A 72,089-nucleotide genomic window follows, 5' to 3' on the forward strand; every position below is an offset into this window, starting at 1 on the left:
AATTTTATTTTATGCCATTTAGAAATTGGATACATGTTTACTTTGACTGAAGGCTACTTGCAAGAAGGTAAACCTTGCTGCCATACCCATCTCATTTGAAATTTTTTATTAAATTATACTAGAAATTTGAATTACAGGAAATAGTTTTGAATTACTTTTTTCTCTAGTATAGAGTGTATTAAAATATGAGAGCCACACTTTGTGCTCCGTAGACAGGAAACCACTTTAAGACCTGATGAACTTTCCTTGTACGTCGCTTTTTATTTTTAAACATGGTCACCTCTTTGCTGACCAACATTTTCTTGCAACTTATGGCCAGGAGGGAGCAGCCTGAGCAGAGGAGCCGGGTGAAAGTTGGTGGCAATCCCTGCCAAAATTCCAAGTTGAAATCAAATCCTTCCGTGAAGTTTCTTAGGCATGAGAAGAAGAAGAAAAAAAAAAAAGATTTACAACTTCAGCAGAACTGTAATCTGTAATTCTACCAAGAAAAAGTATGTCAATCCACTTTGCTGTCACCAAAGGATCTGAAGCTGGCTTTGTCTGACTTCTTTCTTCTTTATATATGGAGGTGGGGAAAAAAAAAAAAACAAGTTTAAAAAAAATTGATGAAGCCCTGACCCTTTAGATTCCATTTATAGTCTGAGCCGGAATGCCATCCCCCTTGCCTAGTGAACTGTCCAATCCAACCGCATGTGTCAAGGTTCTACTAGACACTAAGTGAAATATATATGCATGCCCTTATACCGTTTAACACTCTGGGTCCACCTTCAAGGCTCTGGGCTGTGGATCAAGCAAGTCACCACTCCTCCTCCAAGTATCACTTTGACAGGTTCTCTTGGAGGAGCTCTCTCTTTTTTTTTTTTAACCCATTCTTTTGAATAAAAATGGCACCAAAGAAGGATGTGAAGAAACCTGCGGCTGCCCCAGCCCCTGCCCCGGCACCTGCACCTGCTCCAGCCAAACCCAAAGAAGAAAAAATTGACCTCTCTGCCATTAAGGTAATTAAACGGGGTGAATTGTTTGGTCACTGAAACATCTTTCAACAGTAAAAAAAACAAAAAACAAAAAACAAAAACAAAAAACCTCCAGAGACTTGCAGAGCAGTATATTTTTTTCATGAAGAGGAAATGTATTACTCAGTGAACTAGTAGATTTGGGGAAGAAAAGAATCTTGCTTTTAAAAAAATTAAACTGCAGCATAAAATTTTATTTAAATTAGTAAGACTGTGGTTATCATAGGTGTAACCTGTGCTTGCTCTATTTTTTCTCTTCTCTTTAGTTTACATTTTTCCCTAAGTTATCAAAATACAATTTAAGAAGTAATAATATAAGTGTAAAGGTACTGCACTTACAAATATTTAAGCCAGTGTTTTCTTTTTTTTTTTTTTTAACAAAATCTTAGTGGAAACCGGATCTCTCACCTTAAAACTATATCAAAAGAAAAGTTTAACCCATGCTGTTTCTAGAAGCTTAAAGGCAGCTGACGACCCAGTTGTCTGGGATGTATTTTTTTGACAACTGCTTAATTTCACCCAAGAAAGAGATGATTTTTGCAATTCAAGTTAATTCCCCTTTCAGCTTTGCTTAGTAAAATTTGATTCAACATTAAATGAGATCTCAGTGCAGAAAATTATGCACTCAAGTGTTTCAGTGGCTATAACTGTCATCTTGTTTATTTATACTCAGTATTTAATTCACAATTTTGTGAGTTGCCTTGAACTAAAACTAACCGAAAAATATTACAAAGTGTGATGGTTATATGGCTTTTAGTGTATGTCTTTGTGAGTTTTTTTTTTTAATACTGATCTTGAACTAAGGAGAATGTGATTGATTTTCATGTCAACACTTTGCCGTGATCAAAGTTCTCAGCTGTCGAAAGATTATCTACTTTTAGAAAAAATGGTGGCATGGGTGAGCCTACTACCTCTCAGTGTTGTGATCATCAAGTGTGCACCTTCTCCTCGTTCACCAACTCTCATTGGTCAAAATGGCAGTTTGAAAATCTTCATCTAAGGAAGCCTGCCTTATATGGAAAACTAATGAGGGAAAAAGCGTGTGTAAGGCCATCTTTGCACTGAAGCCACAAGTCCTGCCCATAATAAATCTGAATTTCACTAACTCAATACTGTTTACTTGCAACTATAATGCTAACCTATAAATACACACTTCATTGAATACTTTAGTACAATTATAGATTTTTCAAAATATCTCTGAAATAAATATTGAATTATTTCACCTATAGATATGTGATAAAATTAAAAATAGATGTAGTCATAATTTTAAAGTATTCTAATTGAATTAAAACTTTGTTTCAAAGTAGGAGTAAGGTATTAAAATATTTTATCTTTAGTTTGTAGGTACCTGAAATTATATTTGAAAAAAAGTTGAGGTCATAGAATAGGACCTAGTACTAGTTAGGAAATACTCTTAATGAATATTCATTTAGGAGAAGAAATAGAAGAAATGCATGTTATCTCTTCTAATAAGTGTTTTTTTGTACTTTGAGGTCTACATGCATACAGTTCAGTAAGAGGAAACCAAGTTTTTCATTTTCAGCAATCCTTGTTAATGTATCCTTATAGATGCACACATATTACATCATACAATTATAGCCAGATGAGTCTAATTGTCCCTATTCTTTAACTTTCCACTCTATAGTATAGATATGAATCATTGGCCAAACTACTCTTCTTTGTATTTGTTATGATGTATAAGACCCCTTTGTATATGGGATTATAAACTGCTAGAAAAGAAAAAAATGCACCTTCTTAAGAAGAAAATGAAGTATCCCACTAATGAAAACAGGCATTTCTTGCCCTCCATGAGGAACTATGTAAGAGCACTAAATGAATGAAGATTGAATTTGGCAGGTGAGAGGTCTCCAAGAAAAGACAACACATCACTTTAATAATCCAGAAAATAACCTAATTACTTGTTACAGTCAGCAGAGAAGTGACACTGTTCTGAATCTTGAAAATTGATGTATCCCCCATCTATATGTTAACTTCATGCTAGTAGGAACAAGTGCAAATCTGAAAACAAAAAAATAAAGGCAATGCAGCAGGCTGCTGTTAAAACGTGGTGTGCTCCATTGTCATTTCTTCATTGTGGAACAAGAAATGTAACGGACTCTGACAAGGGACACAAATCAAGAGGGAGCAGTCAAATAAATCCTGAAGAAACAGGAAGAAATTAACCATTATTTTTCACTAGGGGGTTCTTAATAAAAAGAGGGAAAAAACAGAATTGAAGCTATCTTATTTTTATAAAGAAATTTAAATGCCTTCAACAATTCAATATGAAATCAGTGCATGTTTGGAGGTATCCTAACATAGCCAAAAGAGTAAAGCAACTTGAGAATTTTAAAAAACAAATCTTCATCCCAGTAGTAACAAAGCTAATTAGAAGTACATTAAAATATTTTATATTATGATGCTTTTAATCATTTTATGACACTTCTACATATTACCCCCTATAAATTATAAACTTATGCAGAGAAAATGAACTTAAATATATATTTATATTTATATATAAATTATATATATTATATATGTATATGAATTATATATATAATTTTTTTGGTGGTGGTACTGGGGTTCCTGGAAACCCTTCTACCTCCGGGCTACACTCCCAAACCCATTTTTATATGTTTTTATTTATTTATTTTTATTTATTTATTTATTTATTTATTTTTATTTTTATTTTTTTGGTGGTACTGAGGTTCCTGGAAGCCCTTCTACCTCCGGGATACACTCCCACGGGCTACACTCCCAGACCTATATTTTAACTTTTTTATGTGGAAACAGGGTCTCTTAAACCAGCGAAGCTGGCTCCGAACCAGCGCGATCCTCCTGTCTCCACCTCCCAAGCGCGGGAATTAAAAGCGTGCGCCACCACGCCCGGCCCATTTTTATATTTTTATTTGAAAACAGGGTCTCTTAAGCCAGTGAAGCTGACTTCGAACCTTTGCGATTCTCCTGTCTCTGCCTCCCAAGCGCGGGGATTACAACCGTGCACCACCACGCCCGGCACTTAGAAATATTAATATAGCTGTTATATGGGTTCATTAACCATCTAAAAACTCAATAAAGAACAAAATTTACTTGGATTATAAACTTTCTTTCATAAGTCATGTAAGATTACAAATCTTACATGACCTATGAAAGTTGTGCTTTAGACTTTGAGTAAAGCTTATCTTTATGTAGTTATCTGGCAATAGTAAAATTTAATTCTTCATCATTATTCCCAGCTATGACCTCTGTTCCCTCTTAAAATATACCACATTGAATAGTCATATATTTGACTCCTCATAAACTGAACAACTTTGTTCAGTTTCTTAAATGTGCTTTCCAATCTGATTTCCTGGTTTGATGTTTTTTTGTTTTGAATATTGCTTTGGTTGTTCTGACACACAACCTTCAATACTGGATTTTTCTATGAGAACCCTGTTAAAAAGCAAAGTCTTGCCAGGCGTGGTGGCACATGCTTGTAATCCTAGCACTTGGGAGGCTGAGACAGGAGGATCACACAGGTTCAAAGCCAGCCTTAGCTATTTAGTGAGGCTCTCGGCAACTTAGTGAGACCCTGTTTCCAAAAAGTATAAAATAATAGGCCTGGAAGTATAGCCAGGAGGTAGAAAAGCTCCTGGGTTCCACCACAGTACGAAAAAAAAAAAAAAAAAAGCAAAGTCTTCAGACCACATGTGGAAGCACATGTTTACAATTCCAGTACTTAGGAAACTGAAATAAGAAGATTGTAGGTTCACAGCCAGCCCCAGCAACTTAGTGAGACCCTGTTTCAAAAAAAAAAAAAAAATTAAAGATGGGGCTAAGAGTGTAGTTCGGAGGTATAGTGCTTCTGGGTTCCATCCCCAGCACCAAAAAATTAAAAAAGCAAATTTCTGCTGACATCTGAACATTAAAGTTACTGTTCTTAGTAGTTATAAGCATTCTTTACCTTCAGTAACAGTACACAGACTAAAAGTAAAATGCCTGATGGAGTTGAGATCTAAGAATTAAAACCCACCATGGCTGTGGTTGTGCATGAAAACGCAGGAGTGGATATTAGTTGCAACCAAGTCAAATAGTGAAAGGAAATAATAAAATAACCACGTGCCTGGGTTTTGAAAATCTCCACTGTCCATGAATCGTGTGCATGATGTGTGTGACCTCTGACGGGTCGGGATGCTGCGGGAACCTGTGAGTCTTAGCTCTGATTGTCCCACTTGAATCCTAATTACCACTGTATTCACCCCTCAGTCAGGCCTTCCCTGACTAGATCCTGCAGGCGATATTACAAAAAAAGCCATAATGGTACAAAATGCATTGACAGAAACTCTTCCAAGAAACAGATATTGAAGCAAGAATTGGTGACATGCTTGGGAAGGCAAACTCTCAACTTACTGGATAACGTAGATTTTGAGTGTTTTCAGATATATCTATTTATTAATGAGTATTCAATGGAGACAGATCGTTGTGTAAATATTGTGGTTTGTTTGGGCCCAGCTATGAAAATTATTCCATAATTATTTTTCTCACCTCTCATAAAACTAATATAAACCTAATCCCATTAGAAGAATTTCTGGGAATACAGACACAGTGGTGCACACCTGTAATCTAAGTACTTGGGAGGCTGAGACAGGAGCATAGCAAGTTCAAGGCTAGCCTCATCAACTTGACAAGACCCTTAGCAACTTACCAAGTTTTATTTTTTGTGGTACTAGGGATAGAACCCAGGGGCTTTCTACCCCCAGTATACACTCCCAGACCTATTTTCTATTTTATTTGGAAACAGGGTGTCACTAAGTTGCTGGAGAGCCTCACTAAGTAGCTGAGGCTGGCTTCAAACCTGCACAATCCTCCTGTTTCAGCCTCCCAAATGTTGGGATTACAAGCGTGCGCCACTATGCCCAGGTCCCAAGTTTTTATTTTATGTTTCAAAATAAAAAGGAGTTGGGGTATAACTCAGAGGTAGAATGTCCCTGGTTTCAATCCCTAGTTTAAAAAAAAAAAAAAAAAAAAAAACTTTTTTTCTGGGAATGTTGGACAAAGACATGCCCCATGAAAGGTTTTGAAAATTATAAAGTTCTTTGTAATAATAAAGAACAACCTTCATCATGAATTTATTCTATGCCATATTTCATCGTTTAACCCTTGCAACATTACACTAAGGTATATCTACCCTCATTCTCCATTTTAAAAAACAGCCTAAAAGATGCCTGTGGTCAAATAACTAGTTAAGTGATGAAGCCAGGATTTCAGAACAAATCCAGATTTAACTGTGTTAACTGGATCCAAAGCTATCTCTGGTTCCTAAAGAGAAAGTTGCAGTTTCAGAATCTTTGGAGGAGCCTTTTTTGCTCTTAAGACATGAGGTAGAGCTATTCTTGTATTGAGCTGCAGGATCCTGTGTAGCCAGAAGAGGGGGTGACAAGCACACTCTGAGGAAGTTCAAGGGAGACTCTGGGCCACAGCTCCCCCTTTTCCCACACCTGTTGCTGACAACTCCAGCAGTGTTCTCTTTTATAGACTTAGGGTGAAACCTTAGGAACCTATAAGGACTCTTAGTCACTTTGTTCCAGCTTCCTGTAAACACTTGTAGACAGAAATAGTTATTAGAAATATCATTCAGTGTTACCCCTGGGTTCAACCCCTAGTACCACAAAAATAAATAAATAATAAAAATAGAAATAAAAATTCAATCTCTTTATTAAAAAAGAAATACCATTCAATGTGATGAAACAGTGAATGCTAAAATAATTTTGGTTTTGTTTTATTAAACGTGCTTATCAAACTTGATCTTCAAATTTTGCTATTGGGCTAGTATTTTGAGAAGAGGAGGAGAACTCTAATTACAAAGAAATAACAGGATTAAAACTGGAGATCCCAACCAGCCATCTTTGGCATAATATGCAGAAATGCAATGTCACTTGGATAACATAGTTTAAACCTAATTAATGTGACGAAAAGAACACATACGGTCAATTTCTAACTGAAAAAAAAATGAGTGAAAACATTAAGCTATTTCTTACTTTTCTTTGAGACTTAGTATTATTTGTTTTTTATGCTTTTATTGGTATATTATTATACAGCACACTGAGGTATATAGAGTGATAGAAAAAAACATACACACATTTGGTGTTTTTCTAATTTTTCTTTATATAATATTAAGTTTTTTTGCCTTTCATGAGTTCAATTTAATTTAATACAACTTTAATGTCAACAAATTACAATATGCGTGCATTTGCAGTGTAAATATAACCTTAAGAGCAAACCAAAATTTGCTTGAGTCTATTTCTAGGTCTCAGTATCACATTTCATCTTTCATATATCTTTCCTATAAAAGAAGAAAACAGGTGGAAAGGAGTTTGACAATATTAACGGGTACTTCACGCCCCTCCCTGGAATTATATTTTGAATTACATGTAACTGAATAGTGTCTTTGCAAAGTAAAATGCCGTTTGCAAAGGAAGAGATATGTTCACCAAGAAGTAGTGAATAAATCTTCTTGTTTTAAAGATAAAGAAATCTTTGCAAAACAAGGATATCACAAAGTGACAATGCCAAATTTAGCTCTTGACATTTTAGTGCCGCAAATGAACCCCCTGGCAAGTTGTCTTCAGAAGCCATTCCATAATTATGCAGTATTAAGCACCATCTGACTCATGGAAATTGTGGAAAGGATTATATTTAGTCTGCTGACACTACACTTTCTTCTGCTTCTCTTCAGACTGAAAAAATAGGATCTACTTTAGTTCATTTCTGTATCAACTTTGACAGTTTGTTTTTTAACCCCAAGCCAGAATTTTGAAAGTCAAAACCACAATATAAAAAGAGCAATGGCTCCAATTATATTAATTAAAATTTAAATGGTATGGATGACAAATCCTGGCTACTCCAGTCATAAACTAATAATAGTGAATTGAAAGTAAAGAAAAAAGTTTTCCTAAGGACAAAGCCACCTTCAGTCATGTTTGTATTCTTTCTTCTATCAATGGATAATAGTGTGCCTCTCACCTGTTAAATATCCAATGGCTTAATGTGGTCTTATGAAATTATATTTTGCTTAACTTTCTTTATTAAAACTGTTTCAAATAAAATACCTACTGAATTTTCACACACCGTACCCTTTTTCATGAAAAATGTAAATTGAGGTAGATTCTACTTGCAAAAGGGTAGAAAATTGGTAACATTGTAAACCCATAGGCAAAAACATAGGCAAATTAACATTATATATTGAGAAAAATAACCCAGAGAAATGAAGTTATTTAGCGAAAACAAAGACTTTAAGTCTCTAGAATAGTAATGATATATCCCTGTTGTCACAAAAGGAATTTCCATTCCAGACAAGTAGAAAAAAAGTAGATACTTAAAGTTCTCGAAACACACATACACAAAGAAATTTTCTAATATGCACTGCACATTTTAACAATAAAAGTGTGAAGGAAAGAGCAAAATATGCAATTTTAATTTTAAATACATTGCCTAGAAATTAAATTTACAATGGAAAAAAAAGTTCAACTCTCAAGAAATCTTGAATTTCCTTAACAAATACTAACCATGAGAAAGCAAAAGGGAAAAATGAAAAGGAATAGATGGGCACATTTTAAATTTTTATTAAAACTGATTTTTTTTATAGTTCTAAATTGTATTATCTTAACCATTTGCCCTTTGCTCTTAGATGATTGAATTCGGTTGACTGGTGGTCTAAGCCTGCTTTTGCCTCAATTCAGACCAACTTATCCAATTCAACCATTTAATCTCTTTTATGTGCTAGTACCACATTCTCGTTGCCTTTAATTTTCCTCAGTTTAACTATATCCTTTGGTGAGGTTAAAAAACTGAGGAAAAAATACTTGATTACTTTGACTTGAGTCTATCTATCTATCTATCTGTCTATCTTTCTTTCTTTCTTTTTGGTGTGTGTGTGTGTGTGTGTGTGTGTGTGTGTGTGTGTATGTTACGTGAACTGAACCCAGAGGCATTCTACCTCTGAGTGTTACAGGAACTGAACCCAGAGGCATTCTACCTCTGAGCTACACCACTAGGCCAGTTTTATTTCTTATCTGGAAACAGGGTCTCACTAGGTTGATGAGACTCACTACTTACTGGGGCTGTCCTCAGACCTACAATCCTCCTGTCTAAGCCTTCCAAGTACTAGTATTACAAGCATGCACCACCACAGCTGGCAGACTTGAGTTATTCTAAAGCATGCAGTCCTAAGAGTTCCATAACAGTATTTCTGCTGGTCTTTTACTATGAGTTCTAGAGTTTCTGAAACTGGGAGTGAAATTAGATTAAATTTATCTTAAAGGTTTGTATGCATCTAGGTTTTTAGTCTCTGCCAGACATTCAACCAGAAAACATACAGTAAGTCTCTTAACTGAAAACTGGCCCTCATTAGTCCCTGTTGTATCTTCTTGAAATTCTTAGAAGTCCATGTTCCTTCCTACGGCATTTTCAACATTGTATATTTTCCAGATTATCTTTCATTACAGCTCTTCTACTTTTACTGTACTAAATTTTAACATGCATCTATTTATTCCAGAGCCCATTTAGTGGCATTTAAGTAGCTTTAATATTTAAAGTTAATTAAATATTAAAATTATTTAAACTAATAATTTTTTTAAATTATTCCTTCTATATTCCAGAAATTTTATCATATCTTTAACCAGCTAACCAAACCTCATGATTATTAGTAGAAAGATGATTCCCAGATTAGAAAGAAATCTGTATATATTGAAATATTACATTAAAATTCTTCTTAGTATCTTGTACACTACAACTTACCTAAACCCAACACCAAATGATAACACGAGTCATAAAAATGAGGAAAGTGGTCATTTACTAATAGTCTAAGAAAAACATATAGGCTATGATAAGAAAATTAACCCTTATTAAAAAAATATTTGAGGGCTTGGAAACTAGAAGTCTGGATCTCAAATGTATATATAAAATCTAAGGGAAGGTGCTAGAAATACAAAGGTACCATATATCAATAATTCAAGATGAGCATTCCTACTAAGTGCTAGGCAGTTCTAGGTGCTAGAGAGATGCACCTAGAATAGGAATATTCTAGAATATAGCTTTATAAAAAAAAACACAGCTGACATCTCTCTCCTCAGGGAATATAATGTTCCAGTGGAGGAACATAAGTTTGAAGGAAGAGCTTAGTGGACTTATGACCTAATGACTTTAATGAAAATCTGTGGACTTGTGACCTAATGACTTTAATGAAAATCTGTGGAGTATCTAATAGCGGCAAGCCATCCTGGAGAGTTCTGAGGGACAAAACCTAAGAATAAGACAGAGCAACAGGGAGAGGGTAGAGCAGACCACACCAGTCCACATTGGAACAAAATAGTTTTCAGGAGTGGCTTACATTTCCCAGAAGGTTAAACAACTTGTAGGGACAGGAAGGAGTGGGATCAACTGTAGAGGGGAAATAGTTTTTTCAAGAGAAAGAGGCTTTATTTGGACAGGAAAACTTTTAATTTCTAAACAGGAGAGAGAAGAAGAGAGCATGCCAGACCAAAAAAAAAAAAAAAACGACTTAAGTCCAAGTTTTAAAACCAGCCATATGATGACAGAGCAAACTGAGGCCTAAATCAGCTGACATTGGGTATTCATAGCACACTTTTGTTCAAAGGGCTAAGTATTTCACCATTGTGACACCAAGGAAAAGGTGCAAACCAGGCTTCGTCATTCATGAAACTGTCCCACCGTCTACACTGCCTTCTCCATTTATTCTATGCACACAGAATCTAGGCCTTCTAACTTTTAAACTCTAGTTTATTCTCCAGACTAAGCTAGAGGAAAGCCCTCCCTATTGTCAAATAGCATACTCAAATTTATATTTATTTGATTCTCAATAGGTACCAAAAAAAAATCTAAACTCATTCTCTATGTGACAAAGATAAGGAGAAGAGCCAGGGATGTAGCTTAGTGGTAGATTACTTTCCTGGCACAGGTGAGTTTCTGGTTTTGACTCCAAGAACCATAAAGTTTAAAAGTTATTAAAATATGGAGAAATGCCAAGGTAATGTAACTTGACAACTACCTACCACTTCACAGCTTTTATTTTAATAAAAAGAAGTCTTTACATGATATCCAAGTGGTTAGAAATAGCTCGTTCATAACATACAGCTTTTATTTTGAAATTTTAGCTTATCTGACAGATTTTATATAAATTGACATATTTATATGTATACAAGAACATATTTTTCTACCTGGAAAAAATAAAACATGAAAATGATTATTACACCCAGTAGGACAACTCTGATATTTAATTTTATAGTATTTTATAATTATTAGCTCTACTAAAGATAAATGTTAGTTCTAGATAATATAGAGGAATTCAACTATAGTGGCAATTACATAAATATAATTACAAAACAAAAAAGTGCACAATGAAAACGTGACTTTAATAGCTTTGTGCATCAAAAGTCATGAGATTCTGTTACACAATTATTAAAGGTTATAAATTTCTTTCTTGACCTTCTCTTTCATTTTCCCTTAATGATCAAAGCATTTTTAATTTTTCTATTAACTTTCATTTCCCAATAACCTTTCAAAATGTCAGTCTATTTGTGGAGGTATGTTAACCTAGGTACTAACAATTTAAAAATTATATTTTGAATTCTTGTTTGGGATTCAAATCTCAAAATTCTATGAGATTTTTTCATAGCTTGTAAAAACAGGGCCATTAAATGTTGATTTCTCCTGGAATGCTTTCTGGGGAAGCTCCAAAGCATACATCTTTCTAGTAATAGGGACTTCAGGCTTTTTGCAACCATCCTCTTACAAACAGTTGTAGAGGCAATACTTGAGTTAAAATTTATCTACAATGTTCTTTATGCCTGTGAACTGCTTTAAAAAGGTAGAAAATGATAAACATTTTTGTATGAACATCAGTGGACCTCTTAATACTGATCTTATTTAATACCATTTTCCCCAATACCATTCCAGGAAGGAAGTTTCCTCCTATTTTAAGATAATCTACCACAAAAACCCATTGCTGGCCAATTCCTTAAATACCTTTAAAACATAAAGTACAATTTTGCATCCCACAAGTCTACAAGTCTTGCCTTGGATTCTTTTGTCCTCAGTTGGGGGACTGGGCCACAAAGTGTTTGACAAGGCAGAAACAGAATCAGCATGTTCTATTAAGAACTTACACAAAATCTTAAAACAATAGGTAGAAATTGAGAAAAATAATGCAAAAACCAAAAATGGTCCATCAGCTTTCCTGCTTAAAAGAACTTTAGAAATTAAAAAAAAAAAAACATGCTTAGTCAGCTACCATAAAGACAAGAGGAAGGGAGAGAAATACTCAGATCTAATATCAGAAAACTAAGGGAGAATGCTGGAAAATAGAGATCAAAGCCATTCCTTACAAAACAGTGGCCTTTAAGTGGAGATTTCAAGACCTTACTGATTGCTACTTGGGTGCATCCTAAGAAACACACAAAGCTTATGTGGCCTTTTCAGGTCCTCTGAACTTTACCATAAGGGGCAGAGCTTCAGAAGATGTTCTTTCCATAGCAGTTGTTATTTGAAACCTCAAACCAATCTCATCCAAAAAAAAGTTCCACTGATACCAAAACTTGCTGACTCAAAGCTTGCAAAGTCCATAATTCAGCAAGAGAAGGGGTCAGCCTGAGTCATTCAAGAAATTCTGAGCTCCTCAGCCCTAAACCAAGAAGAAGGTTCTTACACTTGAACATCTGGGAGATAAAGACCATAAAAGTACTGACAGGCTTCGGTCTCACTATGGCTGTCTACATCTGGATTCTGGTTTCCTAAAAATAGCCCTCAGGGTACGGAGGATCCCTCTTTCTCTTTGCCCTAAGAAAGCTAAAGAACTCTCCAAGGGGAGTGGCAGCTTTCCTCTGAAACCTGATGCTAGCTATGAGGTCACAGGTTGCCCTGAAATAAAAGGAAGCCTGGGGAAGGAGGTTCACTCAGGCTTCCAGCAGCCCTCCGCCATCCTCCCTTCAGCCTCGCCGCTGTTTGCAACACAGCACCTCCATCATGGTGGGTCCTAGAACAAAGCTTTATGGAAGGATTATAGATAGTGGGGAGAAGCTTATTGAGAAGAAGGGCGGATAAGGAAGCGAACTGAGGAGAAGGAATAACCCAAACAAATCTTTAGAATCAACTTTTGGGTTTTGACGAGGTATGTTGAAGACCAAATAGATTAATTGGAGCTAATTGCAAAATTACATCTTACTCCCTAAAGCATACTTTATGCTTCACCTATGTTTGCTATATCACATAAGGTTTATTATACCTAAATTTAGGGGAGAAACCCTACAGTGATAGCAAAATATGCCTTAAGATACAATTTAATAATACTGATAGCTAAAATTAAGTAAACGGCTTCCAATGTTTTGGGTATTATATGCTAGTATAAAAATGTACTAGTACAGGAGGAGAAAGAAGCAGGTGGTCTTTTAAATGCAGTTAACTTAATTTTATTATACTGTATTTTATTAGGCATATCTTAAATATACCATGGGTTGTTATTCTAGGAAGTATTTAATTTAGCATTTGTTATATCACTGATTCTTGATTAAGATACAAAGATACAAAAGAATGTTCCCTAAGTATCTTTTGCAATAGCTTTTTATGTTCCTAGATTTAAAAGTACCTAAGGCAAGCTTGTCATGCTGCGGCACCTACCTGGCTTCCTAAAAGTCTCAGAGCAGAGAGCCCTCATTCTTCTGTCAATGCATTTGAAAGAGTATTAGTTGTTCCTTACTTTCTCTCTTTCGCCTCTGCAGTCCTTCAGTGCTGACCAGATTGCGGGTAAGTGACTTGAGCTTCTCTGCTGCAGATGGAAGCAGGACACTGCCCGGTTTCTGAAATATCACTTAACTCTAAGGCATGCTACATTGTGGCTCAACATGTTAGTGTCCATGCTATGCCTGAACTCGGAAAAGTCCGCTGCCTTCTGCAGCTCACTTTGAAGATTATTCAGGGAATGAGCTGGATGCACTTTAAAACTCAGGACATTTTTGTTTGGTTAAAATATTCTTTGTGATTAATTTCTTCCTGACAGATCGAGTTCTCTAAGGAACAGCAGGATGGTAAGTTTAAAAGCTCTAGCTGTTAATAAGTGCACACTCAGAAAAATGGCATGGGGGAAAACCAACTCCCTTGGGATGAGCTAAGCTCTTCCTAATTATCCACACCGCTATAGCCACGCTAAATATAAATTGCTCTCAATCACTCTAAATATAAATTCATACAACCTGAAGTCCTTGCTTATAATCAGTAATCAAAGATTTAGGCAAATAAGAGATAAATACCGCAACTTGAAGCCTTTTATTCACTGACTTCTAAATAAAACCAATTTGATATGATAGGTAATATTATACATGCCATATACTCAAAAAGAGATGTCGATTTAGTTTGCTAATCAAATCCCTAAAGAGGGATATGACAAGTCTAAATTGTTCAGTTTGGAAAATAAAGTTAATTTTAACACTGTCCATTACCAAATCTACGTAATTTCAATGGGCACTCTAGTGTGTTGTAGAATAAACGTGAATTCAGGGATAAAGAAGAAGTAATATAATATAGAACCGTGGAAGAAATATTCGGCATTTCCTAGTCCAGCCCTTCTTCAGAGATGCAGGAGAGATATGCAGAGAGGTGGTATGTCTTACTCTATGACCCAAAGAATTAATGATAGGATCAGACTCTGGTATCAGTTCAAACTGATTAGAAATTTCTTTCATAAAAATTATTAGCGAACAGAGCCCAAACTCATAAGATTTAAAAAAAAAAACCTAAATAGTTTTCCTAACACTTCATATCCTTTCCTTTGGGCCTTTGGATCCAGCAGATTCCCACACGCCACAAGATTTTGGTTTTGTTCATTGGGAAATGTAGGAAGAAATGTTTTATGGAGTGAACATGCCACAATATCTGAATGAAGTGAGACAAAACTAATCCTATAGAAGGTATAAAAATAATTTAATTATATCATATAAATCAAAATATTAGTCATAAGTCTGTATATATTACATGTATTATGACATAGAAGATACAATACTTCTGATGACTAATAAAAGCCTATTCAAATCATTTCCTACCTAAAGAATTGTACATTTTTTTAATCTCTTTCAGTGTCTTTTTTGTCATATTTTATATTTGGACATCAACTTAAAAAAAAAAAAAAGATATCTAGCCGGGCGTGGTGGCACACGCTTGTAATCCCCGTGCTTGGGAGGTGGAGACAGGAGGATCGCACAGGTTTGAAGCCAGCCACACTGGCTTAAGAGACCCTGTTTCCAAGTTTAAAAAAGATATAAAAATAGGTCTGGGAGTGTAGCCCGGAGGTAGAAGGGTTTCCAGGAACCCCAGTACCACCAAAAAAAAAAAAAAAAAAAAGATATCTAGATTCACTGGCATCTACATGGTGGCTGGTGGCCTCGTTTAAACAAACTGAATGACGCATAACTTAGTGTCATTTAAATTATATGACAAAGGACTTTTTATTGAAAACAGTTGTAGCATCTACTATAATATGTAGGATTTTTAACATACTTTTAAGTAGTGATTCTGCCACATTATCAGCTATTACATCCCAGTGCTCTCAAGTAGCTACCGCACAGTGTCACCATGACTGCCAAACTATTGTAGAACCAAGCCATGAAAAATGTCAAAACCCCTGCAGGGACTAAACGACTTCCTATAGAGCAGAAAACCAATTACCCTCCACACATGAAATAGGTTTGAGACAGAAGTTGGTAAACTTTGGTGTGGTAGACTTGTTTTCTTGTGTGTGAGGAAAACAAATGTAAACTTTAAAATCAAATAGAAATCCTATACTTTTAGAAATGAATGAAGATTAATGTGTCTCCTTGTTTAATGGTCAAAGAATTCCTCTCATGCCGTTCTATTTGAATTAAAGGAAAAAAATAGGATTGAAGGAAAGAAAAGGAAACTAGAAAATTATAGCACTCTAAAAGTCTAAATCTTGTGCTGGCTAATAGAGTAGCCAACAGCTGCACATAGCTATTTAAGTTTTAACTTATTACAAATTAATAAATTTTAATAACCATTTCCTAAATTGCACTAGTCACATACAAATGTTCAAGAGCCATGACTAATAGGTACCTTTTAGGACAGATAGAGAACAATTACATCATTACCAGAAAGTTCTAGAACAGTGTTATGTTAGAACAGAGGTGAAAATTTTTCTTAAAGGGCCAAATATAATTATGTTAGGCCTTGCTGGTAGTATAGTCTCTATTAAAACAACTTCCATCCTGTCACTAAGTTGTGAAAACAGCCACAGACAATACACAGACAAATGGGCATGGCTTTATCCCAACCAAACTGCCTTTATAAAAACAGGCAGGGAGAGCCAGGCATGGTGGCACACACCTGTAATCCTAGTACTTGGGAGGCTGGAACGGGAGAATCACAGGTTCAAAGCCAACCTTAGCAATTTAGTAAGGCTCTCAGCAACTTAGCAAGACCCCGTTTCCAAGGAATTAAATAGGACTGGGGGTATAGCTCAGAAGCTGAATGCCTGTAGTAATCCCCAGCAACACACACACACACACACACACACACACACACACACAAAACATGTAGGCAGGCCCAAAAAAGTGGTCTGCCAATTCATGTTCTAGACTCTGCAAGAGAATAAGCCTTGGATTAAAAATCTGTGGTTAAAAACAGTATTACTCTGTCCTCTGCCTTTAAATTACCAAATGGGTTAATGTCAGAGTGATTCCATTACAGCCCATAAAATCCTCTTTCTACATCAGCATCTTACCAGGGTAACTGGGAGCTTTTTTAGCCTAAAGCCTTGAGCCAGTAACAAGAATAGTTCAGTTTCACATGTCCCTTAGAAATACGAAAAATAATATTTGACTAATGACACTACAGGGCCTGCAGCATATTTTATAGATTAGAAAAATAATCCATTATAGTCCCAATTGTATAGTATTTTAGCAAAGAATGGTAGCATGATATTGCTAATTGCTGGTATAGTGTCGGGTGCAATTTTAGATTAGGAGATAGAGGGATAGTAGGATGTTCTACTTGGCTGAGAAATGTATGTGGGCAGCATCATTTTATTGTAAACTACTAACGGCTAAAATAGAATGCTTTCAGTTCTACCAGTTCACTAATAAATGGCTTCCTGAGTGTCACTGAGTATCACTGAGTAACTCCAGTAAGTCACTATCAGTGCTCCTGAGTTTCCCAGAAAAGTTTATTTGGCTAAATTTAGAAGTTTCAGATAAAATGGCTTTACTGGTCCCTAAATCCATAGTAGCCTCACTTCCTGTCTTTTTGTTAAATATTTCTAAATTGTTTGTCATTGTATTTCAAAAGGCAAAACCAGTTCTATGAAAAGAGCATGAAAAAAAAATATATAGGGAGAGCAACTAATAGAGTGAGTGTGATAAAAATAGACAGTTCGTTAAAGTATGTGGTACACACACACGTGAACTGGAGAAAAAGGAATAAAATTAATGGAGTCTAGCAATATGAATATCTTGGTTGCAATAATATACTGTGGTTTTGCACAGTATACTAGGCAGAATAAAACAAAATCTCTGAATCATTTCTTATTACAGCAGTTGATCCAAAAAATACTTCTTCTGAATCAATTATAGCCTACTAGAGTTATGCAATGAAATGGTTAAATGATATTGTAGAACTTAGAGGTTTATCTTGCTTTTAAATTTTTTCTAAAAATGAAGTTATTTCTGAAGAAAACTACTTGAGAGAAAAACCTAGAAGATTTTAACCTCAAGAGGAGGTTTTCCTATACAATTTGAAACGCCTGGGTTAACCTTATAGAACACGACCCTGATTGGAAATTTGTTCTTTGAATTTATTAACCTTGCTAATTATATGAAGGACTAGATGAAGATTACTGAGATTGTTCAAGGCCTCAGAATATCTTTACCCAGTCCTGCTTCCCAGGCAGGTGAAGAAAATATAAATAAATATGATGAGGTCCAATTTATAGACCCAATTAATAAGAATATAGAACCTAAACTTGGAAATGCTGCTTTAAAACAATCCTAAAAAGAAATATCTAAAGATCTGCAAATGATTGTCTGAAATAGAAAAAGAGGGAGTTTCAAGATAACTTGAGTGGTCAGTGAAACTTGTAAAATGGAGAAGAGTTGAGCTGAATCCTTGAAGGAGTTCATTAATAATAAATTAAAAATAATAGGATTTATTCATTGTTCTGAACAAGGAAAATAAAAAAAGAGAGAGCAGCCTAATGCTACTTGCTTCTTGTTGCTTCTTGCAGAATTCAAGGAGGCATTTCTCCTGTTTGACAGAACAGGAGAATCCAAGATCACCTTAAGCCAGGTCGGTGATGTCCTTCGTGCCCTGGGCACAAATCCCACCAATGCAGAGGTCAAGAAGGTTCTGGGGAACCCGAGCAATGAAGGTAACTCGTTAATGTTTCCAAGATCTATGGATCTAGAGTTAAAACGTGTGTGTGTGTGTGTGTGTGTGTGTGTGTGTGTGTGTGTGTGTGAGAGAGAGAGAGAGAGAGAGAGAGAGAGAGAGAGAGAGAGAGAGAGAGAGAGAGAGAGCTAGCTTAGAGAAAAGATCTGACAGTACCAAGTGTGCCTCTTGGCCATCAAGAAGCTCTGCTTTTTCCCTCATAAAATAAGTTAACTTTCTTCTGAGAATCTGAATGATAAAATATTATGCTAATGAAAATAAATAATAGCTAATAAGATCATCCTTACATCATATCTAATATTCCTACTTTAAGAGCTAATGAAGCAAAAATAACATCCAAACTGACGATTTTTTTTCAGATTTCAAACCTTTCAAGGCAAAAATATATATTTTGACAAAGATGTTAGAAATGGCTAAAACACAATATGCTTTGTATATGATTCTGAGTAAACCACAGTGGCATACTTCTAGGGGGAAAAAATCTATTCTTTGATAAAAATCTCTGGAAGTAAAAGAGCAATGTTCTGAAGTACTTGAAAAATATCGGTTGACTTTGTCTTATGCTCTGTTGACTGCTCCTGTGTCCATCTTAAAAGAAACTCAGCTATCTTAATTATGAATAGATAGATTGATGTCTTATAAGGGTATTTTCTATTCCTAGTAAATTACACACACACACACACACACACACACACACACACACACACACACCTTAAAAACCCTAAGCCAAAACCTGCATTCATTCCTTCAAGGTAAATCCTGGAGCAAAAATCAGTGGCAAAATTTGCAGAAGTCATTCATTTGATACAGAAATCAAATCATTAGTCAGGGACAATGAAATTGTTTTTAATGCCAGTGGTTTCTAGCAAAGTATAGCAGTCTGTTGGAAAGGAAGACTCTAACTAGAACAGACAGGATACAAAACAGGAGTTTTCTCGAGTAAGTAGTCAGGCTGTTCAACTGTGACATTGGGGGGAAAAGTAGGGGGAAGGCAAATAATCTTGTTCTCCTTGATAACTATAAATGCTTTGGAGATTTTCCTTTGTTTGAAAACAAAAAAGGAAGAAGAACTTTGATTTTTAATTTAAAAAATTGCCTCTAAATCAGTCTGCTGGAATTTTTCTCATATTGTATTTTTTGGAAAAGCATTCAGCTGAATCATGCAGAAAGTAGATGTGTGTGAGATAAAGTGAAAGAGCAACAAGCTATACCTTAGTTTTAAATGTCATTGTCTAACTCACCTACGTTCAACTTTAATGGAGTTAGTAGATAAACACTCATTTGTTCGGTGCTCAATGCAATCTTTCTAATATTACTCGATGTATTGGACTTCTATGACAGAAGAACAGGGGAATTTTGTTTGGGGATTTTATAATGTATTCATTTGCATACGTCAGAATAGCCTATGTTATTCTGTCATGGTGAATGATATGTCCTTTGCCAGATAAATGAGAGAAAATCCTATACTTTCCAGGCCTCTAAATTGTGAAGTAGTTAGGAAGTCACAATATATGTGACATACACACTTCTTTTTAAATTACTTAAAATTTAAAGAAATTTAAGGGCCCTGCAAAAGCTCAGGACATATGTATAATGTGTTATAAAGTTCAGTTGTTTTATAATATTTATATGATAATGGGTTTGTAACATCTCAGTGTAATATATTACATTGCTTCCCTAGTATTTATGAAAATACTAGCACAACACTAATACTAATAAATATGATATTAATATAATAGTAGGTAACATGTATTAAGCACTCAGTCTGTCCCAAGTATTTTAATAAACTTTATGTACATTATCTTATTTCTCACAATAACACTAGAAGGTATTTCGGCTTTGTGAATTGCGATGTGATGCACATAGAGCTTGACCAAGTAGCCCAGTGTCACATAGTTGTAAATGACAGTTTGGGAACAAAGCTCAGCACTGGGAATCCAAAGCTCATAGGACTCCAGAACCTATCACCATATTTTTGTCATTTTAGCAACTTACCGACTGAAATTTGAAGTGTTTGGGGACTTTTTTTCATTCATTTGGTGTGAACTTCCAAGTTTCACTTGTGACTCAGAGCTGGTATTTCATGGCATCTACTAATTCTTCAAACGGCGATTGCTTTCAGAAATGAATGCCAAGAAAATTGAATTCGAACAGTTCTTGCCCATGATGCAAGCTATTTCCAACAACAAGGACCAGGGCACCTATGAAGACTTCGTTGAGGGCCTGCGAGTCTTCGACAAGGAGGGCAACGGCACAGTGATGGGTGCTGAACTGCGCCACGTTCTAGCGACCCTGGGTAAGGAGGATTGGTTTCAGCAGGCTTCAGAGGACACAAGGTATAGGAAAGAACCTGACAGGAGAGACATGTAGTGACCAAAATAGGTAAGGATAAAGCCTACGAAGGAAAATTTTAAAAATTGCCTAAAATCAATGACTGTTTCGCTGACCTCAGTGACAGGGAATTTGTTTTGGGGAAATGGTGACTTGAAATATCAGCAACGATACATGAAATAAAAGCACTGTAGTTCTTATAGGATATAGTCTGAATGGCAAGGGATAGTTTGCATTTAATTCATTCATTCAAAAATAATTCACTGACAACCCAGTAAGTGCCAGGGAAATAGGAAGGCAGTTGTTTATGTCCTCCAAGAGTTCATAGTTTCTAAGAGCACATGACTGATCACTTGAGGCAGATTTGAAAATATCCTCTGGAAGCCAGGGGTGGTGGCACACACCTGAAATCCCAGTACTTGAGAGGCTGGGACAGTCTGATTGTGGATTCAAGGCCAGCCTCAGCAACTTAGTGAGAACCTGTTTCAAAACAAGAAAAAATTAGAAGGGCTGGGAGTATAGTTTGAAGGTAGAATGCCCTGGGTTCAATTCCCGGTGTGTGTGTGTGTGTGTGTATATATATTTCTTTTAAAAAAAAAAAGGTCTTTGTTTCATCAGGTGAAAAAATGAAGGAGGAAGAAGTAGAAGCTCTGCTGGCTGGTCAGGAAGACTCCAATGGCTGCATCAACTATGAAGGTAAAATCAATGTGCACTGGTGGTTTCAGCCATCAGCCATTCTTAACCAATCAGGTTACAAATAACTCCTGACTATAGACTCCTCTGGGGATGGAACCCAGGGGCATTCAACCTCCGAACTGTACCCCAAGCCCTATTTTTTATTCTTTATTTTGAAACAGGGTCTCACTGAGTTGTAAAGGGCCTCACTAAGTAGCTGAGGCTGGCCGCAAACCTGGATCCGCCTGTCTCAGCCTCCCAAGTGCTGGGATTACAAGCTTGCGCTACCACGCCCGGCTTATAGACTCCTTTTGAATTGCTTAAAATAACTTATTTTTCTCTTCCTTCTTTATTGACACATTTACTTATTAGCACTCAATTGCATAACTCTAAGAAGGTGTCCTGTGAATATGTATATATATGAGGTTTACTCTAGGATTTTTTTTTCTGGTTACTTCTTTTTTTAATTTTATTTTTTATTGGTGCACTGTATTCATATATCATAATGGTATAAAGAAAATACTTTTGTAGACATACATGCACACATCGCCCAGTTAGCCCCTACCCGATCCCCACCCCTTTCCCTCCCCATCCCTCCTTCCCATGCTTGGCTTAGTGGTTGACATCTAGTTTTGTAGAAATTTATCCAATATTAACGATGATAATCTCACAAAACAGTTTCATTTGTCTGATACCAAGCTTTTGATGACTAAAAGATAACAGTTCAATATTTCTTTTTGCTTTCTTTCTTACCAGAGAATATTTTTTTCTTTTCTTTTTTTTTTTTTTTAGGTGACGCTATCATACATTTCTGTTTTACAGCTTAAACCTATTTTCACATATATTTTCCTGCTAGATCTTCACATTATCCTTGTGAAGTAAACAGGACTCATGTCAAAATCTAATTTCATAGTATATTTAAGTTGGAGAGATTTTAAGGTCTTTTACTAATACCAAGAAATTATGAAAATGAGAAAATTTGGGGCCAAAGAGCTTTAGCCACTTTTTTTTTTCTTTTTGTGGTACTAGGGATAGAACCCAGGGGCATTCTACCTTCCAGCTACACTTCCAGTCCTGTTTTTTATCTTTTATTTTTGAAACAGGGTCTCACTGAGTTGCAAAGAACCTCACTAACTATCTGAGGCTGTCCACGAACCATGATCCTCCTGTCTCAGCCTCCCAAATACTAGTTTTACAAGTATGTGCCATGACACTCAGTTGAGATTTAGCTACTTAGTAAATGACAGGTCATATCATTACTGGGCAGGACTGGCATGAAATTCACTGTTTCTTGTCTAGTGTGTTTGTATATATTAAGTCATCTCATAGTAGCCAATTATTTATTTTCTGCTACTAATTTGCAGCAACTTCACCCAAAGGGTATAAAAATGGCAAACGTACACAAAATCAAGCTGCATAATATGATTTGCACATTTAAAAATTTCCAACAAAACTGAATAATTTGTCTATCCCCAAAGAAGGCTAATCTGTCCACATAAACCCATGTTGATACCTTTGACAATGAACGTAAAACTGGCTGGGCATGGCGGACATTCCTGTAATCCTGGCATTTAGGAGGCTGAGACATGAGAATTGAGGCTAGTGAAGGCCTGCAGCAACTTAGCGACTCCTTTTAAAAAATGTTTTAAATAAAGAAAGTAAAACTCACAAATATCCATGATTGAGAAAAAAGGAAAATGACAAGCATACAAGAAAAGGGAAAAAGAACAAAGGGGAAGATTTGAGGAGAGGAAGGGAGAGAAGAGAAAAGGAAAGTATACAGCCAAACAGGTGTTCACTGACAATCTTGGTTAAATTTTACTTCCTTCCTGTAAACAGGTTTTTACATTTGGCTATTTCTATAAATACATTACACAGAAGAATCATTAAGTAATATGGTTTAGACAAGTGCATAGTCATCTGGAAAATAAAGTCAAATCTAAACTTCCCTTCAATTATGCCTGGCTGTGTTCTAACTCTAAACTGTCTGTTTTACCCCGACAGCTTTTGTCAAGCATATTATGTCCATCTAAATGGAGTTCTCAAGGTATATTCATGTTTCCTCTTTAATATATAAAGCTTTCTTGATATTGTATTTTTCCTAAAATGAGTGCTTTATATGCTGTAGATATAATTAGTTCTGGTTCCTAATTAAGAGTTACTTATATTAACCAGAAAACACCAACTCCTTGAGATGGGTTTATTTAAAAATGAAACCTATTTGTATGAGAGTACATCCAGAATTTTTTTTTCTGCTGCAATCTATAAACCCTCTTTTAAGAGCTTGAATTAAGGAATGGAGACTCAACCACCGAGAGACTATTTAATTAAATTAGTTGGAACCTTAGAACTAATACACACATACACCTTAAATTCTTTGAATAACTAAATTAGCTTTTAGCAGTTGTTCTCTAAAGAGCAGTGTTGTAGCAGTCCAAATCCAGGCACTTATAGCCAGATTTTTATATAAAGAAAGGGGCTCACTTTGTCAGTGCTGGTCTATTTTGTGTTTTTTCTTCTGCATTTCACGCTGTTTCCTTATGAGTTTTCTTCCTGAAAAAATGCCATCAACACCTAAGTTGTTTTCTATTTTTCTTTACAGATCAAGCATTGTTTGGGAAGATTGGCTGGAATCTTACCTATATAACATCCATGACTTGTTGTCTAGATCTGTTTACCATCTTTCAGGAAAACAAAACTATCTGGACCATGCTAGACTGAGGGACTGCCTGAATTTTTATATAGCTTTTTTCTGAAATGTATTCATACCACACTAATCAAGTGTCTACCACTCTAGACAACAAGAATAAAACATGTACAATCTCAAAACCAAGCACCACTCTTTTTTGTCTGCTGTGGGTCAATAAAAATCTTTAACGTATGATATCAATAAACAATTTTGGTCAGTCTGGAATGGTCAAATTACATTGTGCTTTTATTTTCTTGCTTCATGAAAAGAAATTTTGAAACATTAATGCTTTTTGCCAGGTAGACAGAATATTAGTGAATTATAAACTTTAAAAAATCATTATAGTCAACATAGCAATAAAAAGTTGAATAATACAGATAATCATATATTATAGAAAAAAACAAAATAAAGAACTGAAGAGATTCAGATAAAATCAGATATTTGTACTGTAAACTATACAGGTAAAGTGGAATCAGTGTTCTTCAGATTTCTGGAAATTATTGTGTTTACGGCTTGATATTTGTCACTTTTAGAAACAATCTGGCCTAGTAGACTAACAAGTAATTGCTCTTTTTCCCTGACTGTCTTCAAGGATAAAATTCAAAGTGAACTTTCAATAGTTAATTTTAAAAAAGAAAAAAAAACTCTCTCTGGGAATAGAATTATTTCAAGAACTCAAGATCCCATTTATTAATATATTCCCTCCTATGATCTCCCCTATTTTGGGATGCCCCGAATCTTGATTCAGTCTTAATATATATATATATATATATATATATATATATATATATATATATATATATATAACATAGTAAGATTAATTGGAAAAGTTTATAAAATAAATTTACTTTAGCATCTGGCTGTTTCTTTAGAATAGAATCTCAAAGTTAATAACTGAATAATTAGAAATGATTGATAATGTTCTTCCAAACTTTCTGAAAGATAATTGTAACATATGAGATTATAAAATCTCTGAAAAGCACCTGCCTGCATAAGCATTTTTGGAAGTTGGAACAACTTTTCCATGATGTTGAGAGTTTCAGGTCAATAAACTCCTTGGATCTAGGTCTAGCAAAAGTCATTTGGATTCCAGTAGCTAACACTTCAAGTTTAACCTCTGCTTTGGTGCCCAAGATGGTGTTGGGACATTACAATCATTCTTCTAAAGAAAAGGAAATGTGACCTCATGATCTACAAGGCCAAGTTTATGTAAGACCAGAAATTGGAAACAGTCACACTGCAGCACCATACAATAGAACCTTCTGGAAAGTAGAAATCTATCTCTGCTTTGTCCTGTTTGGCAATCATTAGCCACATGTGTCCACTGAGCACCGAGTGGCTAATGCAACTGAAGATCATTTTTAACTGGATTTCATTTTAATTTATTTAAATTTTAATTTAAGTTGTCACATAAGGCTCATGACTACCATGTTGAACACTATACCTCAATACATAGTTATCTCCAGTTGTTAAGTACAAAATTGAAGTCATTTTTTTAAAAAAAAATGACAGAGGTTAATATAAAGAAATTAGTATAAATAGTCTAATTATAAATTACAAACTTTTATTTTCGAATAAGTGTCCCATCTTCTACATTTCTTGAAAATTTTTCATTTAAAAAAATTTAATATCCACAAGGTACTAAGTTATTAGTCTCAAGATTTTTATATAATACTTTTCCCTTCAAGACCTTATAGACCTTATAAAACTGCTTTAACCTCTGATACAATAACATCTCATATACTATCATGGGACCTAACCTTATTAAATTACCATGTGTGAGATGCCCATAACTCAAGTAGAAGCAGGTGTAAACTAAAGTAGCAGGCAGAAGAGTGACAGTAATTTTTAACATCCACACCAGCTGGCAGAAACGACAGGTGCCTAATTCCTCAGTCTTTAAAAATAACTTCTGAAAAGCCTAGTCTGCATAAGCAAATATTTTCAGGTTTTTTTTAACTATCTTTTCTGACCAAATGTAATATTATATGTTAATTTTTGCCTCAATTGTATTTGAAACTTAAATAGCACACAAGAACTTAACTTATCTAATTTGTTGTAATTTATCTAATCCATTTTCTTAGATTTCTCAGTAATATTTCTTAAGAAACATCAAATAGAAAAGAACTAGCTCATATCTTTGTCTAAATCTATTTACATGTCTTTTCCCATAGTAATAAATATAACTAGAAACTTAATAAAGTGAAGAAAGACTACCTTCTTTCAAATACTAAGCCTAGAAAAAAAATTATGAATCTATAGATCTATTCAGCAAACCAAGACTATAATCCCAAAAGAAAAAAGAGAGATTAAAATAGCAAGTATCTGGAATCTAAAGAACCCCACTTTCTGGAGTTATTGACATAACTGAAGCTAAGGAGGCATGAACTGAAGAGAGAATTCTGGCAATAATCTCAGTGTTACAGTTGATGAGTGATCTCCAAGCTAAAACTAAACTAAACTAAACTAAACTAAACTAAAATAAAATAAAATAAAATAAAATAAAATAAAAGTCAATACATAGGAAGGGTGATGAGTTCCAAAAACTGGCTGGAAATCTTTCCAGAATCTTCATACCATGATAAATAATGATTAAATAATTATTAGTATTTGGTAGTAAGAATTTTTAGCTACATATTTCCATGGATTTCATCTTACCAGCAATGTGAACTACCCAAAGCAACTCTGCCTCTACCAGGGCCATGCAAACTCTAGAAGCAGTGTGTCTCTAGACCAGGGAAAATATGGTCATGTTCTGAACCTCACACTCTAGAGGACCCCACTCCATCGCTCCTTCAGATACATGTTCCTGAAGTCAAGGAGTCTAGCCAGAAATTGAGCACGTCTCTCTGGAGCTTATGCCCCCACTCCTAGTCCACTCCAGATACCCGGAATCCTCAATTTCCCTTCTCTAATGGTTCCAAGCTCTTTTCCAAGACCTGGGTGGTATTTTTCCTAAATCTATCCTTTTCTGGGAAGACCTCCATTTGTATATGCAACCCTAAGACTAAGAGGTGGCCAACACCATTCCCTTTTGTTTTGTTTAAATTAAGGGTGGTGAGCCTTGGAGGTGCAGCAGGTCTCTAATCCCAGCACTTGGGAGACAAAGACAGAAGGATCTCAGCAATTTAACAATGACCCTTTGCTTCTCAGTGAGATTCCGTTTCAAAATAAAGAATAAAATAGGACTAGAGGTGGGGCTTGGAAGCAGAATGCCCCTGCATTTAGTTCCTAGTAGCAAAATAAATAAATAAATAAATAAAAGAATAAATTAAAGATGACATCCAAAAGATTACTGCAGTAAAGGATGGAGCTGGAGGTGGGATGTGAAGGAAGGAGAGCCCCACATTTTGGGGCAGAGTCCAAGAATTCTGTCCTGGCTTTCTAAGTTATTGTGAAGTTACATTTATTATTTAATAGTTTGTTGATTTGATTGATACCTAAATATTTAAACTTACAGTAAGAGGACCTCTATTTATACCCGGGCCCCGGGCCCAAAAATGTGAAGGTGGCCTTCTGAGAAGGGATAGAGCTCAGAGTTTTCAGAAAGAGACTTAAAGTTGCCCAACTATTCCTAGTCCATTCAAACTTTCATAAAATGATAGCAAATTCCTTGCTTAGTAATCATGCAGTTGTTAGAGAAGAATTTAGTAGCATGTAGATTGTGTTTTTCTTTCTGTCCTTGCAAAGACAAAAAAGATCATCCTCTCCTACTCACTTCCTTCAACCTGTAAAAAAGAAAAAGCACTCACCTCCTAATATCCATGCATTTAGTATAGTAGTCAGTTAATAATGCTTGGGAGTTTGTCTCCACCATCTTTTATCCTATTAAGATGTATGACTACAAGGCACTAATAAAATTTTTTAAAAATATAAAAATTTAATATTATAATAAAAATATATGGGAGTGGTTTTTTTTTCTTTTTAAATAATATATTGAGCCTGACATGGTCGTGCACGCTTGTAATTCCAGCATTCAGGAGGCTGAGACTGGAGGATTGCGGTTCATGGACAGCCTCAGCTACTTAGTGAGGCACTCCTTAACTTAGTGAGACCCTGTTTCAAAATAAGGAATAAAAAATAGGGCAGGGAGTGTAGCTCAGAGGTTGAATGCTCCTGGGTTCCATCCCCAGATCTGCAAAATATATATATTGAGCTAGTCGTGGTGGCACACACTTGTAATCTTAGTATGTGGGATGCTGAGACAGAAGGATCACAACCTCAGAAACATAATGAGGACCTCTGCAACTTAGACCCTGCTTCAAAGCAAAATAGGGCTGGGAAAATAGCTCAGAGATAGAGAGTCCCTGGGCTCAATTCCCAGTACCAATAATAATAATAATAATAATAATAATAATAATAATAATAATAATAACAACACACTGAAGCCTCAGGCTACAATATATACAGAAGTTGCTTTGCTATAATCATCTGATGGTCAGTGTTGAACTTCCATTTAAACTATAATTCAACAAAAATTTCCCAATGGCAAGCCTGTGCTTATTTCTAATGCAATTCATATCTTCATCTGTTGGTCTTTCATCAGAGGAACCAAAGCACTCACTGAAGAACAGGTGCTTGGAGTCAGGCTTAGCTATGAATCTTAGCTGCCACTTCTGAACTATATGCAACCATGGAGTATTTACTTGAGCTTTTCAAGTTCATCTTTTATAAAATCATAATTAAAGGCATTTATCTTCTGAATTTAAACAAACCAAGACTGTGAATTACTAGGCATGTGGCAAGCACCCAAACACTTTTGCCCTCTGTTTCTTTAGCAGTGTCATTTGGGTTTACATGAATGAGTCATGATATTGGTTTAATTTTATTTCCATATTACTCATGCAAAGTCCAAACTATAAAGAGATCTACTTCTTCAAACTAGGCAAGAAGTAAAAGAGAGGAATACACAACACCCTGGTCAAAATCACTTGGTAACTAGCAATTCTGTTTAGCTTTCCCTTTATTCAATCTCTCTACCACATACTTCCTCTGCTTAAAATGCTGTTTCTCGGCTTTTGGGTGCCTATGATACTCGGCCTTTGTTTTTTATCCTAAGTCTTATTCCTTAGTGCTGTCTGCTTTTTCTGCTCATGTTTTAAATCTTCTTACTGCTGCCCAGGGTTCTGCCTGTGACCCTTTTCTCTTCTTACTATATACACTCTTCCTAGATGGCCTCAACCCCTCCCATGTCTTAAATTATAATCTATATACTCCTGGATCCCAAGTCTTTATATTTTGCAAGGTTTTTTTTTATATGTACCTCAAGCATATGCAACCAACAGTTTCCTAGACATGTCTCACTGACATCCCAAAATCAAATGTCCAAAGCAGAAGTTGTTTTTCCCAACGTATTTGCGGTGTCCTATTTGACTTTGTCTTCTGCCTCATCGTGGGTCCTCATGGTCTATCAACCCACAATCTATCTCCCTCGTGTGTTTTTAAATGGTCCAAGTCTTTAGAATTCCTTATCACTGCCTCTGTGCACATAAACACTGGCCCTTCTCTCGATGGTGTCTGCAGCTTACAGATAGCTCTCTTGGACTCTCATTTTACTACTCCCAATCCCCATCTATTCTCAACATTCCACCAAAGTCATCTTTCTAAAATGTTTATCTGCTAATATCATTCTCTTGCTTGGAACACATCATGTGCCCTGTGGTCCCTAGAAGATCCAGAACACCCCCAAACTGGCTTGCAAAACTTGTGACCGTGTCTTCATCCTCTCCCAGCCCCGTCCTCCACTACTCCCCACCCCCGCTGTCAAGCTCTGAGTTAGCCTTACTGAATTCCGGTCAGCTGCTCATATGCCCCACTCTTGCTCCCTTCTGGAAGCTAGTACATGCTGCTCCTTGTCTTCAAAGTGCATCCCCATTCCACAAATGCCTGTCTAACTCCCGCTCCACCTTTGGCCTCAGCTAAATTCAGAAACCCTCTAGCTTAGACTGAATTACATACATCTCCTCTATTCGCCCAAGACATTCTGTGCTAACCCGAAATAGCACGTATTGGCTTAAGTTTTAACTGCCTGTGCTTCTCATTACCAATGTCCCTTGTTAGATACTGAATATGAATATATAGTATTGAATATAATTATGATTTGACTGAATTGAATAAGACCCTGAAAGATACACAGGGTTTTATTAACTGCTTCTCCAGTTTCTATTATGTTGCTTCACTATGATAGCTCTCAAGTAGAATATTCTATGGTAGCTATATCTAATTTCTCATGTTCCAATTAATCAGCAGTGGGAAAATGTGTTTTAATCTTCTTTTGGGGGTGCATTCTACCTCCGAGCTACACCCCAGTCCTATTTTGTATTCTTTATTTTGAAACAGAGTTTCACTGAGTTTCAAAGGGCCTCACTAAGTAGCTGAGGCTGTCCTCGAACCACAATCCTCCTGTCTCAGCCTCCCAAATGCTGGGATTAAAAGCATGCGCCACCACGCCGGGCTCTGTTTTAAGCTTTTTTATTTGACTAAACAGACCATGAAACTGCTTTCTTAGTAAAAAAAAAAAAAAAAAAAAAAAAAAGGTAGTGACCAAACCCAACAATAACTTTAGAGTGCTCATCCTCTCTGAAACATTCAGAAGTCTGACCTCTTGAAACTCTCTTCTTCTTTGGCCTCTGGGAAAGTTTTCTGACTCTATTCCTCTGGTTCTTCCTTCTCTGTTTCTCTATTTATTCTTCTTCCTTTTATTTACATGTATTTTCCTCAGCTCTCTTTTCTTCTCAGTCTACACTTTCCATTTCTCTTACACTGCAAACTCACTCAATGTTGGCAATACCTGGTTCTGTGTCTTCACCCAGACGTCTCTCCTGTGTGCTGCACGCCCCCCAGCCGCCACCTGTCACGCAGGCCCCCTGCACATCTGTGCACATCTCAGTTTCCAAACACTCAGAACCAAAGAAATCAGAAGCTCCAAAATTTAGCCTCTTCCTCTTTCTTTTGTATACCTTATCCTATAGCCATCTATGTGCCCACTCCAGAAACTAAGGAATCATATTCAGTATATATTTATTCTTTCCACAGCAATTCAGTCACTAAAATCTGAAGATTCTTCCTGTAGGTTTTTCTTCTTTTTTTTCACTTTCACTGAGACCTCCCTTCATCCTCTTGCTCCAAGATTGTGGAAATACCCTATTAACTCATCTCCCAGTTTCTACCCTCACATCTAATCTTTTCAATTTTACCTTTCTAATTACCAAAATTCTTCATGTTATTGTTATAGGTTTTATTACTTATGTAATTTATTTATAAATTACTAATAAATATTCTTAATATCTAATAAATTAGTTATTATTTATTTTGTTTATAAGTTATTTATTATTTAATAATAACCTATTATTATAGGTTTTATTTATTTTGTCTTGTCGTTCCTGTTGTTTTGGTAGTAGTGAGAATTAAACCCTGAAATATTGTACCTCTGAGCTTTACCCGGGGTGTTGGTAGTGGTGGTTGTTGTTGTTATTGTTGTTTTCTGAAATAAGATCTTCTAAGTTGCTAAGGCTAGCCTTGAACCTGTGATCCTCCTGTCTCAGCCTCTCAAGTAATGGTGTGCACCACCACACTCAGCTCAGGTTTGAATTTTTAATAACTGTTCATGGCCTAAAGGATAAAATTCAAAGATCAAAATACACAAGACCACTTAGAAACGATTTTAGGTTTTTGTTTTTTGTTTTGTTTGTTGTTGTTGTTTGGGTTTTTTTGTTTTGTTTTTGTTTTTGTTTTGCAGGTCTGGGGATGGAACCCAGGGGCATTCAACCTCCGAGCTACACCCCTTGCCCTATTTTTTATTCTTTATTTGGAAACCGGGTCTCACTTAGTTGCAGAGGGCCTCACTAAATAGCTGAGGCTGTTCGCAAACCGCGATCCTCCGGTCTCAGCCTCCTGAATGCTGGGATTACAAGCATGTGCCACCATGCCCGGCTGAAACAATTTTAGTTTTATAACCTAGTATTTCTTCCTAATTACTGTTCCTCCCAAATACTCAATGGTGTGGTGGATAAGAGCACAAAATTTGGATTCAGTCTATTCTGTCACATTCTCGGTGGTAACTTGGATTATATCATAGATGGAATGCTTACAAGCCCTGCTGTGGGGATTACAAGAAGCAAAATAGATAGAGTGCCCAAAATGTAAAGACTAAGTGAAATGGCAATTATTGTGATCATAATCATTTGAAATGTTACAAAAGTTCCTATTCAGAGAATGATTGCACATCTTGTACATATCAACTCATCTACTGACCTTGTCTCACTTCACCCACAAGCATTCATACATGCATGCCTATAGAGCCTTGGGTTTGTTATCATATTTATAATATAGCATAACAATTTCTATCCCTACATGTCTATATCCCCAGAACCTAAAACAGTACTGACACACAGTCAGCACTAATTTTTTAGAGATGGGGATCTCACTATGTTGCCCAGGCTAGTCTCTAACTCCTGGACTAGAGAAATCTTCCCACCTCAGCTCCCTGAGTATTTGGGGCTATCAGCAGGCATCTCCACCCCTGGATACATAAATATTTTGAGCCTCAGTAAATGTGTGAATGAAGATATTTCTAACTTCTTCCACTGCGCGCGCGCGTGTGTGTGTGTGTGTGTGTGTGTGTGTGTGTGTCTGTGTATTACTGGATATTGAACCCAAGGGCATTCTAATTCTGACCTATACCCCCAGCTCTATTTTATTTTTTATTTCAAAATAGAATCTCATAGGCAGGTGTGGTGGCACACGCTTGTAATCCCTGCACTTGGGAGGTGGAGACAGGAGGATCGAGGATCGTGCAGGTTTGAATCTAGCCTCCCTGGCTTAAGAGACCCTATTTCCAAATAAAAATATAAAAATGGGTCTGGGAGTGTAGCCCGGAGGTAGAAGGGTTTCCAGGAACCCCAGTACCACCAAAAAAAAAAAAAAATAGAATCTCATGAAGTTTCTAAAGGACTTTGCAAAATTGCTGAAGCCAGCCTCAAACCTGTAATCCTCCCATCTTAACCTTTCAAGTACTGGGATTACAGGCATGTGCCACTATGCCCAGATCATTCCATCCGTTTTTATCTTAAAGGTAAAAAACATGTCATGTTGACATTTTTATGCTGAATGTTTAGCAGTGTAATAAAACCCAATAGCTACTGAATAAAAGCTTAATGAATTATTGGACATACAAATGTATTGATGAATGAAAATTGCTATAATTCCCAGTGATATAACCATGAAACATGTATCTACCTTCCAGAGCCAGATGGCAAATGGATTCAAATCCTTTTAAATTGGCAGTGTTTGTTTGGAACACTATTTTTAACTGGGATTATGTGATGATGCCGTAGTAAATAGGAAAGAATTTTGTAACCGATTTTAATTGAAGAAACTGTTGTGAATATTGTGATGTTTGACATAAGGTGGGAAGGGGAATAATAGAATACATGCCATAAAATTGCTGCAGCTGAGAGCCTAGGGAATTCTCATCTATCAATCTAGTCCAATAACATCTGCTATCAGGAGGACTGTATTGAACTGCTCTACCATTTGAAATTATTTATTTGAGCCCTGCTCTATCTACATATATCAGTGAATAAGATATTAGAAAACAGGAGTTCTCATGGATTTATTTCTCATGGTGGAAAAAAGATAATCTAAATGAGTAAATTATATAACAAAAAAATAATCAAAAATAACAAATAAATTATATAGCAAGTTAGAGACGATAATACTGTCAGTAAATCTCAAGTGGGGGAGGAGAATAAGGAGTGCAGAGGACGGGAAGGCTAGAGAAAGGAATGCCAGTGAGGATCACCAGAAAAAGTTGAGAAAAAGTTAAGATAGGCTACCGATTCTTTCACATGTTTTTAATTCCAGAGACTGTTTTCTTCTTTCTTCTCTGTAGACAAGTAATCTCAATCACTGATTGATTTCTTCTTAGCAATATATGAGTTTAGAGCTTATCTGACAAATCCCTTTGGCTGTAGTCCAGAACATCACATAGCAAATAAAATCTATCAGCATTTAATTCAGTAAAGTTAGTGAATCTCTGCAGTTGATTTTTATCTCAATAATCCAAATGGATGTTACATTAGTTTTAGCAAATAAAATACAATAAAATTTTATGCTACAGAACACACACACACACTCACTCACAAAAGTTGAGAAAAATACCAAAATACTATTAATACCTTTCTCCAAGCAAGTACGATTTTGAGATTTCTATTTGTTTGCATGTTTACTTCATGTGGGTGTTCTTGACTTTTCCACAACGAGATTATTCGTTTTGTAATTAGCGATAAAATGCAAAATGAAAGTTGCTTTAATTTTTAAAAATCTGTGTGGCACTAAAACTAGGGTCAAAGGAAAGCTCAATGACAGTAACATTTTTAAAATTTTTTATACTTTCATTGACACATTAGTCTCACATCATAATGTAGTTCCTAAAGACAGTGACGACATGCACACAGCACCGGGTGGGCTTTCAACCTCCTCCCCATTCTACCCTCTTCCTCACACAGGTAATTGAGGTTGATATTGGCATTCTTATATGCACGTAATATCAATGGAAGTGATTTCTTCATTCATCTTCCTCCCTCTCTCCTCCCTCCTCTCTCCTCTCCCCTAGACCACCTCCCTGACTCCACTGGAGTTTCTCTTCCATTATCTGAAGTCCCTTGGTATCCTGATTACTCCCTACTTCCACCTATGAGAGAAAGCTTATGACCCTTCACTTTCTGTGACTGGCTAATCTTATTTGTTCTCCAAGTCTATTTTCCTGCAAGTGACATTATTCCATTGGTAGATATTCCATAATTTCATAATCCATTCTTCTGTAGATGGACACCTAGGTTGGTTTCATAATTTTTCAATAGTGAATTGTGCTGCTATAACCAAGAATATGTATATGTTACTATGATTTTCTGATTTCATTCCATTTGGAAAGATATTCAGGAGTGGTAGTAGCTGAAGGCAACATTTTTTAAAGAGAAGTACCTACTGGGCATGGTGGCCTGCCTATAATCCCAGTACTTGGGAGACTGGGAAGAGGACCACAGATTCAAGACCAGCCTCCGCGGCTTACTGAGGCCCTCTGCAACTTAGTGAGATTCTGTTTCAAAATAAAAAATAAAAATAAGATGGGTTGAAGGTGTAGCTCAGAAGTAAAATGCCCCAGTAACAGAGAGAGAGAGAGAGAGAGAGAGAGAGAGAGAGAGAGAGAGAGAGAGAGAGAGAGAGGTAATTTACTTGCTAAGAACTAAAAAAGATTGCAGGTAAGTTTAAGGGTTTTTTATTTTTTAATAGGTGCATTGTGGTCATGCATCTTAATGTCATACAAGATAGTGGAGGCAAACATGCACACACACCACTCATTTAGCCCTTCCCCAGTTCCCACCCATTCCCTCTCCCCTCCCTCCTTCTCATGTTTGGTTTAGTGATTGATTTTGATATGTTTGTGAATGTACATCATGAACATTAGGACATTTTTCTCTTCCCCCCTCCTATCCGCCTCAGTTAAGTTGCCTTATTTGCTCTTCTATTGTTGTAAGTTTAAGTTTTTAAAAATGTACATCCAAATAAAAATTAAGTAAGTATTTAGTGAAAAATATCACAGTCACTAAAATTATCTAAGTTTTCATTTATATGTTCACAGTAGAGAAAGAGTTGCAGTCTTCTCACATAATTTCAAAAGAAAGAGTTGAAGCTCTTCATGTTAGAAAGGACTTTGCAAGAAGGCTTACGTTTTCATTTATTTGGGGAACTATTGCTAGGTAGGGTATTCCTGGTTTCTTTGCTTGGCTTTTGTTTTTATAGCATTATGTGTGCCCTATCCATGATGATGGTAAAGTGTCAGACTTTGCTTCCAAGCAAAACCATTTGGGCAGTCAGAGAGTTCAGAGCAAATTCAATATACTTTAAAATAAATGCTGCTACATGTTTTCTCTCTCTTCTAATTATTATTATTATTATTATTATTATTATTAATATTACTGGAGATTAAAACCTGAAGCATTCTACCTCTGAGCTATACCCCTAGCTCTGTTTTTTTTTTTAATAGGATCTGAATAAGTCACAGAAAGCCTTGCTAAGTTGTGAAGGCTAGCCACAAAACTGACCCTCTGGTTTCAGCCTCCCCAGTAACTGGGATTACAGGTATGAACTTTCTTTTACATCTTTTTTAATCTCAGTTTTTATCTTTATTTTTACCTCCTTTTTTCGAGGTGCTTTTGCTGTAAACCATATCAAATCCATTTGGAAATAATAGTGGCATAAATTATAATAAGCATACTGATAGACTTCATGGCTTCATCTTTCTGGATATAAACTTTATTTACAGTCCATGAAAATCAACTTCCTGGATCAAATAAAAATAGATAATAAAATGGATCATAAGGTTTCTGGACATCAAGATTTTCTACCAAATAATATTTCAATGAGTAATGTATAAATAAATCAGAAACAGATTTAATTTCCCTTGAAATTCACATGGCCTTAGATTGAGAGTTTTGTACACTTATTAAATCCAGATAAAAAGAAAATTAGCTACAAGTTTTCTAAACCACTAAAACTCTAAATTTTTTTCTTAACAATTTAAAAAAATCAAAATTGGGAAGCGTCACAATAGTATAATAGAAAATAAGAAGGCGTCCAAGAGGTAGTAATAATGATAAGATAATTTTTTTGTGTGTGTGTGTCCTACTGGGGATGGAACTCAGGGGCCTTCTGCCTCTGGGCTACACTCCCAGACCTATTTTACATTTTATTTGGAAACAAGGTCTCACTATGCTGCTGAGAGCCTCACTAAGTAGCCAAGGCTGATTCTGAACCTGAGCGATCCTCCTGCACCAGCCTCCCGAGTACTGGGATTACAAGGGTGTGCCACCATACCAGGAGATAAGATGCATTTTTATCACGGGTTTTCTTACTTCGGAGACCAAACTGGCATTAGTGTGCCCTTTTATAGCACCCTTTATGGAACCAGAATTTAAATTAAAATCCCACTTCATTTTTCCCATGATTGAGACACCATCAAATCATTTCTGTTGAACTATACCATGTTTAAATAAAAACTCTGTACTTAATACAAGCTTGTTCCCAGTATTTCCAACAGATATAGAATTCATTCTTGTCATTTGATGAATTTCTCTACCAACTTTATTAGGCAGGTTGTGGAGAACAGAGAAATAACTGTACACACTGAAGGCATTTTCCTCAAACAGCAACCCCTTGATTTTTAAAGAAAGGTGAAATTAAGGATTCATATCACATAGTTTCCCTTTGAGAACATCTCTTCAGAATCAGAAAAAGTTGTTCTGAACAATGGATTTTTTCTCCCAATTTCATGAACTTGAAAATATTCATTTGTTTATCTTTACTGTGATCTGTTTGTGACCCACCTCTAGCATCTGTGTAGGACTCTGGAACATGAATTTCTGCACATGAGTATTTGAGGTTCAACTTCTGTAGATTACTCTTTTGAACACTATTCAAGGACATTCTTTACACTGTCTTTTAGACATTTATTTATTTATTTTTAGTATTTCAGCCTGGTATAGTTTGAAATTAAAATATCCCCCAAAACTTCAGGCAATACAGCAGTGTTCAAAGGTGAAATAATTGGATCATGAGAGCTCTAACCTCAAACTGATTACTTATTTGAATGGATTTACTGGGTTCTAACTATAAGGAGGTAGGGGTGTGGCTGGAGGAAAGAGACATGGGACATGGCCTTCTACTCTCTCAGTCCCTGAATTCTCATTCTCTCTCTCTCTCTCTCTCTCTCTCTCTCTCTCTCTCTCTCTCTCTCTCTCTCTCTCTCTCTCCTTTCTCTTCTGGGCTGCCATGAGTTGAGTAGCTTTTTCTCCACCATGCCTGCCATCCTGATGATTCTGCGATTCATTGAGCTGGCCAACCAGAGATTGAACTTCTGCAGTTGTGAGCCAAATAGACCTTTTCTCCTCTAGGCTGCTCTTTTCAGGTATCTTAGTCTCTGGTCAGATGACTATTTCCACCTATCTTTTGGAGTCATTATTACCAACTACTAGCTCATCTTTGACTAAGAAAAAATTGGAATTTGTGCAGAGGGTTGCCTCTGCTATTATTTTTCTGGGATTATTTAATATTTTCATTGCATTTTGTATATGTTTCATAAAAATCAGTTCAAAATCAAAACTGCTTATGGTAAATTTAATACAAATAGGTCAAGATGAAAATTATTAACAACATCAAAACAGCAAATCATCCTTCATATTATACTAACATGTTGGTTAACTAGAAAGATGTTTAATTGTGAGTAAAAGAACAAAACATGTGAAACCCTGTAAATTGCAGGTTGTGGTGGCTCACGCTTGTAATCCCAGCATTCAGAAGGCTGAGCAGGAGGATCGCAGTTCACGGACAGCCTCAGCTACTTAGTGAGGGCCTGTTTCAAAAAAAATAGAATAAAAAATAGAACAGAGGGTGTAGCTCAGATTTCAAATATCCCTGAGTTCCATCCCCAGACCTGCAAAAAAAAAAAGAAAGAAACTCTGTAAGTTTATATAATTATGTGGTAAATAAAAGAAAAGGAGGGTCAATTCTACAATACATCTTTTTCACACTATAGTATAGTAACTTTATCCCCCTTGATTCACTTATTTTGCTTTTACTTTCCCTATGCCTAGTTTTTTTCTCTTTTATGGCTTGCTGAGTTTACCCTGTTTGTTTTGATAAACTTCTTTATCCTTTTTGAACCATGGAAGTTGTTCAAAAACAACTTAAAAACAAGAATGATATACCCTTCCTAACCATGGTGGGGACCAGATGGCCTTGTGCATTGAGTAAACTAGCCTACATTTTTTATAAATAGTAGTTACTCTTTAAGTGCTAGCTACTATTCTGATGACCATGTGTAACTTATTACTCCATATTTTAAGTTTGGCTTTAGCTAAAATGCATGTATATACATATATACAGATGCTTCTTGACTTATGATGAGGTTGTAATGTGGTACAGATAAATCCATATTAAGTTGAAAATACCAGAAGTCATAGCATAGCTGCAAAGTATACTGTAAGTATTGATTGTTTCCTTTCATGGCATATATATATACATATATCTACCCAGTACTGTGAGAGAGAATGGTACAGTATATTGTTAACCCAGGATAATGGTTTAAACACTTTCATACCATCATAAACACAAGACCATCTGTATGTACCATCCATGCACCTTGTATGATTATATATATATATATATAATATGTGAATAATATATGAATAAAAATATATGAATAGTCACAGCAAACATTCCTGCTTTTCCTGACTAATTTTCCTTTTTAAATAAAGGACTTACATATTACATATTTTGGCAAATTATCTCTACAGACTGTTTGGAATTCAATAGAGATAAAATTAAGGTGTGAACTGTTGTAAGCTTTCATTCTTATAAATTATTTACCAAGAGTAGAGAGTTACCTGGCTGGCTGTCATCCTAAAAATGCATGATGCTATATTAACAGGGATAAAATAGTTTTGGAAAAGAAAATATATAAATTGTTCTCCTACAAATACCTAGAAAACCATAAAAACAGTCAACTTAAAAGACAAGAAGAATGCAAGTTGGTCTCTAGCGACTCCCTGTGGCTTAGCAATAGAGAGTTGAGCTTATAGACAGGCCACTGGCAGCCAGTGCACTGGCTAGAGAGAGCATGCCCTCCCTCCTCTCCCTCTCTCCCTCTCTCTCACTGAATGTCATAGCAAGGACTCAAGCCTTTGAAGTGGGGTAAAGTGGAAGTGGGATTAACATGTTTCAAAAAGTAGGATAAAAGCTCTCCTCCTCCAAGGAAAAAGTCCCAATTTAGTTTAATTACTGACAATTATTATCTCACCTTGCAAGTTCTAATTATGTGAAGCAAACGCACTGGTAGTTCTCTTTTAATAGTGCTATTTTGGAACAGGACAACCATTAAATAATTTATAACTGGAGATGGTCTCTGACAAGAAGAATCCTCTAAATCCAATGCACATTCTATCAGACAGCAGAAAAACCAACCAATGAAAGGGTAATATTTCACAACTTTCAATCTCCTTATTCGTTTAACTTTACCATAAATATTTTATGTGGTGAGATAAAGAAATTTAAAATGTAATAGAGCTTTTCTTGAGAAAAATACTGTATATGCTTTTAAGACATGCTTTAACATGCTGCTTTTAAAACAGAATTCAACCCCAAATTTGCTTAACTATCTTCGAAGAACAGTAGGTTTAATTAATGTCAGGGCTTTTTATTTTCTTGTTTATTTTGATTAGCACAAAGGTAAGGGGGGCATGCGAATATGGTTCAAATAATAGAAATACATCATAGAAAAATAGAGTTTATAGGCAAAGGGGACTTTTGAGGAGCATCAATCTGAAGGTAATTTTAAAGCAAATTTGCTATATGATAAATAATATAGAACCTATTCTTGCTTTCTTTATTCTTCAGAAGTTTTTAAATGACTTGCCCATGTTTAGCAAAACTGGATTATTTTAGGATGTCAAAAGAAGATATTAAAAGCTGGATGTGGTGGCGAATGCTTGAAATCCCAGTACTTGGGAGGCTGAGACAGGAGGATCACTCAGATTCGAAGCCGGCCTCAGCTACTTAGTGAGGCTCTTAGCAGCTTGGTGAGACCCTGTTACAAGATAAAATGTAAAAATAGGTCTGGGTGCATAGCCCTGAGCTAGAAAGCCCCTGGGTTCCTGTTATGCTTGCAATTGACTTACCCTATTTGTAATGATAACACACACAAGTCTTAAATTATTTTAATACATCACCATTAGAATCTACACTGATTGGTTCCATTGGTTACAAATGGATTCTCATGTCTATTGATTTCATATCCAAATTCTACTCTTTACTAGATCTATGCACTTGGGTAAGTTAGTTAACTTAAATTCAACTCTAGTTTTCTGAACTAAAATACAAGGATGAAGCCAGGCATGGTGGCCCACATCTATAATCCAAATAAAAAGTTTAAAAATAGAATTTGGAGCCAAGCATGATGGCACATGTTTGTAATCCCCATACTTGGGAGGATGAGACAGGAGGTTCCCAATTTCAAGGCCAACCTCAGCAATTTGTGAGGCCCTCTACAACCTAGTCAGATCCTGTTTCAAAATAAAGAATAAAATAGGCTGGAAGTATAACTCAGAAGTAGAATGCCCCTGGGTTCAATCCCCAATACTACAAAAAACAAATATCAAAAAAACAAAGATAACAATAATGATGACAATGTTTCAGTTGCTTAAAAATTTTAGAATGGGAAGAATTCTCCTGGATATTGCTTCTTATGTGGAAAATGCCAAAAAAAAATGCAGTTATAAAATGCTAGAGCATACCTAATTCATCTTCTATTTTAGATGGACGGGGAGGAAGGGTTAAGAGGCTTACCCAAGTTTGCTAAAGCAAAGTAAGAATTAAAATGTATACATTTTTACTTTGTTTAGGGTTGCCTTCAGTGTCTGTTATATTAGAGCAATTGTTGAGACCCTATCATGTGACTAGGTTAATAATATGCTATTTCAGCTAAGATGTAAATTCTTGTAAAGTACAGATTATGTCCATAAAAGACACAGATCATTTTGGTTTTCTAGTATCTGCTCCCCCTTCTTAACCACACTCTAGTACTCTTTGAGAAATTGCCTCCACTCCACTGTATGAACTCTGTTGAGTTGCCTTCTCCTCTCCTACCATGTAAGTCACAGGGATCCTAGGTCTTCCCCCACTGTGTCCCTCAGATGGCCCAGGTAAGAAGTAAAGATGGTGTATTACTCATAGTTCTCCAAAGAAAAAAAATATGTATATTTGAAGCCTTGGGTCCAAACAGAGTTTCTATATTGCAGTCTGTGAGGAAATTCCTTTTACTTTGGAAAACTTCAGTCTTGGAAATTAAAACCTCCAACTGATTAGATAATGTCCACCCACACCCTGGAGGTTAATCTGCTCTAATGAAACTGAGTATAAACAATGATCCCATCTAAAAATGCCTTTTCAGCATCAGTTACAATAGTGATTTTGATCAAACAACTGGTTTGTTTTTTGTTTGTTTTTGGTACTGAGGATGGAACCCAGAAGTGCTTTACCTTCAAGTTATAACCCTCGTCCATGGACTTGGAGCGGCACACACAGACTAACTTTGTTCATAGAATGCACTAAACACAGTGTTTTCTTGATGACTTAACATCATGATCCTCATCACCCTTTCTTATGACATCTATTGTTAACACAGATGCAGTCTGTAGAAGCCTCCCTAAACCTTAACTTGTTGTGCACAGCATGAACAGTACCCCAGAAACTCTACCTCCAGGCTACACCCCAGCTCTATTTTATTTTTTATTTGGAAACGGGGCCTCGCTAAGTGGCTGAGAGCCTCACTAAATTGTTGAGGCTGGTCTGTGGCATTCTGACACATCTGCAGAACTTGCTAAGCAATTGTGAAAAGAATTTAGCCAGCAATAGCACTCCTCTGCCTCCCAATATAAGTGAGTCTATGGTGGAGAGTGCAGGGGAAGCTGTTAGGCCAGGCACCCCTGGATTCCTTAAATCAAGCCAAGTAAGAAGATTGGCAAGAGGGACCCTCAACAAACTTGGCACAGCTTCTGAGATCAGGGACCCCTAAGGTTTTCTCTTCTGACTTTCTGGAAAAGCCCGAGAGTTTTTGTTTGTTTGGTTTTGTTTTGCTTTTTGGTGGTACTGGGGTTCCTGGAAACACTTCTACTTCTGGGCTACATTCCCAGACCTATTTTTTATACTTTTTTGATTTGGAAATAAGGTCTCTTAAGCCAGCGTGGCTGGCTTAGAACCTGCATGATCCTCCTGTCTCCGCCTCCCAAGCCCGGGGATTACAGGCGTGGGCCACCACGCCCGGCTAAACCTGAGTATTTAAAAGGCCCTGCCTAGAGGTACTCCTGAGACTGCAAAAGGAAAAGAAAAAGGAAGAGAAAAGGAAATGGTCCAGCTATCTCTACAAGGCAAGAGGCCAGGAGGACTCGCAGAGGAAGTCATCCGGGGTCACTGTGATGGCCTACAGGGGATCTGAGCTCCTGTGCAGAGTGGATGTAGGAGGTCAGAGCTGGGAGCTCAGACACAGGAGCCAGAAGAAGTATCAGTCAAAGGCATCACATGCCATTCCGCACATCCAGGGGAATCCAGGACCCACCACACCACACCAGCCACTGAAAATTGTTTTCCTATTTTTCAAATTCTCTCTCTCTTCTCGACTCCTCAGGGCCTGACCATCAAGGGTCAGGGAAACCTGCTAGGAAGGTCAGAGGGGAGTGAGAAGAGAGAAAAGGCTGAGGCCATTTCTCACCCCATGTGTCCAAGAATGAGTTAGCGACAGAGGAAGCATTTGCACCATGTTGCAGATCTTTACAATAAATAAATGCTAAAATAATGTTTTTTTTTCTTTCTGCTGGAATTAATAAGTTTTTTAAACTATTATCGTTTAACAGTGACTAAAAAATTGTTTGTAAGTGATGGAGGATTTTACCCAGAAAGGAAGATAGGCAACAGGAAGATACTAAAGGAGAATGGTAAAGCTAAATTAAAAACTATTTTCCTACTTCTACTCCATCAAGTCCAGACCACTCAAAAGTAGTTATTTTTAGAATACAATTCCCTGTTATTTTGCCTTTTTCACATAAAGGCAATGGTAGCTGTGCTGCTGTACACTGCCTTTGTGCTGTTTCAGGCCTTCTCTTTGCAAAATTAATTACTAAATCAAATAGCCAAAGAACTTTTTCAAGTGATTTTCTCACCTCCCCAAAAGTCATTTTCTTATTCATTGGACTTGACCAGTCAAATTCTAAAATATATTATCTGTATATCATCTATGTGATGACCCCCACCCCATCACCTCCTTGTCAATTTGCACCTGTTCAGCTAGCTTGGTTTTATTAATGTTATTTATGGGGTGTGGAGGACGCTTCCTTCTTATATGAAGAATTTATTGTAGGATGATTTGAATGTGGCTTGTACAAAAGTAGGGAAAACCTATCAAATTTTCTTTCCCATAAAATAGTATGACATTCCAGTGAGGAAGGACATCAGACTACATTTTTTTCTTTTAAAAATCCTTTTAGGGTTTGACATCAAACAAAATATTGAGGATGAGCTGCAGTAAGTAGTATATATTCAAGGTGGTGTTGGTGGTGGTGGTGGTGATGGTGGTGGTTCTAGAGATTGAACCCAGAAGCAGTCTACCTCATATCTACAACCTCAGCCCTTTTTATTTTTTGTTTTGAAACAGAGTCTTGCTAAGTTGCTAAAGATCTCACTAAATTGCTGAGCCTGGCCTCAAACCTGCAATCCTTCTGTCTCAGCCTCCCAAATCCTGAGATTATAGGCATGTGTCATGACATCTGCCTCAGATCTAAGGTTTTATTTGTGTCACCTGAGTCAATTCAGGTTTCACCCAGTTGTAGGAACAGATGGGATGAAAATAGAAAAAAAAACATATTTTGCTAATGCTTGCTCCTCCACCTCCCACCTTGTTGAAACAAGACTTCCAGCCATCTACAGAGGATGATACCCTTGCTCTGCCATCCGCAGGTGTTTCTAGGGGTATGTGGGGCAGTTTCACCTATGTTCATTTATATCCTTCCTACCAAAAATTGCTGCTGCATTCATGAGAACTTAGGATGAACCACCATGAGCCTTTGCTTGGAAGTACCTACTGGGCACCCTCAGATCTACTGAGTACTTGCTATTTTCCATGGGCATCCTTTGAGCACAAGAATGTCTGCTGCACCCACAGTTTGAAACATGCAGCTACTATATTTGGTCATGTCAGCTGGGCACCACTGTATTCTGCCTGTATTGAATCATTGAAGGCTCTTAAGTTGTCAAAACCATACAATATCCTAGGTAGAAGAGAGATAAAGGGTCTATCTGCAGTGCCACAAATATTTTACAGTTTAAATAAAATTAATTTTAGTTAAAGTATTATTTTGTACCCTGCCCAAATAGGACCCTGTGTATGTGTGTCCCAATGAAGAGATCACTGGGGCTGTTTTTCAAGGTACTGCTGGCCAAGCCACTGGTGAGAGGTTTTATCATCTTGCCAGAAAATTGTATACTTTTTTCCCCACAAAGTCTGCCTCATTTTGTTGAGCCACTGAGCCCTGTACTTCTAGGGATACATATGCCCAAAGGAGAAATCTTTTTCTAGTTTGCACAATAATGCTGCAGGGGTAACAACAGGCTAAGGGTACATATATTTATTTAGTAAAGCTGGAGTGAAGAACCCAACCAAGTAACCAGTACTCTGTTGAACTCAAAGTTTTCTTTCCATCTCTTCAAGAACCAAAATTCTCTTAATCAAATGCATTGTGCACAACTCCATCTTTCCTTCAGTGAATTCTCCCAGAAGACATCTGGGTCCTCATGCAAAGAGGCTTCTGGAATGCTCTCTCACCTAATTTAGCATAAATGATTACATACAAGTTAGTATCCTTAGACTAACTTAGAATTCTGTTGTCCTATAGCTTGTATCTGAATGTTTAATATAATTTTTCATGAAATAATTTATATGAAAATATTTTCTATTTTGGATAACACCTTGTTGCATAAGCGGAAGAGTAAGAAATAAACATTGCAAGATATTAACTAGGCTCCCAGGGCCCACATTCAATGTGGGCTGCTTCATTCTACCCTTAACAGACGTCAGTCTCAATGGAGGGAGAGAAGCAAGCACAGAGATAAGAGCCTATTTTGGCACAGGTCTTTAAGCAGACTTGGATGACTTGAGAGACATATTGACTTCATCAAGCATTCAATTCAACATCAGAAGACTTGTATTCTAATTCTATTATTGCCACTGGTTCTGGTTATAGTCTAATTTTCTAAGCCACAAAATGGTAGCAAAACCAATTCTGCCTATTTCACACAATTGTTGTGAATATAAATTGAGAGTGTTTAATAATCTATAAAAGCACTGAAAATGTAAGTCATCATTATCACCTGCTATCCACAAGGACCTAGGAAACATTTTATAAGCCGGACATGGTGGCACACGCTTGAAATCCCAGCATTGGGGAGGCTGAGACCAAGGGATTATGGTTCATGGACAGTCTCAGCTACTCAGTGAGGCCCTTTGAAACTCGGTGAGACCCTGTTTCAAAATAAAGAATTAAAAATAGGGCTGGGTGTGTAGCTCAGAGGTAGAATGCCCTTGGGTTCCATCCCCAGTACAAAACAAAAAAATTTTATAATGAAAACTTCTTCAGATACCATGTTTAGTGAATGGTTTATCTTAAAAAAAAATACAAATGGAAACACGTGCATAATCCTCTTTATTTTAGCCCACTCAAAAACTTTATTATCAATTAAATTTCAAACTATATTTTTTCACTAGATATTGCTATACAGCCTGCTAATGTCAACAACTTACATGCACAGCTTACCTCCCAACCTCATAATATATGTGGGAAGAGTAATGAGTGTTGACCACAGAGGGCCTGGACCCATCTATAATCAGCTATATGAATTCGAGCAGGGCCATCCAATCTTCAAGTCTCCCCTTCTGGATCTTACAATTGCGAGAATGTAAATGTTATGAGAAACAACACAGGCATAGTCCTGCCAGCAGTTACAGCCATATGTTTACTGAAGAAAACCTGTTTTCTTTCCTATGATCTGTTGTAGCTATCTTTTTCTATGCCCCCTATAAGTGGTTATAAAATGAAAGAGGCAGAAAATGCTCTATTAAAGAGATACTTTAGTAGTTGGGAGATGACTGAGCAGAGACAGGCTGCTCTGAGAAAAAAAGTAAGCTGACTGAAGTCAAATGTGTGTTAGATTGTTCACAAGAAGGTTACTGAAAATCAGTAATAGAGAGGGCCACAGAAGAAACACAACCAACCAAAGGGACAAATGCTCATAAATATATATACTATTCTGATATAGTTTTATTGGCACACTGTAATTATACATCATAATAAAGTTCAGAGTGATAGGGAAATACATGCACACAGCACTTGGTGAGCTTCCTCTGGATCTTTTTATCTCTCAATGTATGAAAATAATTCTTTTAGCTCTTGTAGGTAAATCTTTGGGGAATTTAAGATGCATCAGAATAAACAAACATAGAAACAATGATCTATATCACCATCTCTGTCTTCTAAAAAGAAGCATTAACAGTCTTTTTGCATAAACATGTATAGTTTATGAAACCCATTTCTGAGGGAAATAATTTCAAGAGTATACCCCAAAAAATAATGATGAACTGATAAGACAAATATGTAGAAAGTAATAAAGGTAATTTCCTAATCTGTTAAAAGTTGGAAAGTCGCGCCAGGCGTGGTGGCGCACGCTTGTAATCCCCGCGCTTGGGAGGTGGAGACAGGAGGATCGCGCTGGTTCGAAGCCAGCTGCGCGCGCTGGCTTAGGAGACCCTGTTTCCAAATAAATAAAATAGGTCTGGGAGTGTAGCCCGGAGGTAGAAGGGCTTCCAGGAACCCCAGTACCACAAAAAAATTTTAAAAAAAAGTTGGAAAGTCAATTGAAGTGCCAGTCAATTGTAAACAGGGCATGAAAATTGGAAAGGTTCTTTAACCTCTAAATTTCATTTCATTCTTCCCCAACAATTAGCCATTTCATTTTTAAATTATACATTCCTTAATTTCTATGATTTTTTATTTGTTCTTATTTCTGGGGATAGCTAGTGGGAAATTTTGAGATGTTTTATTTTATAGATTCATGAAAGTTACACGTGACTATGCAAAGAAATCCCATGAATCTTTCATCCTGTCTCCTTCAATATTACATCTTGCATAACTGTTGTGCAATAATAGAACCAGGAAGTTGATATTAGTAACAGTCCACAGATCTCACCAGTTAGATAGTGTGGGGGGTGTCATTCTATGTAATCTTATAACATGTTGTTTCATGTAACTGCCACCACAATCAAAATAAAAACGACTTCAGATTCTCTCTTGCTACCCCTTATGGTCACACCCATCCTTTCCTCTAAATCTATAAACTATAATTTCTTCTCCATATCTATCATTTTATTTCAAGAATGTAATAAAAACAGAATCATACAGAATTGGCATTTCCTCTACCCCCACCCAGAGTAATTCCCTTGAAGATCATCCAAGCTGTGTGTATCGACCTGGGCTGTTAAATCCAAATGAAGTCATTATTCATCAGCTGCTTTATGTGATAGTCAATCCATGCAATTCTAAATGTCCATCCTCATTTGGTAGGAAAGAACATCTGACTTCCTTTTAGGTGAGACACTTCAGTAGGATATCCTACTGTTTCTGTCTGGTTGTAAGTAATACCATTCTTTTAATCAGATCATTATGTTCAGAACATCTGACTAGCTGCAAAGAGTCATTCATACATCAGCCTTCTAGATTAATTGGTCTAATATGTCTTGGGTTATACTTTATGAGAGTGTGCTACTGAACTTTCTGTTACCATAATTCTGTCATAAGGAAAATGGAGATTACTTCCTGATATTTCATCTCCAGTAAATATAGTAGTGATGGATAGCAATATTCCTAAATGACTTTCTAACAAATGGGCAGTTGTTAATCTCTTAAAGTAGAATGCACTGAACAGTAAACACACAAACATATACGAGAGAAAGAAAGTGTATCCTCCATCTCCTCTTTTAAGTTTCCTTCATCTTCTTACTCTAATCAACACTTGGCTTTCCCTGAAGAACTCTGTTTTTTTCTGCCAGTGGGACCTGTTTTCTCTCCACACAAATACATACGGTAGGTGTGGATATGAAGTGAATCACTGCCAGAATGCTCTTTCTCCCTCCAATCTAGAACACCCCAGCTTTGAAGCTCTGGCAGATATGCAATAGTAGCTGCTGCAATTATCTATAGATCCCCAAGTTAATCATCCTCTCTTTAATAATCAATTATTAAGGACCAAATATTGCCAGGCATGGTGGCACACACCTGTAATCCCAGTATTTGGGAGGCTGAAACAGGAGGATAGTAGGTTTGAGGACAGAATCCACAAATAGTGAGAATCTCAGCAACCCCGTGAGACGCTGTTTCAAAACAAAAAATTAAAAAGGCTGGGGATGTAGCTCAGATATAGAATGCCCTGGGTTTAATCCCCAGTACCACAATCATAAATAAATAAACAAACAAACAAACAAATAAAATACCTTTGTAAATGATCCTTTCAACATTCTGATCTCACAGTAATGTGGCCTCCTCTATTTTGATCATCCTGTCTCAGCCACCTACTCACACCATCATACCCTTTTTTACATGTGTATCACTCATGTTCCTACTTGAGTACCTACTCAGGTTGAGCAATGGGAAGATCTTGATTTATTACTATTTTACTACTACTATAGTCACAAGTAAGATCATTTCACATAGTTCTGCTCTACAAATATTTAATTACATCATCAATGAGTGGAAATGGGCGGGCCTCTACTAATTCAATAAATTGATTAAGGGAGGTTGAAAACAGAGTGTTAATGATAACACATCTGCAGCAAAGAAAGGGAGGATAAATAAAATGGCAGTATTCCTTAGCTCTGATTTTGTAAAAAGCGATGGTTATTAATATATTCACTGTAAACAGAAACTAGCAATCTGCTTGTGGGAATTTTACTTCACTTTATTTTGTTTCAATCACATCTTTAAGCATTAAAAATATTCTGTTGCCATCCAATGGTTTCAATACTAATACACAGCAAGTTTCTTCCATCCAAATTGAATGGCAAGAGTAATTGCTAGCATTTTTAAATTTCCTACTACATGTCAGACAAAGTTAAATGTATCATTTCATCTTATATCACAAGATAACAGCTATTATTATTATTATTACTCTTATTTTACAAAAGAGGAAATTGTCAGAAAGAAAAACTTCCCTATGATCATGAAATCCATAAAACAGTAAAATCAGAATTGAACCCAAGTTTGTTTTTATTTTTTATTTTTTGGCCTGAGCACTTAATCATTGTGTTATTGTTAGTACACATTGGAAATTAGAGCTGAGAGCAATGACATGCAAGTTTCTTGATTATTTATATAGTGCTTCATTGTCTCTGGATAGTCGACTTCTTTGTGTTCTCATAAAATTCTTGAAATAAGAGCTTGCTTAACTGAGTCAGGTTACTGAATATTCTACTGCTAACAGCAAGAGAATCCTTATGCTATGTGGAGTTTTGTTATTGGCCTTTTCCTTTTCTCTTCTTAAGGAAAGTGTATGGTTCTGCCCACTTGCTTAAGAAGGTATTTCCAGGAATTGGGAAACAAAAGGTTGGAGAACTCCTTTGTAGATTTATATTGAAAAATAAATGCTACAGAAAACTCCAGAAAGTGCCTCTAGTATTTATATTTATGCTACTCTATTGCCATCTTCTGGTTTGAAAATAAAATACATGTTATATATGTCAAGCTGGGTGTACACATAGGTGAGAAATATTTTCAAAGCATATATCACAGAACATGAACGCCAAAAATTGCAACAGACACCATTGCTTCAGACTGATCTTCTTGTTTTCTTTTTTTTTTAATTTTTTAAAATTATTTGCCATGCTGGGGGTCAAACTCAAGGCCTCAAACATGGTAGCAAGTGTTCTACCACTAAGATACATCCCTCTCCAGCCCCAAGCTCTTCATTCTATATATTAGTATACTTATTGGTTATTTATTTATTCATTTATTCACTTATTTTTGAGACAATCGTGCTGTGTTGCTCAGCCTGGCCTTCAACTCCTGGGCTCAAGAGATCCTCCTGCCTTACTCTCCTAAGTAGCTGAGATTGCAAACACATACCACTGCATCCAACGTTGTTAACTTATTTATTAATTAAACAAACACTAATGAATCTGACACAGAGCCCAGTGCCTCTGATAGAGCTAAGACATGGCTCATTGTATTAGGAAAAGCTAGAGCCTTAAGGAACTAAAAGACTTACCCAAAGTCACCCAGATAGTCCACAGATATATGGCACCCAGGATTTATCATTACACGATTATATGTATACTTTAGTGTTATATAAAGTATTTAATTATCACTAAACATTCATATAAAGTAATACAAGGAAACAATATCTAGGCCTTGTGTACACCCCACCATTGTTCTCTTTGAACTTAATGTCCAGCTTTATCAGAGATTTTGTAATCAGCTGCCCACAAGCCAGAGAACATCAGTCATTATTATAATTAAAAGTCTGTAACCAGACAGCAGAACTGCAGGTTTAATGCCAACCTCAGAAACTCAGTTGAAGCCCTCAGCAACTGAGCAAGATGCTGTTTGACAAAATAAATTAAATTAAGTAGGGCTGGGAGTAGAATTCCCCTGGGTTCATAGCTAGTACAAAAAAGTCTATAATTATGATGTAATCCTATAATACCAAGTGTATCTATAGAACAAGACAAAACTGAAATCACAATTATCCTAAAATTTGAATGGCTTAGAGTTGGGGTAAGAGGAAGCAAACTGGTTGCCCACTAGATAAAGCTAACTTTAATCCCACTTTGTTAGATCTTCATAAGGGATTCTTCTTTAATTACTAGTAACTATTCAAATGTTAGAGCATTTCTTATAACAATGCTAATTATTGATAGCACTTGAAAAATTGGGACACCCACCATTGGGAGAGGACTGAGCGTGGTGGCAGTAGGCTGGTGCTGAGAAGAGGCCTCTGTGGATGGAGTCTGGATTCTGTTCACCTTGGTCCACACCACATGTCTCCATTTGACTCGTTTTTATAGGAAAACTATCCTCTCTCTAAGAGAATTCTTCAAGCATAGAAATGTTATAGAATAATGTAGCAATCACCTGAGTAATCACCACAAAGCTTATGAAATATGTTTACAGCCAGGCGTGGTGGCGCAAGCTTGTAATTCCCGCACGTGAGAGGTGGAGACAGGAAGATCGCGCAGGTTTGAAGCCAGCCTTGCTGGTTTAACAGACCCTGTTTCCAAATAAAAATATAAAAAATAGGTGTCTGGGAGTGTAGCGTGGAGATAGAAGGGTTTCCAGGAACCCCAGTACCACCAAAAAAAAAATATATATATATATATATATACGTATATATAAGTTTACAAATAGACACGAAGTATCCCATGTAATGCTCCCTGTCCCTATTTTTGTCCTCCCAGCAAGAAGTAACCACTATTTTAATTTATTTCCTATTATTCACATGCATATTTTATACTTTTATAACAAAAGTAAATATTCATAAGCGAAACACACCTTTTTTAAAAATGGTATAACATTATCTTCAATAGGTAGCTTCCGTACTCATTTTTAAACTTAACATTTTGTAGATTTATCAAATATATATATATATATATATATATATATATATATATTCTAGTTTGCCTATTTTAATTTTGATATAGTAGTCTGTATAGGACAGAATTTATTTATACATTGTACTAATGAATATTTAGGATATTTCAAACTTCTATACTACTACAAGTAACTACAATAAACATTCTTATGATGTCTCTTTTGAGCACATGCGAGTTTCCTCTAAGTGGTAGATCTCATTTAGTGTTCATCAGAATCTTCTAAATGGCTGATTGAAAACAGATTGGTATCGGGCATGGTGACACACGCCTGTGATCTGTCACTCTGGAGGTTGAAGCAGGAGGAGTGAAAGTTCAAGGACAACCTGGGCAATGTAGTGAGATCCTGTCTCAAAATAGAATATTAAAAAAAAACAAAATGCTGAGGATACAACTCAGTGGTAGAATACTCCTGAGTTCAATTCTCAGTACCACAAAAAAACCATTTAAAAAAAAAAACAGGTTGGTGAGCCCCAACTCCTGTTTTTCTAATTCAGTAGGTCAAGGTTGGGGATCTAGAATTTGAATTTCTAATAGTTCCCAGGTGACACTGATTCTACTGGTCTGGGGATTATGAGCCAGTACTTTGGCGAGTGTGGTGGCACACACCTGTAATCCCAGTATTTAGGAGACTGAGATAGGAGGATATTCATAGGTTTGAGGCCAGCCTCAGCAACTTAGGTAGACCCTAAGCAGTTTAGTTAGACACTGTTTTAAAATAAAATAAACCTGAAGGTATAGCTCAGCAGTATAATGCACCCAGGTTCAATCCTCAGGACTACAAAAGAAGAAAAAAGAGGAAGACACCAGTGTTTTAGTATCTATACCAAAAATGTAATCATGGCTCACCTACAAGATGAATGTACCTTCAAATTGATTAACTATTGCTACATAAGTCTTCTAAAGATAATAGAGTAATTGATAATCTCACCATCAGTTTTTGAGATCTTATTTTGCTCAATATTTGATATTGTTATACGTATAATATTTGCTAGTCTTTAAAATCTAACATTGTACATCAGGTTTTTTTAAAGCTAAAAACAAGACTTTTACTATCAGTGCTTATATTATTCTTCTGAAAAAAAAGTTATATTTTAAAGTGATACAAAGGCAACATTGAAAGTTCCTTAAATTAACTGCCTAATTTATCCCTAAAATTACAAACAATCAAAGTCTTTTACAAGTCAAGTGCAATAAACTAAAATGTTCTCTCAGCACAAAGCAGCGTTAGAAAAATTAAGAGAATACATGGGAGTTGATTTAGTTTTGCAGTGGCTGCTCCATCAATAACAATAGACATCAGATGATATTCACCCAAAGCACAGACATGACTACAGACTAAAGTGCAAATGTGTCACTCTTGGCTGGAAATGTCCTTTGTATTTGATTCTTTCTAGTATGAATGGAGTGGAGTGTCTTAAAGTTTAAATCTGGTCATGGCTTAAATAACATCATCATGAGGTATGAAAATCCTGAATATCCTTTATATTCAGCAGGATTTATCAGAGATGTATAATAGCTTGTCAGGGGCAATTTCCAGATACTCTTTACACTTTGGGGTTTGAATTCTAGAAGCCGTTAAGTCTAAAGAAGTTTGAAAGGGTATGCTCTTAGACAGAAGTGAGCGATTTTTCCTTCAGAATTCATTTCAAACAGATCATCATCAAAAAATCTTCTGATAGTGAACCCCAACATTAAGTCAAGATGGCCAACTAGCACAGAGGAGTCACAATGAACTCACAATTATCTTGGCAATTGAGTTAGTTTTTCATGGCAGTCCAAGCTCAAAGGTGGATCAGTGGACACCATACTCGAAGCACCATTTGCAGGTATAGATTGCAGTCATCATTAAATGAGGGTGGACACCATTTTTATCGGAGGAAGGGTAGGGTACTAGTGGGAGAGGAAATAAAATGATTAGGAACAATGAGGTTACTAGAATAAGGATCAGGGTGCTTTTTGGGGTTAAGCAGCTCATGCAGAGAAGACATTTGTTTTTTCTAAGATAATAGATGCAACATTACAGGGATCACTTATGCAGCAGGAATATACCAGAATCAAGATGCTAAGAAAAAACCCCTAAGTAACCTTTAAAAGTATGTGTTACCTGCCAGTCAAAGAGGGGAAAAGAACCTACGGAGAACTTCAATATACTGAGGACCTTGATCAGGAACACAAAGCCTGAACATTTGTTGTAATACAGAAACACAGCCTCTCATCACACGGTCTGGGCTTAGCAAAACTGGAGGGTGTTTTTCTTTCTTATTTTTTATTTTTGCGGTAATGGGGACGGAACCCAGGGGCATTCGAACTCCAAGCTACACCCCAATCCCTATATTTTATTCTTTATTTTGAGACAGGGTCTCACTGAGTTGCAAAGGGCCTCAGAAAACCATGATCCTCTGGTCTCAGCCTCCCAAAAGCTGGGATTACAAGCGTGCACCACCATGCCCAGCTTCTTTCTTACTTTTTAAATAAATTATAGTATATGCTTTATCACTAAGGACCCTAAATCTTCATACCTGTATTAGAACTGAACCACTTCCAAAGGCAAGACATGTAAGACCTAAGAAAAGCAAAAGCCATACAAAATAATATGCGTGCCTCTCCTTTCTGCTCTTTGGTTTCTTTTTTCTTTTTTTTTTTTTTTTTTTTTTGCAGGTGTGGGGATGGAACCCAGGGGCATTCAACCTCTGAGCTATACCCCCTGCCCTATTTTTTATTCTTTATTTTGATTTTTTTATTTTTATTAAAATTTTCTTTTTTTATTGAACATAAATGGTATACATTTAAACTATACTTGGTGCCCCCTCTCTCCCGCCCCTGTTTTCCCTTCCCCACTCCCACCAATGATTGTCCAGGGTAACCATGCCATATTCATAATTTTACACATATTCGGATGTAGACCCTCATTAATCAAGTTCAGTCTTCCTCCTCCCCTATCTTTCCATTCAAGCTTTGCTGGTATTTCCCCTCCATTACCTGGAGTACCACTGGTATCCTCTACGTTCCCTAGTTTGGGCATATTAGAGGGAACATATATACCTTCTTCTGTGCTTGGCTGATCTCACTTAACATAAAGCTCTCCAGGACTTTACATCTTCTTGCAAATATTATTTTGTTCTTCTTTATGGCTGAGTAGAATTCCATTGTGTGTATTTCCCAGAGTTTTGCAATCCATTCATCACAGAGAGCCAGAGGTTTTCCAGATGTGTGTAAGAGAGCAGGTGCACAAGGCAAGCAAATGAGTGCAAATAACATTATGGAAAACATTTGGGGAGTTAGCTCCATTAGGCTGTGGGCTCCACAAGGACTCTGCTGTGTAGCGAATTCTAGACCAGTCTGGCCTGGACTCGGAGGTTAAAGTGATTCTCCTGCCTCAGCCTCCTGAGTAGCTGGGACAATAGGTGTATACCACTGCAGCCCACTCTCACACTACTGTGGTGGTTGTTTTGGTACTAGGGATTGAACCCAGGGGAACTCTACCTCTGAGCTACACCCCAGTCCCTTTACTTTTAATTTTGAAATAGTGTCTCACTAAATTGCTGAGGCTGACTATGAATCTTTGGCCTCCTGCCTCAGCCTCCCATATACTGGGATCACAGGTGTGTGTCTCCATGCCCAGCACTCACACTACTTTTTAATGGCCCGTCAGTCATATATTAAGTTTCCGTAACTGTGAAGTATGTTCTGAGCCTCTAAATATGTTCCACTGGTCTATTTGTCTACCTCTGCATTAATAATTTCCTTTCTTAATGAATGTAGCTTTATAAGCCCCTCCCTCCAACTTATCCTTCCTCAGAACTGTCCTAATATTTCTTGAACTTTTGCTAGCTCATATATAGTAAGTATTTTGTTTTGATGGAGACTTTATTAACTATAAAATATTTTAGGGGATGAAATAGTTACTTTTCTGGAGTAAATGCAGCAGTAACAGTCTGGGTCAATACAGTGACCATATATTGAAATTTAGAAATTTAGCCTATTTATATTCTGTGTGTGTGTGTGTGTGTGTGTGTGTGTGTGTGTGTGTGTGTGTGTTACTAAGGATCGAACCCAGGGGCATTCTATATCTGAGTACACCTCCAGCTTTATTTTATTATTTTATTTTGAAATATGATCTCACTAAGATAAAAAGGGCCTCATTAAGTTACTGAAGCTGACCAAGAACCTGTGACTCATCTGTTTCAGCCTGACAAATACAGTAATTACAAGTATGTGCCACTATACCCACATACTTAGATTCTTTTGTGTCCATAGTTTTTCAATAACTTCAAAGATAGTCACTAGGAAAAAAAAGTACTTTGGGTACTGGGGATTGAACCTAGGGGCATTCTGCCTCTGGGCTGTACCCTAAGCCCTATTTTTTTTTATTATTATTATTATTTTGAAACAGGGTCTCACTAAGCTGCTGAGGGCCTAGCCACATTGCTGAGGCTGGCCTCAAACCTACAACCCTCCTATCTCAGCTTCCCAAATACTGCGATTACAGGCGTGCACCACCATAAACAGCATTGGCAATGATGAAATGCTTTCAAACTCCTATGAGGCTAGTATCACATTAACAGCAAAACCAAATAAAGATATCTCAAGAAGATAAAATTGCAGACCAATACCATTGATGAACATAGATGTAAAAATTCTAAACAAAATATTAGTCATGCACATTCAAAACCACATCAAGAAACGTGTACACCATGACAAAGTTGGTTTCATCCCAGAAAAGCAAGGCTTGTTCAATATATGCAAATCAATACATGTTATTCACCACAAAAATAGAACTAATCTATGATTATATAATATATATTGAAAAAGCATTTGACAAAATCTAACACCATTCATGTTAAAAACACTGCAGAAAACTAATAGAAGAAACATACTTCAACATTATTAAGGCAATATACAATAAACTCAAAGCCAACATTATACTGAACAGGGGGAAAATGCAAGAATTCCCTTTAAAATTAGAAAACAGACAAGGATGCCCACTATCACCATTCCTTTTCAATATAGTCCTTGAGACTCTTGTCAAAGCAATAAGAGAAGGATATCAAAGTAATTCAAAAAGGAAAAGAAGAATTGAAATTATCTCTATTTATAGATGACATGATCCTATATTTAGAAGGCCCCAAAAACTCAGCCAAGAGTTCTAGAGCTGATTAACAAATTCAGCAAAGTAGTGATATACAAAATCAACCTAAAAAAATAGTAGCTTTTATATATGCTAACCATGAATCCACTGAGAAAGAAATCTAGGAAACAATTGTACTCATAATGACCTCAAAACCAACAAAACACCTAGGAATAAAACTAACCAAGGAGGTAGAAGATTTCTACAATGAAACTTAAAAAACAGTAAAGAAAAAAATTAAAGATCTTAGAAGATGGAAAGATGTCCCTTGCTCTTGAATAGGCAAAATAAATATACACAAAATTGCCATTTTAGTCCAGGCATGGTGGCACACACTTATAATCCCAGCATTCAGGAGGTGGAGACTGGAGGATCATGGTTCACAGACTCCCTCAGCTACTTGGCAGACTGCCTTCACAACTCAGTTGAGACCCTGTTTCAAAAAATAAAAAGACTAAAAAAATTTTTTTAATTAAAAAAATTGCCATTCTACCAAAAGTGATCTACAGAGACAATGCAATCCCTATCAAAATACCAATGTCATTCTTCACAGACCTAGAAAAATCAGTCCCAAATTTCATATAGAGAAACAAAAGACCCAGAATAGCCAAAACAATTCTCAGCAATAAGAATCATGAAGGAGGTATCACAATTCCCGACTTCAAATTATACTACAGAGCTATATAATAAAAACAGCATGGTATTGGCACAAAAAAAGACACAGACCAATGGAACAAATGAGAAGATACAGAAATAAATGCACATACTTAGAGCCAATTGATTTTCTTGAGGTATCTTTATTTTGGTTTTGGTCTTAAATGTGATACTGGCCTCATAGAAGGAGTTTGGAAGACGAGTTTCATCTCTTTCAATTTCGTGAAATAACTTGTGAAGTACTGGGTTAAGTTTTTTAGAAAAAGTTTTATAGAATTCAGCCAGAAATCCTGGAATTTCCAGACCTGGGCTTTTCTTTGATTGCAGGCTTCCCCCAACCCCAGTACTGGGGATGGAACCTAGGAGCCTTCTACCTCCAAGCTATACCACAGCCCAGGTTTTTTATTTTTTATTTTGAAACAAGGTCTCACTGAGTTGCAAAGGGCCTCACTAAGTATTTGAGCCTGTCTGCGAACCTGGATCCTCCTGTCTTAGCCTCCCAAATGCTGGGATTACAAGCATGTTCCCCCATGCCCGGCTTGATGGCAGGCTTTTTACTGATGTTTCTGTTTGTTTGCTATTCATTCATCATTTAGGTTTTCTATATCTTCTTGGTTCAATTTAGGTAGCTTGTATTGTCTAGAAACCTATCGATTTCTTCCATATTTTCCAGCTTTTTTTTTTTTTTGGATGGTACTGGGGGTGGAACCCAGGGGCTTTTCTACCTCCAGGCTATACTCCCAGACCTATTTTTTATATTTTATTTGGAAACAGGGTCTCACTAAGTTGTGAGAGCCTCACTCAGTAGCTGAGGCTGGCTTCGAACCTGTGCGATCATCCTGTCTCAGCCTCCCAAACACAGGGATTACAAGCGTGCACCACCACATCCGGCTCCAGCTTTTTTTTTTAATATAAATTTTCAAAATCAGTTCTCATGATCCTCTGGATTTCCCCACTGTCTATGGTGATGTCTCCTTAAGGATAAATTATTCCAGTCTATAAAGGTTGTATAATGTGTGGTTCCAGCTACAAGACATTCTAGAAAAGGCAAAACTATGGATGCAGTAAAAAAATCAGTGGTTGTCAGGGATTTACAAGGAGAAAGGAATGAATAAGTGAATAATAGAAAAAATTATCCCATTATTTATTTATGTTATGAATAATACCACAATTGTCACTGCATGTCATTATACCTTTTGCAAAGTCTGTAGAATGTATAAGCACCAAACGTGAATCTATATAAACTATGGACTTTGAATAATAATGGTGAAGATTCATTAATTGTAACAAATATATCAGTCTGGTACTTTTTTACTGATAGTGGGGAGGATGAGGTTTTTTTTTGGGGGGGATTAGAAATTCTCTGTATTTTCTGCTAGGTTTTGCTATAAGTCTAAAACTACCCCAAATAGTAATTTATAAAAAAGGAAAAAAAGAAAAAAGCCTTATATGCTGACCTTCTGTCAGCAGCTCAGCTCCCAACCCATTTTTGTAAATAAGAAATATTGCCTTTGTAATCAAAATAAACCCCTCACCGTTAGAAAGTGTATTATTTCCTCACAGTCTCTGAAATCTGCTGCCAACTATGGTTTTTGTTTGGCTGGTTTGGAGGGGTTTTTTTTGGACACATGATCTAACTAAGTTGCTCAGGCTGCCTCACCCTTGAACTTGTGATCCTCCTGTCCCTCCTGTCTGAGTCTTCCAAGCACTGGGATTACAGAGATACACTACTGCACCCAGCTTTAATCCCATTACTTTTAGAAAGCATATTTTTGTGGCTTTTTCCCAATCACATCCTGCACCTGGTAGCTAGTTTATTTTGCATTTCAGGTAAGCCTCCCATTTGGAAGTGTATTTCTGCAAAACACTTCCTTAAATCCGTCAATAGTGGGCTTCTCACAGCTCTTTGAACTTTTCTTCACCTCTTCCTTTGAGGTTTCTATTGATCACACAGGCTTAAAAGACTGCATTTATGTTAAGCTTTGTAAAACATTCTCGTATCCTAAATTAGCAGGAAATGGAGTTTGTAAATTGCTATCTTTGTTGCTTTTTTGTGGTTGTTCATGAATAGAAAAAAAAAAAATACGACTTCGGGAAGATGGCGACCGAGAAAAGCGGGGCTTAAGAGCCCCGCTAACAACAAATCTCCATTACCACAAAATCAGCGCCTTTCATAGCCAGAAAACACCATCACCAGTGAAACAAAAACTCACCAGGCTCCAGAGAGAAAGCGGACTGAGAACAGAGCCACAGAGGAGATACACCGGCCTCACGCCCGAGGACGCGGCAGACGTGGCAGCAGCACCATACTGCCGGCGGCACTGGCGAAATCACGGGACGGCTACAGCAAGCCGAGGTGAGCCACTGCGGAACAGCCAGGCGGGATTTCTCCGCGCAGAGAGCATCTAAAGCTCCCAGTGGCCGAGCTCAGCACAAGCTGCAGGGATTCAGAGTGGAAATAAAAACCAAGAAGAAAAACGCCAGCCCCACAGCCGAGGGCATAGCAGCGGCGCCATATTGCCACCGGCGGCAGCAGCAGCGAATTCAACGAGGCCAGTACAGCTACATCTGCGTACTCAAGAACAGTGAGTCAAATTGCGGGCCACAGAGGAGAAATCCCAGTACTGTACTCACTGGGACTTGACCCAGTGGGGGAGGGGCGGTGGCAGAGATATCACACCATAGGAGAACATGCAACCTGGCACCCCCCCACAGTCTAAAGCAGCCTCTATCGACTCTCTGGGTCGGAGACTCTGTGATAAAACCCAGTAAAGGAGTAGTGGGGTCTGAGATACTACTGACTCGAGATCCAGAACACCTTAAGTGAAGTCATAGTGACCCAAGGGAAGAACCCAGAGAAGGCACAAACATCCGAAATCATGGGAAAGAGGAATAATACTGGAGCAATAAATGCCCACAACTCCACAACATCAGAACCCGATAAAACAGAAAATCAGAGATTTCTAGAAGATCAAATCAGGAAAATAACTGTAGAAATAATAGAGGTGCTTCGAAAAGAACTCAGAGAGAGCCAAAAAGAGATAAAGGATGCAATTAATGAAGTAAAGGCCTCAATTCAAAGCAAAAACAACCAATTAGAACGCATGGAGAACAGAATCTCGCTCTTAGAAGATGAGCAATCCAAAAATGAACGCATAGTTTCTAATCTAGGAAAAAATATCCGACAGCAGGCATCTGATATTGAAGAAATATGGGCCCATTTTAAGAGAGCTAACCTAAGAATAATTGGAATAGAGGAGGGAAAAGAAAGTGAAACCAAAGGGATCAACAATCTCTTCAAGGAAGTAATAGCAGAAAATTTTCCAGACATAGAGCAAGAGGTTGATACACAGGTCCAGGAAACTTATAGAACTCCCTTTAGACAGGATCAGAGAAGAGGATCCCCACGCCACATAATTGTCAAAATGACCAATGTGGAAGCCAAGCAGAGAATCTTAAAGGCAACAAAAGCAAAGGGCCAAGTGACATTCAGAGGCAAGCCAATTAAAATCACTCCAGACTTCCCAAACCAAGTTATGAGAGCCAGAAGGGCTTGGAGTAACATATTCCCAATTCTGAAAGAAAACAACTTCCAGCCAAAAATTTCCTACCCAGCAAAACTTTCTATCAAATTAGATGGAGAAATAAGAAGCTTTCATGACAAACAGAAACTGAAGGAATTTATGTCTTCAAAACCAACACTAGAGAAAATACTCAAAGAGATTAACTACAAAGAAGAAATAGGTAACACACTCCAGAACTAGAGAAACAAGATTTTCCATCCAACAGACAACTAAGATTGGTTATCTGTGGAGATTCATTATTTATATTAATCTTTTACCTATCTCTAAAGGGTATTGTTTTCCTTTATTGTTGTTAATCTTTAGGATTTCTAGTTGGAATATTAATATACCTTCAGATATAGCAATTGGAAATATTTTATCCCATTCTATTACTAACTGTTAACTCTGTTTACATTGTCTTTGGATATACAATATTTTTTTTTTATTTTTTAGGGAGTTTGTATACTCTTCTGTTGCCTGTGCCATTGAAATCATAACCAAGAAATTACTGCCAATTTCATTGTTGTGAGGTTTAATGACCCAGATTTTCTCCTAAAAGTTTATAGTCTTAAGATTTATATTTAGGTCTATTATCTATTTTGAGTTAATATTTGTATATGGGATTAGGTAAGGGTCCAATTTTAATCTTTTCCATGTATTATTATTTTTTAACAATATTTAGTTAAAAGATTAATATTTCCACCACCAAATGTTCGTGGAAACCTTGTCAAAAATAACTTGACAATATAGGGAAGAATTTAGCTCTAGGCTTTTATTTAACTCCAATGGTTTATATATCTGCCTTTAGAATAGTACTACACTGTTTCAATTATTGTAGCTTTATATGGTTTGAAATCAGAAAATATATATCTTCTAGCTTTGTTCTTTTTCAAGATAGTTTTGGGTACCTAGAGTCCATATTCCATATTAGGATAGATTTTTTTCTGAAAAATAAATATATAAATATAGGATAGTTTCACCTAAAAAATAGAAAAAAAATATTCTCTGGTAAGGAAGAAAGCAAAAAGAAATATTGAAATGTTATCTTTAAGTCATCAAAAGCTTGGTATCAGACAAATGAAACTGTTATGTGAGATTATCATTTTTAATTTTAGATAAATTGCCATAATACTAGATGTCAACTACTAAGCCAAGCATGGGAGGGAGGGATAGGGAGAGAATGGGGTGGGGATTGGGTGGGGGCTGACTGGGGAAAGTGTGCATGTATGTCTACAAAAGTATGTATCCTACTATGATGTATGAATACAGTGCACCAATAAAAAAAAAAAAATACTGACTCATAGCCAGGTACATGCCAACAGTCTCACTCTAAATGCAAAGGATGCTCATTATCCGTTTCTACTATCCCTATGTGCTTTATAATGAAAGAGCATATGTATGCTGGCTAGATTCTCCCCTTTACAAAGGAGGCACTCATCCACAGATGCTAGAAGTATCAGGGAGCTGGCAGCTTTCAGCCCCATAACCAGTAGCAGTCTATTTCTAATATCAAGTCAGTGTTGGTCTATAAAGGCCTGGCACACTTTTCTGAATTCAGAACAACTCTGAAGAGTTATCTCAATTCCATGGCTACCTATGGGATTGGCTGAACCTTTGTTGCAATTTCTATCTCTTTCTACAGTTTTATTTCTACCTCTAGCCAATTTTACTTCCTTTATTCCTTACACATATCGATCCCAAGAGCATCCCCTCAATAAATTCCCTACCTGAAAATCTTCATTTCAAAGTGCTTCTAGATATGGGCTAAAGAAGCCAAGTCTAAAATGAGCTTTGGAGGCTGAATCACATGCTATCAACTGGCAATGAGGATCCCATCACTGATGATAGGAAGAACACAATTGTCCCCTGGCTTGCTGTACTAGTGCCATTGCTAAACTTTTATGGATGGTGAAATGGTTTATTGAGTAAGGAAACTGCACTGAGCCAGGGATGGTGGCGAAGGCTTGTAATCCCAGTACTTGGGAGGCTGAATCAGGAGGATTGCAGGTCCAGCCTCAGCAACTTAGGCCCTCTACAACTTTGTGAGATGTTTCAAAATAAAGCATAAAAAATAGGTCTGGGGTGTAGCTTGGAGGTAGAACATCCGGGATTCAATCCCCAGTACTACAAAAATAAATAAGTAAAATCCCAGCATTCTGGAAGCTGAGACAGGAGGATCGTGGTCTGCGGACAGCCTCTGCTACTTAGGGTCTCACTGAGTTGCAAAGAACCTCACTGTTTCAAAATAAAGAATAGAAAATAGGACTGGGAGTGTAGCTTGGAGGTAGAATGCCCCTGGGTTCCATCCCCAGTACCGTAAAAATACATAAATAAATAAGTAAAGGGAGTGCACTGAAAGATATCTGTGGCATTGATAAATTCATAGAAAGTAGTATTAGATAGCTTTGAGGGATATATTAGCCGTAAAGACTGGTTTATCAAAGTACCACTGTTGCGGTCAGCACTCTTGCAGCCAAATCTAAAGACCTGCCCATGTAGATTAGAGGAAAGAACATTCATTCTCTTAGGCTTTTGGACTCAGTCCATGTGAGGCTGGGGACTGTGGATCTTAGGGCACAGAGGGAGAGTGTGTGGGTTGGGCTCCTCATATCATGGAGGCCAGAAGCAAGAGAGATCAGGGGAGGAGGAACCATATGTAGTCCAAAGCTTCACCCCCAGAAACCACCTCTTCCAGCCACACCCTACTGGCTCAGGCCACCACTGAGATAAATCCATCACTACTGGAATTACAAACTTCATGACTGTACTATATCAAAACTGATTTTTTTTTCTTTTTGCAGTAGTAGGGATGGAACCCAGGGACATTCTACCTCAGAGCTATACCCTCAGCCCTATTTTTTATTCTTTATTTTTGAAACAGGGTCTCAGTTGTGGAAGGCCTCACAGGTAGCTGAGACTGGCCACGAATTTGTGACCCTCCTGTCTCAGCCTCCCAAGTACTGGAATTACAAGCATGCACCACCATGCCCAGACAACCCTAAACACTAATAAATGAATTCTTTAGGGTACATTTTATACCTAACTATAACAAGCAAACAACAATAATTTGCTGTCTCAGCTCTGATGGCTAAAAGTTCAAGACCAAGCTGATAGGGGTTGTTTCCATCTGAGAGCTATGAAAGAGTACCTGTCCTATATTTAATACTTAGCTTCTGGTGGGTTGTTGGCAATCTTTGGCATCCTTTGGCTTGCAGAAGCACAAGCTAGGCCTCAGCTTTCATCTTCAAAGAAAGAATTTGTGTCCTAATGTCTCTTTTTTATGAGGTACTGACTTGAGGCCAAACCTAATAACCTCATCTTAATTAATTATAGCTGCAGTTGTTCTATTCCTAAATATAGTTACATTTTGATGTTATGGGATTCACAATTTCACATATGAATTGGGGAACACAGTTTATCTCATAACAGAGGTGAGGAATTCATGCATTGGAAAACATAATGAGAGGACGAAGGTGATGAAGTCTCAATTAAAGGATAAATGTAGGAGCCCCAGGGTATTCTTGGCAACAGGATATAAGAGAATCTTGTTTCCTATATCCAGATCGAGGAATGACTGAAGATCATGCCCAGGACCTAATTACAAAGGTATCAGAGCTCCAGAGATAATATTCTCAATCCTGGCAAGTCTGAGGGGCCACTGATTGGAAAAAATTGAGACCCTGGAGTATGAGGTGAGAACTTTAGTTTCACACACTCAAAAGTCTTGAATCTGCCTGGTATCGTGGCATACACCTGTAATCCCAGTACTTGGATGGGTGGGACAAGAGGATGGCAGATTCGAAGCCAGCCTCAGAAATTTAGTAAAACCCTGTTTCAAAACTTAAAAAAAAAAAACTAAAACAGGACTGGAGATGTAGCTCAGAGGTAGAATCCCCTGGGTTCAATCCCAAGCACAACAATAACAACAAAAATGTCTTAGTGTCCCCTGAATCCTGTCCACAGAAGTGGCCCACTCCTCCCTATTTAAAGGCTAGTGGTCGCATGATTCTCAGATGAAGAGGCCTCTGTCTTGAAAGACAATATGCACCTTCTCCTGTTCCCTCCTGCAGGCACTGGGAGGTCTGGCCATGAAGTCATGCTGGAGGAAGAATGAGAACAAAAAACAAAGAAAGAGAAATAGCCCCTGACCTTTGCCCTGCCCCCAGATGACCTGGCCACTAGCTCACCAACCCGCCCACGGCTTACACGACTACTCTTGTATATCCTCCCTTTTCCCTGCCCTGTAAAAAGCTCCAAGTCTGTAAGGAGGTGGGCTTTTGACTCTCCTGGGCTCTACCCCCAACCCCTCTGGTCCTATTCCTCATGTTTTATTCCTAAATATACCCTGTTCCTTTCTTAGTCCACTTATACCCCTACACCTTCTCCTGGCCATAAGAACAAAAACTAGGATTAAGTCACAAAATAATCTGGTGGAGGAAATACTAAGCCTACTAATACATGAATGGAACTGCACCCAGAGGAACTGTAAGACCCAGCCAACACATGCTGACAGAAAGCACGAGACTATAGATGGGTTGGGGCCCTAGTGATGAATCAAGAGTAATGGAACCCAAAATTAAATGGGGAGAGAGTATCAGCGTGAGAGCCTTCTCCCACAATACAATGTTTAATGCCCTACAAAAGATCTCAGGAAATGGTAATAATATGCTGCTAGGATATTTTCAGGTGGCTTGGAGGAAGCAGTTGGCCACACTGAGTGAGAAAGAAAAGCCAGAACCGACAAAGCAGACAGTGGGAAGAGGCATCAACAGGTCTCAGCAACTGGTCTGCTAAAATGGACATGTTCTGTAAGGCTAGAAAAGCAACGCAGGAGTACTGAAGGATGATCAGCTCATGAAAATGATAAAGAATGACTTTCAGAGGGGAATTGGAGTCATTAAGAAGTTCATTGGCATGCATCTACTGGAGGCCAGGATTGATAACAAGAGATTCCATTACAGAGCCATGATCCTTCATAACAATAGAGAGCATATGCTTTTACATTAATAGTGGCCATATGGGAATAATTAACACAAAGAGCAAGACAGGCATACGTACTATAATGAGAAGCAAGGTGGGATGATTAACCAGGGAGACCTGACCTGCAGAGACCTGTGGAGACAGACAATAGAACAGAACATTCCTAGGGGACAAACAGATGGACAGACAGTGGGTGTTTCCCAATCTTTAAAATCTAAAGAAATCAAGAAAGAATTAACAGAAGCTTGGAGCAGCTGCGATCAAATAAATTCATAGCCAGGCACAAATGGACACTCTTGTGATATTAGTACTTAGGAGGCTGAGACAGGAGGATCACAGATTCAAGATCAGCCTCAGCTACTTAGCAAGGCTCTGTTTCAAAATAGAAAAAACAATTTTTTTTTTTTTCGTTTTGTGATACCGGGGATTGAACCTGGGAATATCCTATCTCCAATCTACACATCCAGCCCTATTTTGTTTTTATTTTTGAAATTGGATAATACTCCTTTGGCATGTGATACACAAATTAGCAAATTAAGTATATTAGTTTACGAGAGCTTCCATAACAACACAAACTTGGTGACTTAAAAAAAACAAATTATTTTGTCTCACAGTCTGGAGCTTTGAAGTCTAAACTGACAGTATCAACAAGTTAGCTATTTCTGAGGGATTTGGGAGAAATATCTGTTTGAAGCTTCTCTTTTTGTTTTTGGGGGGTTTATGTTGTTTTCGGTTTGTTGTTATTATTATTTGGTTTTGTTTTTTGTTTTGTTTTGGGGGGCTATTTGTTTGGCTGCATTTTTTGAGGTACTGGCAATTGAATCCAGGGGCATGCTACCTCTTAGCTATACCCCCCCAGCCCTATTTTTTTATTCTTTATTTTTGAAACAGGATCTTACTTAGTTGCAGAGAACCTCACTAAGTACCTGAGGCCGTCCGTGAACCTGTGATCCTCCAAACTCAGGCTTCCAGTACTGGGATTACATGCATGGACCACCGTGCCTGGCTATATCACAGAATCCTAACATGTATTTAGTATTTCTTAGGAAAGACAAGAAAGAATAAACCCCCATCCTTCCAGCCTCTCGTTCCTCTTTTGTTAGAGACTGAAGAGCCATGTACAACAAAGAGCATCTCTTTGGAAAAAAGTGCCACTGAGTCCATGATTCTGCTCCCTCTTTTGCAAATTTAGACATTTTAGAGTTGTCCTATTTGATGTAACTTTCCTACTCCTAGAACAATGGGAAAAATTAGACCACTAGCATAATTACAGTGATTCTAAATGGAAGAAGAAAACTGAATGAGGCATATATGGATTTCTTTCCCCCCCCCCTAAAAAATGCACATCCCCTTCTTGAAATAGGTTTCAGGGAATTGAATTACTTGACCCTAATTATTAGATATTTATAAGCCCAAAAGATTTCAAAAGAAGGAGTCTCTGCCTCTGTATTCAGAAACAAAATCCACATTATTTGCTTTCTACAAATCTAACTGCTATTTAGCTCCTGATTAAAATCAAAAAAGACCATGCAAGTTGGGAGTATGAAATAAGAGAGGACACTCAGCCTGTACACGCTTTGGGCAGCACATTATTAGATCCCAACTGACTGTTAAGTAAAGCGAGTATCACCAGTCCAACAAAATTCTGAATTTTTAGTATAAGTAGGCAGAATCCACTTTTTTGTATATATGAAATGATCCATGATACTGTAACCATGAATTTACTATACCCAGACTCAACTTTTTCTTTGTGTGTTTGTGGGGGCAGGTACTAGAGATAGAACCCACGGGCATTCTACCTCCAGCCCTCTTGTTTTTTATTTTTAAAACTGGGTTTCCTTAAGTTGCAGAGAGCCTCACTATTTGCTGAGTCTGTCCTTGAACCTGCAATCCTGTCTCCGCCTCCCAAGAACTGGGATTACAGGCATGAGGCACCACACGCAGCTCAGACTCAACTTTAAAGCACTCTTGGAAACAACCCTTCATTAAGATTAGAATAGGGGCGGGGGTCGCGCATGGGGCACTCCAGATGGGGCCCAGGTCGCGGGACTCTGGGCCCCAGGCCGAACTGCGCTTAGCACGCCAGACCCCTGGAGAAATCGGGCCCAGTAAGACGCTGGGTTCTGGGCGGGGGTCGCGCGTGGGGCACGCCAGCTGGGGCCCGGGTCGCGGGACTCTGGGCCCCGGCCGAACTGCGAGTAGCACGCCAGACCCCTGGAGAAACCAGGCCCAGAACAGAAAAAGATAAAGAAAAATATCGGAGAGGAGGTAAGAAAGCCGTTATGGATGCCAGGACACTGGAGATGCAGACAAAACTTATCTAAATGCACTGGAACTTATGGAAAAATTCGCCGTGAAAGAGGACTGCTATTTCTCTATATTGTTAAGAATCTCAGACATCACCTGTAAGGAGAGAGTATAGCGGAGACCAAGGAGAAATGCGGTGTTGAAAGAGTTCTCTGCGATGGTGGTGGAGACTTGTATTCAGGAGAAGCAGAAACCGGATCTTACTAACTTTATTTTTTTGGAGAAATTACACCAAATGTCGAATGCTACCATCACGCATGCTTAGGAACACTGGACAACATTCAGAGTGGAAAAAGAGCCTGGGAAGGATTTGAAACGGTGGAGGCAGTGGCAGTGCCAGTGGCCAATACTCAGGGGAGGCAGAGATCTGATACATTACACCTGGAACCTTTGAAATAATAACCACAGAGACAGTGATCGGAACCTGCTGAGGGGTTAGGCGGGCGCCGGGGCGAGTGGCCGACATCAGAGCTTGCTGTGAGGCAAGGCCACTACTGAGGCCTCCGTGGCCGGGATTGGAACCTGCCGAGGGGTTAGACCAATGCTGGGGCCAGCGAGGCCGGCATTGGAGCCTGCCATGAGGCAAGGCTTGTGCTGGGGCGTCCGAGGTCGGGTCCGGAACCTGCTGAGGGGTTAGGCCGGTGCTGGGGTCAGCGAGGCCGGCATCGGAGTCTGCCGTGAGGCAAGGCCAGTGCTGGGGCCTCCGAGGACGGGACCGGAGCCTGCTGGGGGGTTAGGCCGGTGCTGGGGCCAGCGAGGCTGCCATCAGAGCCTGCCTTGAGGCAAGGCCGGTACTGGGGCCTCCGAGGCCAGGATAAGAGCCTGCCGAGGGGTTAGGCCGGTGCTGGGGCCAGTGAGGCCGGCATCGGAGCCTGCCGTGAGGCAAGGCCGGTACTGGGGCCTCCGAGGCCAGGATAACAACCTGCCGAAGGGCTAGACCGGTGCTGGGGCCAGCAAGGCCGGCATCGGAGCCTGCCGTGAGGCGAGGCCAGCATTGGAGCCTGCCGTGAGACATGGCCGGTGCTGGGGCCTCCTAACCCGGGAACGGAACCTGCCGAGGGGTTAGGCTGGTGCTGGGGCCAACGAGGCTGGCTTTGGAGCCTGCCGTGAGGCTAGGCCAGTGCTGGGGCTTCCGAGGCCGGGATTGGAATCCTGCCAAGGGGTTAGACCGGTGCAGGGGCCAATGGCCAGCATCGGAGCCTGGCGTGAGGCAAGTTCACTCCTGCGGCCTCCAAGGCCGGGACCAAAGCCAGCTTAGGGGTTAGACCGGTGCAGGGGCCAGCGAGACCAGAACTGGGGCCTCCCATGAGGCAAGGCCGCTGCTTGAGCCAGCGAGGTCTGGATCAGTCCACTGAGTAGCCAGGCCACTACTGGGACCATCAAGAGTGGGATCGGTACTTGCAACGCAGCATGCACAGAGAAATATCGCAGAAAATATAAATCAGACGCTTCTCTTAATCAGCAATAAGTAGGAGGAAAAGGGCAACAGGAAGAGGTTGAGCTATAGAAAGGGCCCTATAGTGAAGCAACTAATGTGACCAATCAGAGGGTATGTAATACTGGAGGACGGAGCCTCTTTAAAACGCAGGAGGTACATAAACAAATGTATCAAAGTAAATCACCAAAGAAGCATGGGATGGAGGGAGGGGGAGGGAATGGGATGGGGGCTGGAGGAGGGCTAATTGGATGATGTGTGCTTGTATATCCTCTCAAGTCTTGTACTCCAATGTGATTGATATATGACTACAATGCACCAATTTAAAAAATAAATTAATTTAAGAAAAGATTAGAATATAATTACTTTCTCAAAATACCTAGTTCCATGTTTGAAATTTTTTTCATGCTTAGGACTGAACCCTGGGCCTTGCACACAGGAGCTTACCCTAAGTTTTGGGTTAATTTGTAAAATTATAAACATAACAATAAGATGCTCTGGCCAGTACTCTCAACCACCTCTCCCCTTGCACAGTGCCACTGTATTCTATGTAAATGACACTCTCTTCTGGCAAACCAGAGCAACAGTCAGTGACCTGGAGCTGAGATCCGAGTAGATAGCTACTAGGCAGCTTCAGTAAGGCTACTGATGTCTTCTTGCTAGAAAATGCTAACCCCAGTGGAGCAATGGAAAGGGCCTCGGGGAGGGTAAGAATTGTAAGAATGAAGGAAACACTTCCATTCACATTAGGTACGTATGTGAAATTACCACTGCCAATTTCAAATTTTAGTGTCATGTATGTGAAAAGGGAGGGAGGAGGGAGAGAGCTGGGGGAGGTTCACCAAGTGCTGTGTGCATGTGTGTTCCTATCACTCAGAACTGAGACTACAATTCACCAATAAAAGTAAGTGTGTGTGTGTGTGTGTGTGTGTGTGTGTGTGTGTGTGTGTGCAGGCAACTGCAATGGACTTAGAGACGATGTCAAAGAGTTTCAGTGGCTGCCAAATGACCCCGACTTCTTTGAGGCTGAAGAAGCTACCTTTGTCCAAGATGTAAGGACTATGACAGGCATTGGCACTCTCCAAATGAACTCCAGAGGGCCCAACAGGTAGATCCACCCATACTCAAAGCCGTATGATTGCCCATCAACATCCTCCATTCCAAAAGGAAGAAGTATTGGGAGATTGCCTCGGTCAAGCTCTTAATGCATGATAGTAATCCCATCAATCTCATGAACTGATCCCGTACTAAACATCAGTGACCAGCCTTCCAATGCTCTTATATCACCTTGGGAGCACTTTACTACAGGAAGTCCACATGTGTGGTCCATTCTTCATTTGTGAGGGGCATAAAAGAGGATCTCTTCCACATTGAACTGGCCAGTGAGGATATTGTGTCACTTGGTGTATTTAGTATTGATATCTAGACATTACTTTTTCAACAGAGAGTTAGAGAATTCCTGTATTCTGTGTTTTCCTAATTTACCACTCTGGCTCAGTAATTTGAAAGACCTCAGCCTGTATTTGCTTACAACAACAGAAATTATAACACTTTCTAAGAAACAGAAATCTGAAA

At 37.7% G+C, this 72,089-nt stretch overlaps 1 protein-coding gene across 1 annotated transcript; it reads left to right on the top strand.

The window, feature by feature from the left end:
* Positions 1-884: 884 nt before the first annotated feature.
* MYL1 (myosin light chain 1) lies at positions 885-24,300 on the top strand (the record flags this gene model as incomplete). The annotated part of the gene is made up of 7 exons (XM_080689989.1): positions 885-998; positions 14,062-14,089; positions 18,292-18,435; positions 20,578-20,751; positions 21,405-21,482; positions 23,466-23,508; positions 24,064-24,300. The coding sequence occupies 6 exons, from the start codon at positions 885-887 to the stop codon at positions 23,492-23,494; spliced, it is 567 nt and encodes a 188-aa protein (XP_080546115.1). The 3' UTR covers positions 23,495-23,508; positions 24,064-24,300.
* Between the last annotated feature and the right edge of the window lie 47,789 nt (positions 24,301-72,089).

The sequence above is a fragment of the Muscardinus avellanarius genome (genome assembly GCF_963383645.1).
Source record: "Muscardinus avellanarius genome assembly, chromosome: 2".
NCBI classification, from domain to species: domain Eukaryota; kingdom Metazoa; phylum Chordata; class Mammalia; order Rodentia; family Gliridae; genus Muscardinus; species Muscardinus avellanarius.